A 72089-nucleotide genomic window follows, 5' to 3' on the forward strand; every position below is an offset into this window, starting at 1 on the left:
TTGCTGGATTAAAATTCCTCTACATAGAAGCTAGGAGATATCATGAAGCCCTAAATCCATAGCAAGCACTGGGCAGATGTAGTGAGATAGGAAGGCTATTTCTTAATACATATAACTTTTAATGAATTTTTCAGACAAGTCTATACATTTTTGCATAGGGAAAAATTAGATCACACAAATTATATCACATAAAAAGCTAGTAACTTGTCTGAAGAGTAGGATATGTTATTTCTAGACAATGTTTTCTTCTTCTTTCCTGAGAACTTGTTTCAATAATTAGCCAAAGGGTGATTTGTTCCTAACATTTATGGCTCTTTATTTTGTGTATGGTACTGCAAAGGTATCTAATCTGGCCTGGCAACCAGTATCTGAATCCATGCTGTTCATCTTGCCTCTGTAAGGAACAACTTGGATGCTCTGTGTTCTATAGCCTTCGCTCTCATCTGGTGGCACATTGAACTTAATACTTCTAATTCTGACTCACTATTGACTCTGGTTACTGTTTTCCTCATCAGCTTTGAATGTTGAGAACACACACAGTAATTTTGGTAATGAACACAGATAAGTTTATGAACAATTACCCTGTGTAATACACAGATATCAACAACAGCATTTGTACCTTGCTATTGGGAACTTAATGACTAACATTGTTTTCCATTCTGAAACAATTATACTCGGAAACAATTCTCAAGAAATTAATATCAAATTTTCAGTACCAATTTCCTTATGCAATTAGATAGCTTAAATGCACTTTACAATTCTATGCTGAAATCTTGATTCTTTTGGATTTCTTTGTACTTGCTGTTGGCTTGCTAGCTAACAGTTGCTCTTAGCCTGAGGCTCTGTAGAAAAGCTGCGATGCTTGCATTTTTTTTCCAGAGAGGGAAAGAGAAAGCACTGACTGTAATTTCTGTAGTCTCAACACAAAGTTATGCTATTTTATTTATTCAATGTCCTCTGGCCATATAATCCTCAATTTTCATTCATCTTCTATAATGACTAGCTCTACTTTACACAGTTCTCCCCCACTCCCTAAATAGCTATAAAGATAAGTATCAAGAATGAAGAGCAAGCAGAATTTCACTGAGAGATGGAAAAAGATAGTTTAGTTGCCATTTTTGAGGTTAGGAATAAAGGAAAGGACTAGTGTAGATTGTGATAATAAAGGACCTTCATGTACATGTAACATCACAGTTCGTCAATGCTTATGCCCACAGAGACAGTATTTTCACTATATTTATTTTGAGAAAGAAACTTATCCAATGCCAAAGAAGAAAAAAGAAAACTGTTTTGAATTTTGGTAGGACACAGACTGTACTCATATACCAAGGACAATAGAGCAATAGAGCATAAAGAAGAAGGTTCTGTGTAGGTAACAGTTTAAATGCTTGTTGAAAGAAATTTGTAGGCCTGGTTGTCAATTTATATATATATATATATATATATATATATATATATATATATATATAAAGAGCAACCTCTATTGTCTTAGCAAAATCTGTTTGTTTTGGAACTCCCATGAAACTCTTTTGGCCAATAACTTTTTTACATGTAAACAAATTCCTGTTTTGAAAGCTTCATTTGGTGACCATAGATAGACAGTTGGTGCTCTGTCTCCCCACAGTATTTAGTGATTTCATTTGGATCACCTTCATATATGTATACATTTTAGAAAGATTTGGTTGTATTATATTTGCATATCACCCATGAAATGACTTTAATTTATTCTATCTCTCCTTGTATTCCCTCTCCTATTCTTTCTCCCTTTCCATCCTGTCCCTCTACTATTTCATAAACAACTATCTATTCTATTTCCATTCCTAATGAAAATATTTTGTCCCTAACTTAGTCCTGTACTCTGTTCCTAATTTCTGAGGTTCTACAGATTGTAGCTTCATTATAATTTACTTAACAGCAATTTGTAAGGAAACACATATCATATTGGTCTTTCTGGGTTTTTTAAATCAGGATAATATTTTTTTCTAGTTGCAACCATTGACTTTTAAATTTCATGATTTACTCTTTTTATAAAGGGTAATACTCCACTGCTTAAATGTATAAGGGTTTATTTTATTTTATTTTCCAACATTGGAGGGACAACTAGTTCTTATTGTTTTTTTGTTTTATTTTGTTTCTTATTTTTCCTGCCTATAGTGAATACAGTATCAATGAACAAAGATTCATTTTCTGAGTAAATTCTTTGTGAATTATACAAGAGTAAACATATATATTTGGAATTGTTTTTGATATTTTGCGTTATTGCGTTTTCATGCAAAGGTGAAAATTGTCCCTTCTGGATCTGTGAAGAATTAATTGTTCTGAAGCTTTGATGTGGACATCATTTATCTGTAGATGATTTTGTAAACTAGCCATTCTTACTATATTAATCCTATCAATATATGCACATTGGAAGAAATTTTCATCTTCTGATATCTTATCAATTATTTTTTGGCAGTGTCTTAAAGTGATCATCATACAAGGCCTTCACTTTCCTTGATTAGAATTACCCCCAAGATATTTTTTAATATTTGAAACTATTGTTAAAAGTGTCATTTCCCTGATTCAGTTGATCCTTGTATGTGGAAGGCTTCGAACATTTGTGCATTAATTTTGTATTCAGCAAGATCATTAAAACTTAAGCTCCAGGGGACTAAGCCACCAATCAAAGAGTATATATGGCTCCAGCTGCACATGTAGCAGAGAATGGCATTGTCTGGAATTAATAAAAGGCAAAGTCCTTAGGCCTGTGAAGGATCATGTCCCTAGTGTAGGGGAAAGTTAGGGTGTTGAAGTGGGAGTGGGTGGATGGGAAGGGGAACATTTTTGTAAAAGCAGGGGTAGGGGATACGGGGGATATATATATATATAAACATCATCTGTAAGTAAGGGTACTTTAACTTCTTCTGTTTCAATTTGTACTCTTTGATCTCTTACAGTTGTCTTTTTATTCTAGAAAAATGCAAACACTTTATTGAATAGGTATGAAAATAGTGAACAACTATGTTTTGTTCTTGATTTAATGAAATTATTTACATTTTTCTTTGTCTAAGTTAATGTTGCTTAGCAGCTTTCAATAAACTGCCTTTATTATGTTGACTTATGTCTATTGTGTCTACAAAGTCTCCATGACTTCTATTATGTTGTGTTGGATTTTCTTAAAGACCTTTTATTCATTTAATGAGATGATCATATGGTTTTTTTCTTTAAGTTGATTTTGTTGTTGTAGCAGTAGTTGTTGTTTTTACATTGTGGACAAAAATTATTGATTTTCATATACTGAATCACTCCTCCATCTCTGAGATGAAGCCTACTTGACCATGGTGGATTATCTTTGTGCTGTATTCTTGGATTCAGTTTGTATGTATTTTATTGTGTATATTTGCATGTGTAGACTATAAAAGAAATAGTTCTTTAATTCTCTTTATTAGTTGGGTTTTTATGGTTTTGGAGTATTAGACAACCGTGGCCTCATAAAATAAATTAGATAATGCTCCTTTGATTTCTATTTGGTGGCATAATTTAAGGAGTACTGACTCTAACTCTTTGAAAGTTTGGAAGAGTCATTTACTAAAACTTCCTAGTCTTGGCAATTTGTTCATGAGACTTTTATTCACACCATTATTACATAGGGATTATTTTTTTGTTCAAACTACATTTTTTTCTTGATTTAATTTTGAATAGTAGTATATATCAAAAAAAGTTCCATTTCTTTCATGGTTTTTTATTTTATGAAGCACAAATTTTAAAAATATTTCATTTTATTTCTTGGATTTCCTTGGTGTCTGTTATGTTTTTTCTTTTCATTCTAATGTTAATTTAGAAATTCTATCTGCTTTTTATTTAATGTTGTTGAAACTTCCTCAATCTTATACTATTTTTGTCAAAGAACATTTTTTTAAAAAATAATTTGTAGTGTTCATTGTTGTTTTTTGGCTTAGAGATTTAAGCCTTAAGTTTAATTATTTCCTGATCCCTACTGTTTTGGGGTATGAATTATTCTTTTTATTCCAGAGTTTTCATATGTACTCTCAAGTCAATAGTTGGAGATCAATCTTTTTAGGTAGGTACATTTTGTTATTAACTTGCCTCTTAGAGTTGCCTTCATTGTGGTTCACAAAATTGTGTATGATGTGTGTTTATTTTCTTTAAATTTTAGAATATTCTTAAAATATGTTTAAATTTTGACCCATTTTTTCTTTCCTTCCTTCCTTCCTTCCTTCCTTTCCTTCTTTCTTTCTTCTTTCATTCCTCCCTCCCTTCCTTCCTCCCTTCTCTACTTTCTTCCTTTTGATATTGGCTTGCTATTTTCCATGAGTTTTTAATCTTTGTGTTGTTTCTGGCATTGTTCATGTCTAGTTTAATTTTTTTAGTAGGTTGCTGGGCATTATTTCAATTTATTTTTATTTATTGAGAGAATTTCTCTCTGTCTGAATATTTAGTCAGTTTTGGAAGAAGTTGCAAGAGGAACTTAGATGAGGCTATATTTCTTGTGTGTTCGAGTGAAATGTTCTAGCTACTTATTGGGCCTGTTTGGTTTATAATATCAGCTTCTTCATTTCTTGGTTTAGTTTTTGCTCAGATGGCTTATCTTTTGGTGACAATGGGGTATTAAAGTTCTCCCACTGTTAATATGTGAGTTTCAATATGCAATTTAGGCTACTAAAGTGTTTCTTTTACAAACGTGTGTGCCAGTGTGTTAGGACCCTGTATGTTAAGAATTCCAATGTCCTCTTGAAATTTTTCTTTGGTGAGTTTTTTGTTAATTTTTCTTTTTCCTTTTGTTTTGTTCTTACTTTTTCTGACTAGTTTTCATTTGAAGCCTATTTGCCTGATGTTACTATGTCTATATTACCTTTTGTCTTAGGTCAATTTGTACAGAATATCTTTTTACATCCTTTTAACCTGAGATGATGGCTATCCTTGATGCTAAGTTATCTTTCTTAGATATAGCAGAAGGATGAATCCTGTTTATTCATCCATAGTCTGAGTTTTTATTTTTAATTTTAATTTGTGATCTGAGACCATTGCTATTGAAATATAACAATGGACACTTTTTCTTTTTTTTGATGCTTCTTACCTTTCTCTGGGTTTGTTTGTATGTGTGCTACCTCTCTGTTGATATTCTAATCTGGAATATTTATTTCTTTTGATTTTTTGAGTGTAGATAAAATTTTTAGGTTGGAGTTTTTCTTCTAGAATTTTTTTATGGCTCGGTTTGCAGATACATATTGTTTAAATTTGGTTTTGTCATTGAATTTATGTTTTTGTTTCTTATTGTAATTATTTTTCTGGGTGATATTTTTGGAATCTGTGATCTCTTTTTTGTTTTTTTCCTTTCTTTCTTTTTTTTTCTTTCTTTCTTGCTTTCTTTTTTCTTTTTTTTTTTTTTTTTTTTTTTGGTCTTTTCAAAAAGTTTTTATTTCCAAATTAAGATTTGTTAGAAAGCAAGCCAGGTTTCTCCTGTCTCTGGTTGTGATGGAAGTATCTGGCACAATAAACCATAGTGAACTCATTTAAAAGCTATCATGGGAACAGAGACCATAAAGACCCTAGAGAGGAACGAGAGGAACCCGGGTCCTTGATATTTCTGTTTCTTCACAGGCACTGGATCACCTAGAATCTTAAACTAAAATTAAAAAAAAAAAAAAAAAAAAAAAAAAAAAAAAAAAAAAAAAAAAAAACTGTTCAGTGGCTTCTAGGAGCTTTTTCTAAGTTGTTTAACTTCAAATCCCTTTCCATGAACAGAATCCTAGAATATGGCTACAGTTCAGCAACACATTTTTATGTCTAAGACAGAGTATCTAGGTTATATAGAGTCAAGCTTTATCATCTGTTATAAATTCCATTTCCATGGGAAGCCATTGAGTTCAGTTACCACAAGACAAGACAGTCTTTGATTATAGAGAGACAAGTAATTCTAAACTGGCAGCATTAACACATTTTTTTTGTAATCTATGTAGGTATTGATAAATAGCATGTGACAGGACTAGTCATCAATACTGTGATATTTACCCTAAGGATAAAACAGCCACAGAATTATATATGAAGAAAATTTACATGTACATACACACATCTCTCATTGGTCATCAACATATAAGAGGAGAAAATTGTAAGGTATTAAAATTTATTAGAATAATCTAGAATCCAGGTACAAGAATATGTGTTTATAACAGGTACCAGTAGAAAAAGAGGTAATGGGGCATACAGTGGTTATTGTTAAATACTCTGGTTGCAATTTCAACTAAATTTATGCTAAAATATGCATAGACCACAAAAGCAAACTCAATAATTTAAGCAGTTGACAGAATGGTAACAGCAGTCTGAGTCAGCCTTAGAAAGGGAGAGACTTGGTCTTAAGTTGGTGGAAGAGCACTTGCCTAGCATGCACCAGGCACGTAGATCAATTCTTCAGCACCTTAAAAAAATGAAGGAAAGAGAAGCAAGTTAATTCTTCTCCCCTAGGCTATGAACACGAAGCCCCTGAGAGTCTCCATGAGTCCATTACAGAAGTCATTTGTTTTGGCCAAGTTTCTTGTTCAAGGTTTTGTCTGTTCTGCTCTAGATTACCTGTAACACAGGATTAAAACCAGCTACCCTGGAGTCATGTGTCTTTATTCTAACAAAAAGTGTACCCAGAAAAACAGATGACAAGCTTTCTCAAAGGCCCACCGGGTGAAACTCTGAGGTGCCCACTCAAGTGGGAAAGACCAAGGCAGAACAAAGGTATTAGCAGGATTGTCAGGGTAACATTCAGGGCCACCATCAGCCCTGTTAATACGGTCTAAGAACACATGTAACATTCATTTTCAACAAGTTCAGTTCAGTACAAGCAGTACCCTAGTTCTAAACTAGGGAATCACGGCTGCCCCCAATCAGGGCAGTGTGAATTATGGGAGAGCACCTGGGCTTACAAAGACAACTCAAAATAATGTAACAACAAAAAGCAACAACGACTGAGAGAGGAAAAGCAGTAAGCAACAATCAGTCCAGTTTCAGTTTCCTTTCGCAACAGCACTGGAGTGTTGCTGAACCTGGCTTGCACCTTGGTGCCCTTTTCCAAGATCTTGTAGTTTATTCTTCACTCAATTGCAACTCAGTCTCTGTTCTCAGGGACCAGTCCAGGCTAGAACACTAGCAGCACAGATCACAGAATAGTTCCTTCGAAGGAAAGCTAGGCCTCCAATTTAAGCCGGTCGCTTTTACTTGTCGAGTATCATATAGGGGCAGAATCCCAGAGGCTCCGCTCTGTTGGTAAATTATTCTTGGAGAAATAGATGCGCTGATGGATACAGTGAGGCTGCTGCTGGTGTAATCAGTCTCGCCAACGGCACTTTACAGTGATGTAGTATGGTCAGGAAGACCTGGTGGAGTAGATGCAGTGAAGTCAGTCTTGAACGTACCTTTATTTAGACCCAGTCACAGAGAAGTTGCTGGTGTTGAGTTTGCCGGACGGTCTGGGGATGCGTCAAACACAATTTCCAACCAGGTTTTAAAACACGAGACAGTCAAGATCAGCAGCACCCCTCGGCTGCTCCTCCTGCTCCACAGGCCTGGTCTGCAATCACCAAACACCATGGCAGAAGGTTGCCTGCATCGCCCATGTGATGTGGGCTCGGTAGGGGGGAGACCATGGAATCGAATCTGCGATTTCTTAAAGTTCGTAGATTTAGTCGTGTTCCGCCCCCCCCGCCCCCGGCTTTTAGACTGTCCCTTGAGGAATTAGGTGTTATTCAAATTGGTCTACTTTCATATTTTACTTGGTCCTTTTTCTTGAAGCTGTTAATATTCTTGGTTAAATACATTTAGTGTTGTCATGATTATGTGTTGAGGAGACAGTCTTTCCTGGTCTAATCCACTCGATGTTCTCTATGCTTCTTGAGTCTTTATGGGCAGTTCCTCAAGTTAGACAATTTTTCTTCTAATATTCTGTTGGAAATGTTTTTTTTGCGCCATTGATCTTTGTATTTTTTCTTTCCTCTATTCCTAATAGTCTTAGATTTGGTCTTTCCATAGTTGTTCAGATTTTCTGTATGTTCTGTGTCAACATATTTATTTGTTTGTTAATCAATTAATTAGTCAATTAATTATTTAATTAATTAATTAATTAATTAATTAATTTTTAGGTTTATTATTTACATTGACCATGGTATCTGCTAGCAACCTACACTAGCTTGCTTCTGGAACCTGAGAGCACCTGCGTGGTGTCAGTGAAAGTGAACACATTGACCACCTGTTGCCTTTCTAGTAAGTGGGACTGACAACTTTAGCTTTATTTATATAAGCACAATCCTATTCAACATGAACAAAGATATCACTGGTGATTTCTTTCTTATTTATTAATTGTTGGAAATAGTAACATTGGTATGATGAAAGCCCCCTTACTATAAAAGAACTCCCAATAGTTTCCCTTCCAGATAATGCCCTTCCTCTTCAATCACTTCCCAAACTTATTTTGGACTAGAAAGCAAAATTTAGGAAAGTCTAAAATAAATGTCTACCCTGGCACATCCTGTGACATAAACACATGCCCAGATGGCAAGAAATGAAGCTAAAAAGATACACAAAGTGAGATACAGATTAAATATCTGTGTGAGAAGTTCAGTCATCAAATATCACCCCTCTGTCATAATATTTTTTAAATTGAAGACAGAGAAGTGTTCATTTAACCCAGCTACTTTCTTGATATGTACCCAACAATTCCTCATACCATCTTTCTGAGACCCATATTTTTAACAATTTTATATTAAAAAACAAAGATAAATGTACAAATTTTAAGCAGTTTTGCATAAAAGTATACAAATACATTTTTGTCAATGCTTGTTGTTTTTTTTCAGGGTTTGATAATGTGCATTAAGAATTTACTAGTTACAATGAGCATAAAGTGCATGTAAAACAGGACTTAACCTGGAATTAGTCAAAGTTTTCTTGGTGTGTAAGGATTAAGCATAACTGATTTTTGTTTTATTTATTTATTTTTTCTTTTCCTGAACATCATATAATCTGAGAGTTGTTCTGGAGTGTTCAGAGCTTTCTGGGGTCAGGATCCAATTATCAGTGACTGCATATTATATTTGTCCTTTTGTGCCTGGGTTATCTAGCTCAGGATGATATTCTCTAGATGCATCCATTTTCTTAAGGATTTCGTTAAGTGATTGTTTCTGATAGCTGAGAAGTACTTCATTGTGTAAATGTACCACAATTTTGGTATTCATTCATCTACTGAAGGACATCTAGGTTCTTTCCAGTTCTGGTTATTATAAATAGAGCTGCTATGAACATTGTGGGGCATGTGTCCTTGTTGTATGTTAGGAATTCTCTGAGATATATGCCCAGATGTGGAATAACTGGGTATTCTGGTAGTATTATGTTCCATTTTCTGAGGAATTGCCAGACTGTTTTCCAAAGTGGTTGTACCAGGTTACAACCCCACCAACAGTGGAGAAGTGTTCCTCTTTCTCCACATCCTTGCCAGCATCTGCTGTCATCTGAATTTTTGATTTTGGCCAATCTGACTGGTGTGAGGTGGAATCTCAGGGTTGTTTTGATTTGCATTTCCCTGATGGTTAGTGATGTTGAGCACTTCCTTAGATGCTCCTCAGCCATTCGATATTACTCCAATGAGAATCTTTTGTTTAGTTTTGTACCCCATTTTTATTAGGGTTGTTTGGTTCTCTGGCATCTGGCTTTTTGAGTTCTTTGTATACCTTAGATATTAGGCCTCTATCAGATGTGGGGTTGGTAAAGATCTTTTCCCACTCTGTTGGTAGCCATTTTGTTTTCTTGACAGTGTCTTTAGCCTTACAGAAATTTGCAATCTCATTAAGTCCCATTTGTCAATCTTTGACCTTAGGGCAGAAGCCATTGCTGTTCTGTTCAGAAAGTTTTCTTCTGTGCCCATGTATTCTAAGGATTTCCCTCATTTCTCATTTAATAGATACAGTGTGCCTGGTTTAATTTGGAGATCTTTGACAAACTTGCACTTGAGCTTCGTTCAAGGATAGAAGAAAGTGTCTATTTTCATTCTTCTGCATGCTGAGTGCCAGTTGTTGAATAGGCTGTACTTTTTCCATTGAATGTTTACAGCTTCTTTGTCAAAAATCAGGGGTTAATATATGTGAGGGCTCATTTCTGTTTCTTCTATTCTATTCCATCAATCTATGTGCCTATCTCTGTACCATTACCATGAAGTTTTTAACACAATTGCCTTGTAATATAGCTTGAGGTCAGGGATAGAGAATCCCACAGATATTTTCTGGTTGTTGAGGATGGATTTTGGTATTCTAGGTTTTTGTTATTCCAGATGAAATTGCACATTGCTCTTTCCAATTCATTGAAGAACCGGGTTGGTATTTTGATGGGAATTGCAATTGAATGTGTAGATTGCTTTTGGTATGATGGCAGTTTTTACAATGTTGATCCTACCAATCCATGAACATGGGAGATCTTTCCATTTTCTAAGATATTCCTCCATTTCCTTCTTTAGAGGTTTGAAGTTCTTATCATACAGGTCCTTCACCTGATTAGTTAGAGTCAACCATGGTACTTCATATTGATCCTGACAATTGTGGAGGGTATCTTTTTCATAATTTCTTTCTCCACATAATTGTTCTTTAAATAGAGGAAGGCTACTGATTTGTTTGAGTTAATTTTATACACTTTGCTGAACTTGTTTATCAGCTGTAGGAGTTCTCTGGTGGTATATTGGGGGTCACTTAAATATACTTCCATGTCATCTGCAAATAGTGATGTTTTTACTTCTTCCTTTCCAATTTGTTTCCCTTTAATTTCCTTTTTCTGTCTAACTACTCCAGCCAGCACTTCCAGTTCTATGTTGAGTAGGTTGGGGGAGAGTGGCCAGCCTTGTCTATTCCCTGACTTAGTGGGATTGCTTCAAATTTCCTACAGTTAAGTTTGATATCGGCTGTTGGTTTGCTGTATATTTCTTTTATTATGAGTAGTTATGGGACTTGGATTCCTGTTCTTTCCAGGACTTTTAACATAAAGGGGTGTTGAATTTTGTCAAATGCTTTCTCAGCATCTAGTGAGATGACCATGTGATTTTGTTCTTTGAGTTTGCTTATATGGTGGATTACATTGATGGATTTCAATATATTAAACCATTCCTGTATCCCAAGGATGAAGCCTTCTTGATCATGGTGAATGATCGTTTTCATGTGTCCTTGGATTTGGATTGCAAGAATTTTTAAAAATATTTTTGCATCAATGTTGATAAGTGAGATTGTTCTGAAATTCTCTATTTTTGTAGTGTCTTCCTATGGTTTAGGAACCAGGGTAATTGTAGCCTCAAAATATGAGTTAGGTAGTTTTCCATCTGATTATATTTTGTGGAATAATTTGGAGAGCATTGGTATTAGGTAGTCAATAAATATCTGATAAAATTCTGCACTGAACCCATCTGGACCTGGGCTTATTTTTGGTTGGGAGGCTTTTGATGAATGCTTCTATTTCTTTTGGTGTTATGGGATTACTTAGATGGTTTACCTGGTCCTGGTTTAACTTTAGTTTCTGGTGTCTGTCTAGGAATTCATCCATTTCTTTGAGATTTTCCAGCTTTGTTGAGTAAAGGCTTTTGCAGTAGGATCTGATGATTTCTTGATTTTCTTCAGTTTCAGTTATTATGTCTCTACTTTCATTTCTGAATTTGTTAATTTGGGTACTCTCTCTTTGTCCTCTAGCTAGTCTGGCTAAATGTTTATCAATCTTAATTTTCACAAAGAACCAGCTCTTGGTTTTGTTGATTCTTTGTATGGTTCTGTTTGTTTCTATTTGGTCTATTTCTGCCCTAAGTTTATTACTTCTTACCTTCTACTCCTCTTGGGTGTCTCTGCTTCTGTTTGTTCTAGAGCTTTCAACTGTGGTGTCAAGTTTGTAGTGTCTGCTCTCTCCAGTTTCTTTTTGTAAGCACTCAGAGTTATGTGTTTTCCTCTCAGTACTGCTTTCATTGCATCCCATAGGTTTGGCTATATTGTGTTTTTCTTTTCATTAAATTCTAGAAAATCTTAATTTCTTTCTTTATTTCTTCTTTGACCCTGCTATTATTTAATAGAGCATTGTTTAGTTTCCATGGGCATATGGGCTTTTTTTTTTTTTTTTTTTTTTTTTTTGTCTTTGTTACTATTAAAGTCCAGCCTTAGACCATGATGATCAGAAAAACTGCATGGGAGTATTTCCATCTTCTTATATCTATTGAGGCTCGTTTTGTGACCAGTTATATGGTTAATTTTCGAGAAGGTGCCTTCAGGTGCTGAGAAGAAGGTATATTCTTTTGTTTTAGGATGGTATTTTCTATAGATATCTAATAATTCCAATTGGTACATAACCTCTGCTAGTTTTACTGAGTACTTGTTCAGTTTCTGTTTCCATGACCTGTCCATTGGTGAGAGTGGGGTATTGAGGTCTGCCAATATTATTGTGTGGGGTACAATGTATTTTTTTGACCTTTAGTAGGGTTTCTTTTATGAATATGGGTGCTTTTGTATTTGGAGCATATATGTTAAGGATTGATAATTCCTCCTGACATATTTTCCCTGTAATGAGTAAAAAGTGTCATTCCTTATCTTTTTTATATTTTTGGTTAAAAATCTACTTTATTTGATATTAAAATGGCCACTCTAGCTTGCTTCTGTGGCCATTTGCATGGAAGTGTTTTTTTTTCCCCCAACCTTTTACTCTGAGATATTGTCTGTCTTTGTCTATGTGATGAGTTTCCTGTATGCAGCAAATTGCTGGGTTTTGTTTATGTATCCAGTCCAATAGCCTATGTCTTTATATTGAGGAATTGAGTCAATTTATGTTGACAAATTTAAGGAACAGTGGTTGCTCTTTGCTGCTATTTTTGCTTTTGGTGGTAGAATTGTGCCTGTCTATCTTTCTTCTTTTGATTTTCTTGCATAGGAGTTTTCTTGTTTTTACTATGATTTAGTTCCCCTCATTTATTGGGTTTTCCACCTATAATTCGTTGTAGTAGTGGTTTTGGGTCAGATATTGCATATATTTAGTTTTTTCTTGGAAAATCTTATTCTTTCCATCTATGGTGATTGAGAGTTTTGCTGAGTATTACAACTTGGGCTGAAACTTGTGATCTCTTAATGTCTGCATGTTGTCTGTCCAGGCTCTTCTAGCTTTTATAGTCTCTGTTGAGAAATCGGGTGTGATTCTGATTGGTCTGCCTTTACATGTTACATGACCTTTTTTCCTTTCTGCTTTTAGTATTCTTTCTTTACCTTGGCACTTGATGTTTTAACTATTATGTGTCAGGAGGAATTTCTTGTCTGTTCCAACCTATTTTGAGTTCTATAGGCTTCTTTTATTCTCATGGTCATCTCATTCTTAAGGGTAAGGAAGTCTTCTTCCAGGATTTTGTTGAAGATATTTACTGTGCCTCCTAGTTGATATTCCTCGCCTTCTTATGTTCCTATTATCCTTAGGTTTGGTCTTCTCATAGTTTCCTGGATCTCTTGGACATTTTGGGTTAGGAGCTTTTTGGTTTTTGCTCCTTCTCTGATTATTTTGTCTGTGTTCTCAATGTTCTCTTCAGCCCCTGAGATTCTCTCTTCCATCTCATGTAGTCTGTTGGAAATGCTTGCATCTGTGACTCCTGATTTCTTTTTTAGGTTTTCTACCTCTAGAGCTGTCTCTTTTAGTGTTTTCTTTATTGTGTCCATTTCCATTTTAAATTTTTTCTTCCATTCCTTCATCTCTTTGGTTCTGTTTTCTTCTAGTTCTTTTAGCTCTTTGAGTGTTTTTGTTGTTTCCTGTTTACAAGCTTCTAATTCTTTATGCTTTTCCTCCCGTTCTAGTTTAAGGATCTCTATCATCATCTTGAGTTATGATTTCCGGTCTGAGTCTTCTTTTTCTGTAGTGTTTGGCATTCTGCTGTTGGCTATGATGGGAGAGCTGGGTTCTGGTGTTGCCGGGTTGTCTTGTTTCCTTGGGGTATGTTCTCTCACTTTCCTCTTGCCATCTTTTTGTCTGTGTTTATTTTATTTTATTTTTTTTTGTCTTCAAAACAAGGTTTATTTTTTTTTAACATGAAAATACATGGAAAATACATTGGTCTCTTATCTGTTACAAATAAGACTCAAATTATTAATCATAACAAGAAGTGTTTCTTGAGATATTTCCATCTACACAAAAGACTAACAGCTTATTATTTTTTTAAAGATTTTAAACATTTTTTGCTTAAAATTATACATTTTTGTCAGTACTGTTTTTTCAGACATTAAAATAAATTTTACATAAAACCATGTGAATATGTTTTTTAGTCAGTACTTGATTTTTTTCAAGGGCTTGACAGTATGCTTTGAAAACCTACTAGTTGCAATAAGCGTAAAGTACATGCAAAACAAAACGGAACATGGAAATAGTCAAAGTCTTCTTGTTTTGTGAATATATGTATAGTTTTTGTTTTCTTTATTTCTTGGACTTCATACAGTCTGTGAGTTGTTTCTGGGGGAGTGCAAGCCTCTGGGGTTAGCATCCCACTATCAGTGACTGCATATTATGTCTGTTCTTTTGTGACTGGGTTATCTCACTCAGGATGATCTTCTCTAGATGCAGCCATTTTCTTAAGAATTTGGTTAAGTCATTGTTTCTGGTGGCTGAGTAGTATTCCATTGTGTATATGTACCACAATTTTTGTATCCATTCGTCTTCTGAAGGACATCTGGGTTCCTTCCAGCTTCTGGCTATTATAAATAGAGCCGCTATGAACATTGTGGTGCATATATCTTTGTTGTGTATTAAAGTGTCTCTGGGGTATATGCCCAGAAATGGAATAGCTGGGTCTTCAGGTAGTACTATATCCAATTTTCTGAGGTATCGCCAGACAGATTTCCAGAGTGGTTGTATTAGCTTGCAACCCCACCAACAGTGAAGAAGTGTTCCTATTTCTCCGCAGCCTCGCCAGCATCTGCTGTCATCAGAGTTTTGGATCTTGGCCAATCTGACTGGTGTGAGGTGGAATCTTAGGGTTGTTTTGATTTGCATTTCCCTGATGGCTAAGGATGTCGAGCACTTCCTCAGATGTTTTTCGGCCATTCGGTGTTCCTCAACAGAAAATGATTTGTTTAGCTCTGTACCCCATTTTTTAATAGGGTTATTTGATTCTCTGGTGTCTAGCTTTTTGAGTTCCTTGTACACCTTGGATATTAGGCCTCTATCTGATGTGGTGTTGGTAAAGATCTTTTCCCATTCTGTTGGTTGCCGTTTTGTTTTCTTGACGATGTCTTTAGCCTTACAGAAACTTTGCAATCTCATTAAGTCCCATTTGTTAATCTTTGACCTTAGAGCTTGAGCCATTGGTGTTTTGTTCAGGAAATTTTCTCCTGTGCCTATGTGTTCTAAGGTTTTCCCTACTTTCTCATCTAATGGTTCCAGTGTATCTGGTTTAATGTGGAGATCTTTAATCCACTTACACTTGAGCTTTGTACAAGGAGATAAGGACGGGTCTATTTTCATTCTTTTGCATGTTGAGTGCCAGTTGGACCAGCACCATTTGTTGAATAGGCTGTCCTTTTTCCATTGAATGTTTACTGCTCCTTTGTCAAAAATCAGGTGACCATATACATGAGGGCTCATTTCTGGATCTTCTATTCTATTCCATTGATCCACTTGCCTATTTCTGTACCAGTTTCATGCAGTTTTCAGCACAATTGCCTTGTAATATAGCTTGAGGTCAGGGATAGTGATTCCCGCAGATGTTTTTTTGTTGTTGAGGATGGATTTCGCTATTCTAGGTCTTTTGTTATTCCATATGAAATTGCACATTGATCTTTCTAATTCCATGAAGAACTGGGTTGGAATTTTGATGGGGATTGCATTGAATCTGTAGATTGCTTTTGGTAGGATGGCCATTTTTAAGATGTTGATCTTTCCAATCCATGAGCATGGGAGATCTTTCCATTTTCTGAGATCCTCCTCAATTTCTTTCTTTAGAGGTTTGAAGTTCTTGTCATACAGGTCCTTTACTTCCTTAGTTAGAGTCACACCAAGGTATTTTATAGTTTTTGTAACTATTGTGAAGGGTACCTTTTCCCTAATTTCTTTCTCCACATGTTTGTCCTTTGAGTATAGGAAGGCTACTGATTTGTTTGAGTTAATTTTGTATCCGGCCACTTTGCTGAACTTGTTTATCAGCTGTAGGAGTTCTCTGGTGGAATTTTTGGGGTCACTCAAGTATACTATCATGTCATCGGCAAAGAGTGATGTTTTTATCTCTTTCTTTCCGATTTGTATCTCCTTGATCTCCTTTTGCTGTCTAATTGCTCCAGCCAGAACTTCCAGTACTATGTTGAATAGGTAGGGAGAGAGTGGGCAGCCTTGTCGAGTCCCTGATTTTAGTGGGATTGCTTCAAGTTTCTCGCCATTAAGTTTGATGTTGGCTGTTGGTTTGCTGTATATTGCTTTTATTATGTTTAAATATGGGCCTTGGATTCCTGTTCTTTCCAGGACTTTTAACATGAAGGGGTTTTGGATTTTGTCGAATGCTTTCTCAGCATCTATTGAGATGACCATGTGATTTTGGTCTTTAAGTTTGTTTATATGGTGGATTACATTGATGGATTTCCTTATGTTAAACCATCCCTGCATCCCAGGGATGAAGCCTACTTGGTCATGATGAATGATGGTTTTGATGTGTTCTTGGATTCGGTTTGCAAGGATTTTGTTGAGTATTTTTGCATCAATGTTCATAAGTGAGATTGGTCTGAAGTTCTCTTTCCTTGTAGGGTCTTTATGTGGCTTAGGTACGAGGGTTATTGTAGCCTCAAAAACTGAGTTGGGTAATATTCCATCTGATTCTATCTTTTGGAATAGCTTGGCGAATATTGGTTTTATATCCCCAATAAATGTCTGATAAAATTCTGCACTTCACCCGTCTGGACCTGGGCTTTTTTTGGTTGGGAGACTTTTGATGACTTCTTCTATTTCTTTAGGTGTTATAGGGTTATTTAGATGGTTTACTTGGTCCTGGTTCAACTTTGGGACCTTGTATCTGTCTAGGAATTCGTCCATTTCCTCCAGATTTTCCAATTTTGTGGAGTATAAGTTTTTGTAGTAGGATCTGATGATTTATTGAATTTCCTTAGTTTCAGTTGTTATGTCACCACTTTCCTTTCTGATTTTGTTAATTTGGATACTCTCTCTTCGCCCTTTAGTTAGTCTGGCTAGGGGTTTATCAATCTTGTTGATTTTCTCAAAGAACCAACTCTTTGTTTTGTTGATTTTTTCAATGGTTTTTTTTTGTTTCTATTTGGTCTATTTCTGCCCTAATTTTGATTATTTCTTGCCGTCTACTCTTTTTGGGTATATCTGCTTCCTTTTGTTCTAGTGCTTTTAGCTGTGCTGTCAGGTTGCTGATGTGAGCTCTCTCCAGTTTCTTCTTGGAAGCACTTAGGGCAATGAGTTTTCTTCTCAATACTGCTTTCATTGCATCCCATAGGTTTGGGTATGTTGTGTTTTCGTTTTCGTTGAATTCTAGAAAATCCTTAATTTTTTTCTTTATTTCTTCTTTGACCCTGCTATCCTTTAACAGAGTGTTGTTTAGTTTCCATGTGTATGTGGGCATTTTGTTGTCTTTGTTCTTGTTAAAGACCAGCCGTAGACCATGGTGATCTGAGAGGATGCATGGGAGTATTTCAATCTTCTTATATCGATGAAGGCTCGTTCTGTGTCCAATTATGTGGTCAATTTTCGAGAAGGTGCCATGGGGTGGTGAGAAGAAGGTGTATTCTTTTAATTTAGGATAGTATGTTCTGTATATATCTATTAATTCTAGTTGGTTCAAAGTCTCTGCTAGTTTTGCAGTGTCCTTGTTCAGTTTCTGTTTCCCTGATCTGTCCATTGGTGAGAGTGGGGTGTTAAAGTCTCCCACTATTATTGTGTGGGGTGAAATGTATTTTTTGAGCTTTAGTAGAGTTTCTTTTATGAATGTGGGTGATTTTTTATTTGGAGCATATATGTTAAGGATTGAGAGTTCCTCCTTACAGATTTCGCCGGTAATGAGTAAAAAGTGTCCTTCTTTATCTTTTTTGATAACTTTTGGTTGGAAATTTACTTTATTCGATATTAGAATAGCCACTCCAGCTTGCTTCTTGGAGCTGTTTGCTTGGAAGTTTATTTCCCACCCTTTTACTCTGAGATAGTGTCTGTCTCTGTCTCTGAGATGAGTTTCCTGTATGCAGCAAAAGGCTGGATTTTCTTTATGTATCCAGTCTGATAGTCTATGTCACTTTATTGGGGAGTTGAGACCATTTATGTTAATAGATATCAAGGAATAATTGTTTCTGTTTCCTGCCATTTTTGCTTTTTTGGGTTGAGTTGTGTCTGTGTTTTTTTCTTTAGTTTTCTTGTTTAGGAGTTTTCTTGTTTTTACTAGGCTGTATTTTCCCTCCTTGTATTGGGTTTTCCACCTATAATTCGTTGTAGTGCTGGGTTTGTGGTCAGATATTGTGTGAATTTTGATTTGTCTTGAAATATCTTTGTCTCTCCATCGATGGTGATTGATAGTTTTGCTGGGTATAGCAGCTTGGGCTGGCACTTGTGCTGTCTTAAGGAGTGCATGATGTCTGTCCAGGCTCTTCTAGCTTTCATAGTCTCTGTTGAGAAATCGGGTGTGAGTCTGATTGGTCTGCCTTTATATGTTACCTGACCTTTTTCCCTTACTTCTTTTAGTATTCTTTCTTTACTTTGGGCACTTGATGTTTTTACTATTATGTGTCAGGAGGTATTTCTTTTCTGGTCCAACCTATTTGGAGTTATGAAGGCTTCTTTTATGCTCGTGGTCATCTCATTCTTGAGGGTAGGGAAGTTTTCTTCTATGATTTTGTTGAAGATATTTACTGTGCCTCTCAGTTGATACTCTTCTCCCTCTTCTATTCCTATTATCCTTAGGTTCGGTCTTCTCATTGTGTCTTGTATTTCCTGGACATTTTGGGTTAGGAGCTTTTTGTTTTTTGCATCTTCTCTGGCTGTTTTGTCTATGTTTGCAATGTTGTCTTCTGCCCCCGAGATATTCTCCTTGATCTCTTGTAATCTGTTGGAAATGCTTGCTTCTGTGAGTCCTGATTCTTTTTTTTGGTGTTCTGACTCTAGGGTCATCTCTTTTAGCGCTTTCTTTATTGTGTCAATTTCTGTTTTAATTTCCCTCTTCCATTCCTTTATTTCTTTGGTTCTGTTTTCGTCTCGTTCTTTGAGTTCTTTGAGTGTTTTTCTTGTTTCTTCTTTAAAAGCTTCTGAATATTTTTGCTTTTCCTCCCTTTCTTGTTTAAGTAACTCTATCAGCGTCTTGAGGCATGTTTTCAGGTCTGTGTCTTCTTTCTCTGGAGTGTTTGGAATTCCTATGTTTGCTACTATTGGAGAGCTGGGTTCTGGTGTTGCTAGATTGTCTTGGTTTTTTGGGGATATACTCTTTCTCTTTCCTCTTGCCATTTTGTTGTCAGTGATATGTTCTTGCCTTTCCCTTGTATCTGGTCTGTGTCCCTGGTACACTTTCCGTGTGCACTCCTCAGAGATCTCTCTACTCCCCAGCAGCCCAGGTTCCGGGTGGCAGCTGGGACAGGCTCTGCTCTGCGTCCTGAAGTCGCCCCCGGGTGGGAACAGACGTTCCTAAGATCTGTTCCTGGTCACAGATGCTCAGCCTCTCCGAGCCACCTTTCAGGCTGGCCTTTGGGCCAGGCCCTGCTCTGTGTCCTGAAGTCGTCTCCGGGTGGGAACAGAAGTTTCTAAGATCTGTTCCCGGTCACTGGATCGGGGAGGACAGGGCAGGTCAGGGCAGGGGGTGCCCTTTCCGTGTGCACTCTGCAGAGATCCCTCTGCTCCCCCGCAGCCTAGGTCTCCCACTCACCAGTTGCTCAGCCTGTACGAGCCGCCTTTCCGGCTGGTGGTTGGGCCAGGCTCTGCTCTGCGTCCTGAAGTCCTCTCCGGGTGGGAACAGAAGTTCCTAAGATCTGTTCCAGGTCACAGTAGCTCAGCCTGTATGAGCCGCCTTTCCGGCTGGTGGTTGGGCCAGGCTCTGCTCTGCGTCCTGAAGTCCTCTCCGGGTGGGAACAGAAGTTCCTAAGATCTGTTCCAGGTCACAGTAGCTCAGCCTGTATGAGCCGCCTTTCCGGCTGGTGGTTGGGCCAGGCTCTGCTCTGCGTCCTGAAGTCGTCTCCGGGTGGGAACAGAAGTTCCTAAGATCTGTTCCCGGTCACAGTTGCTCAGCCTGTACCTGTCTGTGTTTATTAATGGTCTTTTTGTCAGTGATTCGTTCTTGCCTCTCCCTTTTACGTGGCCTGTGTCCTTGGATTTTGGAATGTTACTGGTGGCAGATGGCCTGGAGGACAATTCTGTACTCATGGGCTGCTGGCTGATAACAGAGAGTCTGATGCAGGGTCCTGGTTCCCTGAACCAAGCATGGGGGGGGCGCAATTTCCAAGCACTTAGCAGAGATCTCTCTGCTCCCCAGCTACTTGGAATGCCTTCTCACCAGGTCTGTGTCCCTGGATCTCTGCTGTTCCTGGTGGCAGGGGGATTCCTGTTCTGCACCCAATAGCCCCCTGCTAGAAACAGACAGCTGGATGCAGTTTTCCTCATTCCCTGACCAAGGGGGGGGTACATTTTCCATGTGTTCATTAGAGATCTCTCTGCTCTCCTGCTTCTCGGAATGCCTTCTCACCAGCCCTGTGTCCCTGTATCTCCCGACCCATTTTTTTTAATCTGTATTGATCAGACACAGCTTCCCAATTTCCTAAGTTTATGCTAATCAGACATAGCTTCCCCATTTAAAGTCTCTGAAGAATGACATACCTCCCTCTGAACAGTTTTGCAAGAAGGATCCATGGCTCTCTGCAAATGTCGCAGGTCTTCTCAATGTGGCTATAAGTGTCTCTCAAGGGACTTGATTACCTATCCCAAATACCTAGGGTTAACATCTGGTCACATCTGGAGGATCAATAGAAGCAGATAGAAGACAGAAGGGTTTTACTCCTCAAAAGTGATGTTCTTTAATTTTTTTATATTGATTGTTATTTTTGATTTCCGGTGTTCAATTGTTTTACTCATATTTTTCTTTTCTTCTACTGCTTGTGTTCTCTCCAACTTCTTTCTTTTCATTTCCTCCTTAAGGACCTCTATGCATAAGGCTAAGGTCATTTTCTTCTGCTTCTGCTATTTTGGAAGTTTCAGGTCCTGCTGTGCTACGTCTGCTAGACTCTAGCAGAGACAAAGTGTCCTGGCTGTTATGCATTGTGTCTGTACACTGGTGCTTACACAACTGGGTTTTAGAAAGGTTGTATTTCTAGGTTCTGATAACTGGTATTTATTGGTTTCAGGGTTTTTTGTTGTTGTTGTTTTGTTGTGTTTTTGTCTGTTTGTTCTTTTATTTTTGTCCCTTCCCTGAATTTGTTGCTTTTACTGATTACAGGAAATGATTGCTGTATTGGCTGGTGGGATAGTCTTCTGGGATCCTTATTTATGTTACCATTTTAGATTCCAGTTAAAATATGTTTTTAGGGTCTCTGGACATGACACTTGAATATGGGTTTGAATGCTGAGGGAATCCACAGGAACAAGGAAAGTAGTGTGTTGTAACAGGATTTTCTTAGTCCCTTGGACATGTGGGCACATGTGGAGAAGAGGTCACAAACAGGACTGCTACAGAGCTGGAGATGAAACTTGGGGATTTAATTTGGAATTGCAGAGGGAGTAGTGAATATCTGCAACTAGCTTACCTGCTTCCCTGGCCAAAATGGCCTGTGGATTCCCAGAGAATGCCCCAAGTAGCTGAGGACTGGGATATATCAATGGGTAAATAGAAAGAAAAGAAGGCTGCAGGGCAGATCTGAGTGATTAACTAGAGATGGGCATCAGGGCAGGGATTCATCAGCAAGTGTGTTGTCCTACAGAGCTAGAGATAAAAGAAGAGATTCAATTCTGAGGTTCAGAGGAGAGGTTACACTTTCCACCTAATCTATTTGATTCTCTGGCCAAGGTGGACTTGAGTTCCCAGGGAGGGACACAATTTTCAATTTTGACACTTTAGAAGACAGAGACTAGATCAATGACTCAGTGGTTACAAGAAGTTACTAGTCATACAAGGGACCTAGGTACAATTCCCTGCCCCCACATTGAAGTTCACAGTCAGCTAGTTCTAGTTCCCAAGAATCCATTGCTACTTCTGACTGAACCTTCCTTTGCACCTCTGAGCATACTTGTATACAGTCAAGCACATACACATACCTTAGATAATGAATATCTTAAAATAAAATGTGTGAAGAGTTTTCATATGAGTATTAATTATATGTGAGTATACCTAATATCCTTTTTTTTGTGCTTGAACAAAATGTTTACTTGTGTGATTTTTACAGAGAAAGTAATGTAACCTCTGGTTTTCTTCTTCCTGAACTCAATGTTTGAATGTGCTGTTTATGGTTTTATTGCCATAAACAGGCACCATGACCATGGCAACTCTTGTATAGGAAAACATTTAATTGGCTTACAGTTCAGAAGTTTAGTTCATTATTATCATGTGGAAAGCATTGTGGTATTCATCAGACATGGTCCTGAAGAGGTAGCTGAGAGTTCCACATCTAGATCCTCATGTGGCATGAAAAGACAATGAGCCACTAGGTCTAGATTGAGCTTCATCAACCTGAAAACCCACCCTCAGTCATACACTTTCTCTACCAACTCCATACTTACCATGAGAAGGTCACATGTACACCAACAATGTCTGAGCTCATTAAAGTGACATAACTCATGGGCCCTTGGTGGCCAGTTTTATCCAAATCACCACACCAAGAGCTAGCAAAAATAGTTGGTGGACAGCCAATCACAGTGTTCCTTAATCAGGCCATTCCCTGTAAGAAACATGAGAAGTTTACCAAATCCTTTAGGGAGGATATAAAATCTTTAGCTAATATCTATTTAGGGTTATCAAACTCCTCAAGGATCAATATTGAAGATGTTTTAGCCTAAAAATATATTTTTATATGTGTTTCTTAAGTTTGTTTTTCTCCATGCATACCTTTGAGAGGGGATAGAAATTTAAATTGTAGAGATAAAGGCCTGGATATTCCATCATATATCATATTTATTACAAACAAATGGAATCTGTAGACTGTGCTTTCTGAGGCCACAAAACAAACAGAATAAAATAAATAGCACTATTAAATATATTTTTACAAATTCAAAAAAAAAAACAGAGTCTGAAATATGTTTGGATTATAAATTAGAGAAAATATTCTAGAATTCCAACCATGGCCATTATGTCAAGTGGGGTAAAGAAGGAGACATATGTCAAACACTGGAGATGTAACAAAAGACATCTTATTTGTAGCAAAATGACAGATACATATTTCCCAGAGGACAACTGAGATGTCAAAAACAAAACTTTATCAAAGAGAAGATTCTAATGTATCAGGTCAGAATCAGGTAGTTCTAGTGAACTCTACATAAATATCAGATCCAACCACATTCTACAGAGTCTATTACATGTTTTAAAAATAACTATATTATTAAACTGGGGATAAATAAATTAACTTTTAAGGGGAAAACTTTTTTTGGAGATAGTTCAAAGTTGTCATTATTTTTTAACATGATTTTTATAGAATTTTCTGCTATCTCTCTTCTGTTTTCCCTAGTCCTACTTTTGGATGATTTGGGTCACCTAAAGATTTCTGGGAAAATATTATCATTTTATTATATTAATTATTTATTTCCAGTGTTCTACATTTTGGATTCACATCTTTTATTTGTTTAAAGATGTTTCCATAACATTAATATTCCTGCAGTACATTCTTCTGCAATATCTTTGGATAATTCTTGTTTCCTAGGTAAATGTATAGAATGTCCCCTTTGTAGAATTACTTAAGCATACCCAGGTGGGCTACAGAAAGGCGAGACTAATCTCTACCTTGATTGCCTACATGATTTCATTTCTGAAATGTAAACTCAACTCAGAATCGATGAACATTATCATTGTGAAAAGGAAACATGGGAAAATAGCACACTTTTACAACTAAATAGATGCTTAAACTATGAGTGTATCTTGACAAAACCTAATACTACATTTAGCATTTAAACATTCTATAGATGAAATTCTCTTTAACTCATTGAGAGTGTCCACAGTTTACAGAATAAGATTCCAAGTCTGCACTATTAATATCAAGCTTCATTCTCAATTGCCATTACCCTGAAATCTGTCTTCTCTCTTATTCACTCACTGAATCAAGTAGAGTGTACTATTTGAACACATCTTGCATTAAGGTGAACTCAAGGTCTAGGCTTCAAGACTGTGGAAACTGGAAGAAACTCTAATCCACTGCTGATTACATCTCAAGATAATGAGGAGAGATGGGGGGTTGATAAAAGAGGCAAAAAGGAAGACAGTCATCACTGACATTGTTCAGCTACTCCTTATATAGCAACAAGCAGTTCACAGCAGCATTTTATATTTACTCAGACCTCCTTATTTTAAGATCTTTTTCTTATTTTACTATTTTGTTGCTCAAATACATTTCAACAAATCTAAATACAATTAAAAGACATAACACAATTATAAGTGGTCTCATGTAATTTATCTAAGGAGTGTGTATGATTACTTTATACTTTAAGTCAAAGCATATTTGTGAATTGGCCTTTTTTTTTCTTTTCTAAAAGATACCCAGTGTGTTGAAAAGCACTTCTGATCGCAGCACATTAGAAGCAGAGGCAAGCAGATTTCTGGGACTGGGAGACCAGTTGGTTCTATATTGCACATTCTTGGTCAGCAAAGACTACATAGTGAGTCCTTGTCTCCAAAAGAAAAACAGGTAATAAGTAAATAGAAAAAAAAAGCACAGACACACAAAACACCAACTGGTTGGAAATCTCTTAAGAATACAATTTTCTGTGGATGAGTCTCTTAAATGAACTATTTTCTTTTAATGTAATGGGGAGAAGCATAGGATGGAAAAAAAGGTTTATATTCCAAGGGAACTTAGATATTTCAAGGGTAATATCTAAATTTGAAAAGAAAAGTAATTTTCATAAATCTGGGACTGAGTTTAGATGAAGGAAAATATAGACTAACTAATGTGATAAAGAAGAAAAGCTTATTCATATTTCCCCAGAACCAACACTTTCAATTTGATATCTTTAATTGACATTTAGAGACTGTAGGTTAATAAATTCTTAAATTCTTTTTCTAATGTAAAAACTGTTTTGGTAATTAAGTGGCAGTGTGAATTAATATGCAATATCCTGCTTCATATGTGGGGAAAAACCAGCTCAATATAAATTTACCTATGAGAGAGAGAGAAAGACAGAGAGAGACAGACAGAGAGGGGGGAGGGAGGGAGGCAAAAAGGAAAGAAGGCAACCCCAAAGCAGTGTAAAATTAGTAAAATTGTTCTGCTCAGAAGTATACAACAACAGGTAGTACAGATCATTTTGGGGGTTTTATATGCCCTTAGTGAGTAACTTTGTGTTTGTGTGTGTTTGTACATACATGTGTGTGTACCTGCATGTCTCTCTCTTTACATGTGTGTGTGTGCCTGCCCATTGGTGTGTGTGTATATGTGTGTGTTCATGTATGTGCACCTTCATGTCTCTCTCTGTGTGTAAATATGTATACAGCTGCATGTCTCTCTGTGTGTGTGTTTGTGTGTGTATGTGTACATGTGTGTGCACCTGCATCTCCCTCTCTCTCTCTCTCTCTCTCTCTCTCTCTCTCTCTCTCTCTCTCTCTCTCTCTCTCTCTCTCTCTCTCTCTCTCTCTCTCTCTCTCTCTCTCTCTCTGTGTGTGTGTGTGTGTACTTGTTTATTGAACACAGAATATTGTTTGCTCTTCCACTCTTATGTTGATGCTGATGTGTGCTCCAAAGCCTTTGATAACAGCTACATCATATATGAGATTTGAACTCTCATCCACAGCATTGTAACAACTGCTCTGAGATGAAATCCCAACGCCTATGTATCCCTCCTCAAATAGATACATTTTTCCCAATAATTTTCAGCTTTTATAATTCTTGTCCTTCCCTTTGTAACTCTGGGTAGATCATAGAAAGCCAAATACGTTCTCTAATCAGAAAATATTGGATGTCTCTCATCACACTGGAATCCAAATTCCCTCTGACAATATATCCCAATTATAGCAAACCTGGAGCCTTTCATTACTCTCCACTCTCGGGTGTCTCTGATGGCTTCTCTTCCAAAAGTAAATGGTGGTGACTGACTTTCTTTTCTATTGAAAGCTCTGATTAAACATTTTATGCCTCTTCACTCTTTGAGGCCTTTGATTATGTTCACAAACTAACATTTTTGGTAGAAGTAAGCATGCATTCACCCTAGGTACATTTGGATTTAAACAGCAGTCTATAGAGAATTTCATAACTAACACACACACACACACACACACACACACACACACACACACACACACACATACACAAAGGTAAATCAGTGATGTTACTTCTTGTACTGGCTGGTTTTGTGAGTCAACTTGACACAAGCTGGAGTTATCACAGAGAAAGGAATGTCCTTTGAGGAAATGCCTCTATAAGATCCAGCTATGTGGCATTTTCTCAACTAGTGATCAAGAGAGGGAGGGCACCTTGTGTTTGATGCCATCCCTGGGCTGGTACTATTATGTATTATAAGAAAGCAGGCTGAGTAAGTCAGGGAAGCAAGCCAGTAAGTAACATCTCTCCATGGTCTCTGCATCAGCTCCTGCTTCCTGACCTGCTTGAGTTCCAGTCCTGACCTCCTCTGGTGATGAACATCAATGTGGAATTGTAAGCTGAATAAACCCTTTTCTCTCCAACTGGCTTCTTGGTCATGATGTTTGTGCAGGAGTAGAAACCCGGACTAAGATACTGCCTAATGCCTGCAAATAAACAAATTTACTAAAAGCAAAGAAATAAGTAGAAGATGAAAAGGTAGATTTTCTTCCTGAGTTCTAGCCATTGTTTTATTCTGTGCCTTATAGCAGGCACTAAATGTGTCAAAACTGTTGATTCCTTCCTGGGGCTTACAAGATACTGAACACTGGATATGAGTCTTCCTTCTGTGTCTATATCATTTACTTTTGCAACAATATAGCCAATATATGTTTACAGAATCTTGTGCTGATATGATATGGAATCAGTCAAGTACAACAAGGATGACATCAGACATGGAGTAGGGCTATGAATCAGTTCCATGAGGAACCTCAAAATAAGCAGTGATGTGAGAAGACTGCTTTTTTATGATACTTTATAAATATGGCCTTTGTGTCCAAGGCCTTTGCTTTGGCCAGTCTGCCTATATATTCATCTGTAGCCATTTCTGCTGACCATATGGTCTGTGTGCAGACAGTGTGGGTTGTCCTGTGCCTGGAAGCCATTCAGTGCCTTCATGGATAGCCAGCCTTCCTATTCAGTGAGTAAAATATGTCTTGTTTGCATAAGAGTTCTCAACATCTAACAACATTATCTGCCTCTGTGACCTTTCTCCTTTCTTGACATCAGGACATAGACTTTACTGTCCTCTGTTTATATGTGAGGGGCTAATCATTAAAGCACTCTGTCAAGAAATCAGTGGTACCTAACTCATTTCATTTTCCCTCAAGGCTAAAAAAGAAACATGGATGAGAATATCTGAAGTATTATGTATTCAGCTTAGTATAATGTAATGCTACAAAGTTCACTAAATAATGCAACACCCAACAGTTAACTCCTTATACTTGTGGTCACTTTAGACAGGACAAAAAGCAGAGCCTCAAGTAACAAAGTAACTAGCAGGAAAGCAATAACCATAATGACAGGACTGCACTCTAAGTGTGAGACATCATCAACTATTAGTTTATTGTCCCCTCAAGCCAAATGGATTTCTCTTGCTCACCCTGAGGAACCAGAACTGAAAAATAAACCACAGGACTCTTTTGTCCAAATTTTTAGCTTTCCTGATCATATCTGAAAGATGCAGATTTCTCCACTCTGTCCCAAATTACACATTGTTTAAATTTTCTCTCATCAATTTTGATTCTTTAAGTGGAATTCATTGGTGGCAGAGCATAGCCAGGTTTTTTGCCCTCAAACATCAGTTACCCATGAGTGTGATTTGGTATCGGTTTCCTTAGGGGGAGAAAATTATTCCGCTATTTTCATGATACTGAGGCAATTTTTTTTTTTTGAGACACACTGGTGTGATACAGATTTGAACATTCACACTTTTTTTTTAAAGCACATTTACAGTCTGAAAAGAAATTCTTTTCATAAGTTGGTTTATAAAGTCTATCAAATAATATTGGACTTGGATGTAGTCACAGTGAGCTTTACTTGTCAACTTAGCACTCATGGGAAAGACAGTGCTCCTTCTGAGGATTCCCCAACAGAGGACACTTCTACAGGCATTTTGTTCCCCCCCCTTCCCTCCCTCTCTCCCCCCCCCCCTCTCTCTCCATTTTTTCCTCTCTGCCTCCCTTCCTACATTCTTTTAGAAATCCTTTTGTTTGGATACTTACATCAGAGCAAGTAAGGACTTAGCACATCATTTTGTTGTAGAATCAATTATACTATCAAAATTAGACATGTTTTGTATTTTCCTCACAAAACATAAAAACCATGGGGAGTTTAACAAGAAAATTTAAAGTCAACACAACTTTCCTTCTACTAATTACACTACTTTTGTTGTTGTTTTATTTTGTTTTGACAGAGTCATTTCTGTTTTGTCTCTTTAGTGATATTGATTCTCTTCTTTGGCAATCAAGAAATAGCCTGGAAAGATTAGACACAATAAGAATGAACTCTTGGTGGTCATGAGTAATCTCCTAATGGCTCATATAAATATGGAAATTATTTATTGAATGGCTATCTTTAGTAGACTATCATCACTTAGCCAAAATTTTAAGATAAGTTCTTCCAGAGGTGGTTTGTAATAAAATGGGCCACCACTATACTATGGGAGTTATTCTTTTATATTCTGTGTCACATGCAAAAGATAGAGATAGATGCTCAAATCCAGGTGTCTGCCATTTTAGTATTGACAGAATTACAGGAATTTTCTTGGTTGTTAAAGGCTGTAAGAGGGTTCAAGACATGTTGTGCAATGCCACCCCTCAACAAGTCAGTCTGGATATATAAGAAATATATCAAAGAATGCCAAAAGAAGCAAGATAGTATGCCACTTTGTCTCTACTTTATTTTCTAGATCTGGGTTCCTGGTTGAGTTCCTGTCATGTCTTCCCTCAATGATGCACTGTGATGGGGAAGTGTAAGCTAAACAAACCTTTTCTTCCATTATGTTGCTTGGGACATGGTGCTTATAGCAATGGGAGGCAAAGTAGAACAGAAGTCGTTTAGATATATGGACTCTCTTTCATAAACTGTTTTGGACTTTGCCTCTAGTTTTACTCATTATATGCTAATTTGGTAGATAGAAAAGTATACAGCAGCCTTTTTTAAAATGTTACATACCATGTAAAGGGGGTTTCATCAACATCACCAAACCTATATATTACTATGGCATTTTAGGAGGAGAATTAGCAGGGTTTTGATAGATCCCTTAGAGGATGTCTGATTCCTTGTCAATTATATTTATATTATCAATCATTTCTTTCTATTGTTAACATTTTTAAACCTACACCATCACATGATTTGTGCTCAAGCTAATATTGTCTGACTTCTTTTTTTATTTTTCTGGGTGGAGTCATGGCACTGAAAAAATTAAATTTACAAAGATATATTCTTCTCCCGTCCCATAGAAGTGAATTCATATAGAAATGTCATTCCCAAGAATAAGCAAAACACATTTCTATAAATTGGAGCCTCAAGAAAAATAACTTTCTTCTACACATATAAGAGAGTGGGAGGAATAGCTATTCTTCTTAGAAAATCTGTGCTTTTATATACATACAGCCTCCCCCTTGAGGCGATCTCTTGTCTTAGGTTGCAAATCCTGTGATAAGACACTATGACCATAACAACCAAGAAAGGAAAAGATTTATTTGGCTTATACTTCCCGATCTATTTCCACCATTGAATGAATTCTTGGGTGAGACTGAAACAGGGAAGGAACATGGTGCGGGGCAGAGACTGAGACCAGAGAGTTCTGTTTACTTGTTTTTCCTTATGGCTTATTTATCTTGCTTTTGTTAGGAACTCAGGACCACCAATACAGTTTCAGCCCCAACCACAATGGGTTAGGTTCTTCAGCACCAATCATAATAAATAAAATGCTCTAAATGCTCTCTACTATTATCTTGTGGAGATGTATTCTTTATGGTGCTTTTTCCCCCTCTTTAAGGACTCTAGCTTGTGTCAAGTCCTCATAAATGTATCCTCACTGATGAGTTTGTCCCCCCCCCTTTTTTGAGTTCTATAATAAACTATCTATTTTGGGTAAATGCCAAAATTGGAATCCTACTTACTCGGATACCCTGTACATTTTCAGTATTCTTTCTAAAGGCACCTGGTATGCCAAGAAATAGTTTAGCTTGCTTTATCCTTTTACCTTTAACTAAGAAAGCAATCTTCTTCCTCTTATCCATCCACCTCCTGGAAGTGATTGAGATCTCAATCTTGTCTGCCATGTGTATTTCTCTCAGTATCTAATAAGGTTGTTTGCAAGTTTTCTTCTGAGTTCATTTTAGAATTATTTATGAGACAAAACAGCTTCAATAAGGAATCTGTATTCCATAGTAACACAGGGGAGTATGAATTCTGAACGGGAATTCTGTCAATCAAGACAGGAAAACTTGTTTACCTGAAAGCTCTGGACATTCAAAATCCCTGAAAGAAAATAAAGAATTTACCCCTTTTGTATGAAAATAAAAAATCTTCTGTTGTTTATGTGCTGGGTAAATGTTTTCACCTTGAAAAATAGATTTTTCAATTTACTTTTAATGGATCCCAGACCTCTTGTCATAGAGCAGGAATGGGAGGTGGAGAGAATCCTGGATGTTCAAGTTTCAGTAGTTTGTATTCTTCCCTGAACTTTTACAATTGTACAGCATTGTTGTAGAGATAATAAGGGAGGGCAGTATTCAATCAAAGATACAAGGATCTCAGTTAGTAATACCACACTTTCTGACCGAAGGCACTGATTCACATTCTAGATTGCAGTCACATTAGCTTGAGGCCATGTGTTCCAGAAATGCTTTGCTCAGGGTACTGGTTCATGTCAGAAAATCAGTCCAGCCTCAAGGGTGAAAAATTCTTAAAGCCCTATGAGTGGCTCATGTGGCCTGGGAAGGTCATTTTCTCATGCCTCAGTCCTGGCTCATAAAGTGACTAAATAGAAGTCTTGTTGTGACTGTGAGTTTCTAGAACATTATCACTTGAGTTGAGTCCACTTGAGCTGAGAAAGCCTAAATAGCTATCAAGGACCTCACTTTTCCTTAATTTCTGTAACAGAGTTGACAGTAATGCTTGATGATGGTATTCATCTAATACTTAAAAAGCAGTATGAGAAATGAGAAAACAATTAGAATATTTTTTTTAATTGTTTCCCCTAAGAGTGCATTTCCAACCTTGTTCCATAATTGACCACAATAGCTGACAGTGTTTATTTGAACTCTATAATTCTCTTCTATGTCTTATTTCATTCCATTTACATGGTGTTCCAAATGCACCCGGCTTACATGACTTTTCTTTAAAAAAAAATTAATGTGAATATTTGAAAAGTGAAGGCAGTTGCTGCCCCACATGCTGGGTTAAAAAAGAAGAGAGAAAGCTCCAGAAAGAAGGAGCCATCCCAGCATAGGTCTGTTCTGTTCATTATCTCAATATATCATTTCTGTGTCTTGTAACAACCTCCAACACCCATTTCAAATTCAAAATGGAATTTGTTTTTGCCATAGTTCTCTGCATCTGAGGGCTGGATTTGCATAAATCTATATTCTTTTGTAAGCTGAATGCCAGCACCCAAGCTATTATTGAAAGGTAGAAAGCAGAAAACAATAATCAATTGCTACATTGTTCTTCAGTCCCGATGTGGTTAATTTGACAAGCCAGGTAACAAGCATCTTATAAATAAGCAGAGACAAACAATGCTACCCTTCCCCAAGGCAGGTTTTGAGGAAAGGAAGGAAGGAATGAGAAAGTGGTGAGTCATTTAGCCTCTCAGGCTTCCCATTTTGGTGGTGGTCAGCCAGGTTTCTGAGGCTTCTGTTGCCTCCTTTAATCACTAGATAAAAGTGATATCTAGATGTCTGTGTTTACAGAATTCTGGAGACACCAATTCTAATAATTTTCTATGAGTATAAAGTTTGTACATCTCCATGACATCTGGGATGTATGAGTTGGAGTTTATTTCGAACTATCAAATGAGTGAACTTATTAATCTACGTGCACACATGGATCAATTTTACTAAATGAAAATCAAATATATCTGCATGATTCATAGTATAAATGCCCCAACCTGTTCTTCCTGCCTTGCTCCCTGCCTCTTTCCTAACTTCTTTCTGCAAACTATTTGGTCCAGTGATACAGAGGTCTGTATATAAATTCCAGATGTGCTGACACTGTTTTCCACGGCTTTCTTGTACATTTCTCCTGGTCGCATCCAGAGACCTGTCATTGTTCTTTGCACTGGGCACGCACACCTCATAACATACAAAGTGTATTCTGATTTGGCTGTTCATCTAGGCTCTTCAAAACAAGATAAATTCTGTGATAAATTGCTGGTAAATATTGTTCCTATCTCCAGGCATTATCACTAACAGTATAACTAAGGAATAAAGAAAATGCATATGCATAAATCGGCATGATATTTACCATAATAAAAACACGTTTTATCATATAATTTGTATGTTACACACTATGATTAAAGGGAATGTCTTTGTTGCTTTTTTTTTCAGAAGTGCATTAATATTTTTGTCTTAAATTTTGTCTTAAAATTTGTTTTAGTAATATTATCACTTAACAGAATAAAGTAAGCAAAGAGGCCCTTTTCACTCTAGAGAGACATGGATGTTCTCTTGTGTTCAGATTAGAGCATAGAATGAACTTATTATTACATTTATGTGCTCACTGATCCTAGACTCTGACCTTCCCACACCAGGAAAACTGCTGTGAAACATCATCCTAGGTGTATTGACTTCAACGAGATGGCTCTCAGGTCATGGATTAATGCACAGCACACATGAGTCTTGAAACTAGCAAAGAATTTTCCTATAGGCAGATTTGTGCTTCATAATCTGGCAATGAAAAAAATGTTAATTTCAAGATTTCTGAAGCCAAAAGCGGACAATCAGAAGAAATCCTTCTAAAGTTTAGTGAAGCCAAGGGGAAGATTAAATCTACTTTGGTCAAGTGCTATAGATTGCCTACTAGATTTCATTAACTTTCCTGCTAGACCTGGTCAGTAGGTAATGATTAAGGAAACTATTTGGTAGAGACTAAGAAACCTTTCCCAATTCATTGCATTTGCTATACCCTAGACAGTCATTTTGCTTTTACTAAAAAAAAACTCTAGTTCAGAAAAGTAAATGAACTTTGGTTTAAAATGGCTTTGCTAACTGATTTCCTTTCACAACCCCTGTATTTTTACTTCAAATACACTAAAAGGAATTATTCTTCCTCCTCTTTTTTCTTCTCCTCCCTCTTTTTCTTTCTTCCTGTTCTTTTTTTCTTTTTCTCCTCCTATTTCTTCTTCTCCCTTTATTCTTCTGCAGGCTGTCATAATTTACTCTATCAGATTTTTTTTTTGTAATTTGTAAAGAGGCAAATGTTCAATGTCAATAAGAATTTCAAAAATTGCAAATAAATAAATATTCCCTTGCTTGCAATATACTATATTAATGATAAAAAACAAATAAAAACAAACAGGTACAGTTCTAATCTCAAAGGAAAAGGATCATGTATTCTAAACCTAACTTGAATGACCATTCACATTGTCCAACATATGGATTAAGGTGTCTGAGTGGCACGTTACTATGTAAAAGAGGGTATATAAGCTTGTAGCAGTTATAGAACCATGAATAATCTTAAATTGATTCATCTTTCCATTACATTGAAGGGCAGTAGATAAGAGGCTTATAACAAAATTGGGAATTCTGCTATAAAACTTAGACTATATCTAATGAATTTATGAACTTTTGCCCTGGTAGAACCTAGTGGTTTGTTAATAATAATCTGCACATATAAAGAAAAAGTTATTTGCATTTCCAGATGAAGGTTACCTCTCTACGTATATGTTTTACTTTCTTCCATTTAACTATAAAATAAATAATTGTGTTGTTCTTTATAGATGAATAGATTTTTCTTGCATTTATGTTCCATATTTCAATTATTCATTTATCACTTGAAGATCATTTAGGTTTTCTCCAGTTTTTCTAGCTCTTGATAATGAATATGGCTGAGTATCCTTGGTGGAGTAGCATGGAGTATACATTAATGTTTTGGTTCTAATCACAGGTTCTCACAGTATAAGAAAGTGCAATGCAGGTTCCAAGGGAAAGAAACACCCATAATCCTGTCTACTTGTAAAATCTACAAACATCAATAGAGAAAAGCGTGGAAGATATTCCCAGTGTTGCAATAATGGCACTTTAACTTGGAATTAAGCCATACTTGGTAAGTTTTAATGTCTGTTCAACAGGGGCAAATTCATGGCTAGTACTATCAAACTAGACAACAACCTGTGGTTCAAAGAGCTCAAGAAGAGAACATTCTACTGGCATTTTCCTTAACCAATGTCATTCTTTTTTTATCATTATTATTAGATATTCTCTGTATTTACATTTCAAATGCTCTCCCCCTTTTCTCCACTGCCATCCCACCGCTCCCTCCCCTTGCTTTTATGAAGATGCTCCCTCTCCCAACCACCCTCTCCCACCTAAGAGCCTTGACATTCCCCTACACTGGGAAAATGAGCCTTCACCAGAACAAAGGCCTCTCCTCCCATTGATACCAGACAATACTATATTGCAACTGGAGCCATGGGTCTTTCCATGTGTACTCATTGGTTGGTGATTTAGTCCCTGGGAGCTCTGGGGCGTTTGACTGGTTTACATTTTTGTTATTTCCATTTGGTTGCAAACCCTTTCAGCATCTTCAGTCCTTTCTCTAGGTGCTAAATTCTTAACTGTATAAATAAGTGTAACTCCCATCCTTTATCAAAAACTTTCTATAAAAAGATAGAGAGAGAACTGCAAGTTTAAGGCCATCCTGATCTGAGTAGCAAGGTCTTATCTCAGAAAACCAAAGGCTAGCGGGTATAACTTAGTGTTAAAACGTTTGCCTCAAAAGTACAAGGAAGTCCCTGGGTTTGTTCCCAGCAACACATAGACTTTAGGCAAAAGGTACCACTACCTAAAAGCACATATCTATTCCCACCTCCTAGGTGGCTTTAGAACAAGAACTTTATGAAGGAATCAGGGTGGAAGTGGTAAGAGATGCTCACTGCACCTCCTCTTTTTTCTCTGGTGGGTGATCCCCTAAACCTCCCTGAGCTTTGTAGTTCTGGGCTAAGGTAAGGCCCCCAGATTGTAAAGTTTAAGATCCCCACACTGTGCTCTGCTCAGATGCCTAGAGGAAACAAACTCTGTGACTGAGTGCACTGACACATCTAAGAGACTGTGCAAGTAGCAAGGAATTGGAAGTAAATTGTTGCCTGAAGGCTGAGAGGCAACAGTACCCAGAGCCTTAAAAGCCAAAGGTCTTAGGAGTTATGATGGTGATTCAGGTCTCACATGACAGGCTGACACATTTTTGTGGGCAGGTTAAGTTTTATTTGGTTTCACTGGAACCTAACTCGCTGCCCACCAAGAAGCAATAGCATGTGAGACCCTCTGCAGTCATGCCTATCAGAAAACAAGAAAGAGAAGCTCTGCCCTTGTCATAATGTTTAATCATATAAATTAACTTATCATATTACATAAATTATATTTATTCATCAGAAATAAACTTTTAATGGGAAAAAAGGTAGAATTACAGATACCAACAAATAGTCAAATGCAAAAAAATAATAATAATAATAAGTAACAGGTAGGTATACAAACTCACCCCTTACATATATAATACAACACTAACACATAAGGACTCTTGGAAAATCACACAGGATAGAGCAGAAACTTCATAAAATCCCAAAAAAACAGGATGTTCTCCGTAAGACAGTCTTGTCTATACATAACAGTAAAGCGATATACTTTAACTCTAAACAATGGGGCTGCTTAATAAATGAGCTTAAATTGAAATGCCAACATGGACAGGGGAAAATCTTCATGATCCTACCTCTTCATGAAGAGGTACACATGTTCAATATCTACTGAGAAATAGAGACTCTTCTTGTAGGGCAATGAGTACCACCACAGCTTATCCAATCCCAAGTGTTAATTCTGGATATATATATACATAGGACCAAAGAAAAATGTTTATATATGCAAGTTACACATATGTAACAATAGTAATTAAAGAAGGAATGTTGAGTGTATCAGCAGGGAGTTTGGGAGGAGTTGGAGGAGGTGAGTGAGAGGTAGGAACACTAGTGACATAGAAGCAGTGCTCATGTTGTAACTGTTCACATGATTATTAATTAAAACCAGATAGTCTAATGAAAAAAAATTTACCTGTTTGTTATCAGAAAAATCAGCTCAGATACACTTTGGGAGAATGGCTGGATGGTGGTATTGTGTTCATTTAATCCCAGCACTAAGGAGACAGAAGCAGGGATCTCCGAGTTTGAGACCAACCTTATCTACAAAGTGAGTTCCAAGAAATCCAGGCCTACAAAGAAAAACCCTGTCTTTAACTAAAATCAAGCAAAAGAAAACAATAAACCAAACAAAAGGCAAAAATGAAAAAAAAATAAAAAAACTGGAAAAACAAAGCATCAAATTAAACCAAATAAAAAAGATGACATGGAAATTTATTTGATCATTTTGGTTAATCTTCAACATAGGTGTGACTCTTTACTGGGAAATTCAAGTCATAAAATTGAAGAATCAGTGACAAATACTCTAGCACAATATCAATTAGATAAATATTTAGTTCATACAATTTTTAATTTTATAGGACCCTAAAATATAATTTGAAAAATAATTTAAAAATTTAGATGTGAAAAAGCTATCTTCATGTCACTTTCTTTCTCTTTCTCTTTAAGTGACTCCTTCTGTGTTAGTGTGGGGAAGTAGGAGAGTCTCATTATTTCTATTATTTCATTATTTATTTTGCCAGACTATGTGTATGATGCTTACACTGATGACTAAGTGAACAGTAAAATTAGAAATTTGGTATTTTGACTTCTTCCTTTCCGACTTGTATCCTTTTGACTTCCTTTTGTAATCTAATTGCTCTGGCCAGGACTATATTGAATAGCTGGAGGAGTGTGGACAGCCGTATCTAGTCCCTGATTTAAGTTGTATTGCTTCAAGTTTCTCATCATTTACTTTGGTGTTGCCTACTGGTTTGCTATATAATGCTTTTAATGTGATTAGGTATGGGCCTTGGATTCCTGATCTTTCCAAGACTTTTATCATGAAGGGGTGTTGAATTTTGTCAAATGCTTTCTCAGCATCTAGTGAGATTATCATGTTTTTTTTCCTTTGAGTTTGTTTATATACTGGATTATGTTGATGGATTTCCATATATTGAACCATCCCTGTATCCTTGGGATAAAGCCTACTTGATCATGGTGAATGATTGTTTTGTTGTGTTTTGCAAGAATTTTATTGAGTATTTTTGCATCGATATTTATGAGAGAAACTGTTCTGAAGTTCTCTTTTATTGTAATGTCTTTGTGTGGTTTAGGAATGAGTGTAAATACCGCTTCGAAAAACAAGTTGGGTAGTGTTCCTTCTGGTTCTATTTTGTAGAATATTTTGGAGAGTATTGGTATTAGGTCTTCTATGAAAGCCTGATAGAATTCTGCCATCAGGGAAATGCAAATCATAACAACCCTGAGATTCCATGTCATACCATTCAGAATGGCTAAAATCAAAACCTCAGATGACAGCAGATGCTGGTAAGGATACAGAGAAAGAGGAACACTCCTCTACTGTTGGTAGGGTTGTAAGCTGGTACAACCACTCTGGAAATCATTCTGGCAGCTCCTTTGAAAATTAGATATAATATTATCTGAAATCCCAGTGATTCTACTCCTGGGCATATACTCCAAAGATACTCCAACATATAACAAGGATTCATGCTCTACCTTGTTCATAGCAGCCTTATTTGTAATAGGCAGAAGCTGGAAAGTCTTTTAACAGAGAAATGGATACAGTAATTGTAGTACATTTACACAAGAGAATACTACTCAGCTATTAGAAACAATGACTTTATGAAATTACTCTGCAAAAGGATGGAACTAGAGACTGTCATTCTGAGTCAGGTAACCCAGTCACGAACGAACACATATGGTATGCAGTAACTGACAAGTGGATACTAGCCCCAGAAAATTCTAATACCCAAGAAATAATTCACAGATCTTATGAAACCCAAAAAGAGGGAAGGCCAAAATGAGGATGCCGCAGTCTTTCTTAGAAGGGAAAATACAAGGTCAAATAGAGGAATAGGGATTGAAGAAAAGATCATTCAGAGGTTGCCTCACCTGGGGAACCACAACATATGTAGCCTCCAAACCCAAGCACTATTTCTGATGCCAAGAAATACTTACTGGCAGGAACCAGATAGTGTTGCCACCTCAGGGGCTCTGCCAGCGTCATCCAGATACAGTTAAGCATGCTTGCAGCTAAACATCGGACGGAACGTGGGGACTTCAGTGAGGGTCTAAAGAAAGGCCTGAAGGAGCTGAAATGGGTTGCACCTTCATGAGAAGAACATTGTCAACCAATCAACCCTCTACAATTTCCATGGAGTAAATCACCAACCACTGAACACAGATTGAGAGACTATGGCTGAAGTTGCATATGTACCTGAAGATACAAGTGTTTGGCATCAATGTGAGAAGAGATGAATTTTGGTCCAGAGATGGCAGGATTTCCCAATGTAGGGGAATGCCAAGGCACTGAGATGGAGAGGGTGATTAGGATCCAGTGCACCTTTGTGAAGACAAATGGAGGGGAGGGATGTTAGGAGCTGGAGAAAAGGATAACATTTCAAATGTAAATACAGAGAGTATTTAATTAGAGAAAAAAATTGGAGTTTTGGTAGTCAAAATTCGAGATTATTCTGAGCATGGTGTGCAATGATTCTACCTCAGCATGGTGTGAGTCAGTAGGCAGAGACCCAGACCTTAATGTGAAGCTGATAAGAGATTGTTCTTGAGGTACAGTTCTATGTTGAATTTATATTCATGCAGCCTGTGTTGTAGGTATGAAAGTAATTCAAATTATCTTCCTAAAATTAAGTTACATTTAACTCTTCATATATCAATAAAAATCTTAAAATAACTGAAGTTTAAAGTAACTCGCTTTATCTCAAATATAATAATTAGCATCATCAACTAATTCCAAGGAAATTTGATGAAATTTCTATAATCAATATTAATCTATTTATATCAACTTTTGCCTTGAGGAGAATTTTATATAATTTTCTATTATATATGCAATCTTCCAGAAATCTTGATTTTTTTCCATTTAATGACTTTTCATAACATGAATGCATACCAGAATAAACATTAAAATTTTACAACTTAAAATGGAATGGAAAGTTCTTATTGAATATTACAACCCACATAACAGCTCTGTTTTAGCATAGAGTTTACTTATCTGTTTTACTATATTAATTACTGGGTTGTAAGAATTAAATTTCTTAATAATACCATAAAACATTTTCTGAAATATGAAGGTCCATAAATATTAGACATTGTTATTGAAGTTTAATTTACTAACAATAAGCTCCAGAAATGAGTCTTATACTCATTTCTTATACTGACAAATTTATCAAAGTTGATCAAATTTACAAATGAATCAAATTAAATATAGGAAAAAACTACAGATATTAGCAAATGAAAATCACAGATAATTATCTTGCAAGCCATTTTCAAGTATTATGTATTTTTTGAAAAGAATGTACACAAAAGAGTTTATTGTATAATTAGTTATTATTAGGTCTTTGTTGTGGGGTGCCCTCAAGTGTATGGATGCATAATTGTTGCCAGGCTCACAAGAGGCACCCTCACCTAATGACACAGAGAAAATGCATATATGAAGGACACATTTGTGTGACTATAAGATCTGACAGTGAGCAAAAGAAAACACAGGGCTTGAGGTCCTCCTGAAGGCAAAAAAAAAGAGGTGTACATGCAATGAGATAAAATGACTCAGGATGAAGGCAGGTCAGTTGGAAAACGGGGCTTCTGAAGGAAAGGAACTGCCTTCTTCCAAGAGCTTAGTGATCCTGAAAGAATCCTTTTCCTTGATGTCTCTGCTGATCTACAGCATTGCAAACAGGATGCTGTTCTGTGGATGTCTAATTTCTGTAACAGCAAGAAAAAGGCAAGATAAAACATGTGCCAAAATTTCCTCTTGAGTGTATGATGTAAAAGGCAAAAATAATTATAACGACCCTTCCATAATAAACTTTAAAAATTCTCTTCTACAGCTCTTGAATTAATTTTGACCTAAGCCAGCAGAAAACAAAGATAAGTTATTTCTGCACAAGAGCAGTTGACTATAAATAAAATTTACAAAATCTACAACCCATCTTTGATTCTTTAAAAATATCTTACACTTTTGTTAATGGCACCTAAAATGTTTTACATACTCAATTTTCTGTTGATGATTTTTAGGGTAGTCTGGGAGTTTGGGTTCAAGAATAAAATAAGACAAAGTCCTTCTATTGACCAGAATCAATGAGTAGCACATATTGTTAGCTTATATGAGGCTACACTATTGATTATTTATATAGATGTTTCTTATCTCAGGTTTCCAAAGAGCAGATAAATATCCAGCTTTGGGATATATTAACTGTGGGATCCTGCAAAATAATCTGGTTCCTGGTTGAGCTAATACTAGAAACCACAGAGACTCTGAAGGAACGAACGGAGTTTGGCTTGTTCCTGGGTACCAGGCCTCTGTCACTAGCCACAGTCTCCCATAGATTTTGTGGCCTTCTGTCACTTAAGGACAATGTTCCAACCCCTCCACATGCAGAGGACATGACATGTGTCCATGCAGGCCCAAGACATAGCTACATTTTAATGAGACACCTAAATATCAGGAGAAAAGATTATGGTATTACATGTCCATTTTTTGCCATGGCAATAAATTCCTTAAAACCATGGACTGCCTCTTTTTATCAGGATCTGCAGTGGGGAGCCTCACCTATAGAGTCACTGTCTAATTTTCTGTAGAAGTCCTCTCTGTGCTCCCAGCCATGGCCAACACCAAGTCAAGCCAAGTCAACCTGCCAAGGCAAACCAAGAACTCTCTTTACAGGACCAGCCAGAGTTCTCCCTCCCCCTCCCCACCTTCAGCTCTGGCCTAGATACAGCCTATGGGCTCCTACTCTGTTCTCAGATTTTATGCAGCCCCCGGGGGTTTTCTAGAGGCCTGTTACCAGCCCAGCAATTGCAAGTGGTAAGCACAGTCAGTGTCTCACTCCCTGCTTCCCCAAGTGACTGTGTTGGAGCAGATGCCAAGCTGCCCAGAGTTCCTAACTTTTGTATAGAGCATTGACTACAGTTTTCTCTGGAGAGTTGGGTCTATTGGTAGTCCTCCCCTTTTCAGAATTTTGTTACATTGAGAGATCATCTAACATTTCCATACTTTCATATTAAAGTTTTCAAATATTAAAACATTTTAACATGTCATCTTACAATTGTTTCTTCATTAGTCTTATCATGTGACTGGGATTTTTCTTATAAATCAAGATTAGGAAAAAATTCTTTACCCAAACTGTAAACAAACACTAGTTCAAATGAAGATACACAGAAATGACCAAATGCATTTAAAATCATAAATATAAGTACTTGTTTTAACAATGAATCATTTTATTGTGTATATGTGTGCATGTGTATATGTGTATGTGTGTGCATGTATGTTTGTGTGTAGATTTCTGTGTCATGTTGTATCAATGGAGGTATTAACACAAAGGAAGGTTTACCCATTGTTTTTCTTATATCATAGACTGAAGTTTGACCAGAATTTGCACACTTATTAAACAGAAGATACCTCCATTTTAGTAGTAACATTTTGTGTTATGTCTAAGCTCTTAAAATAATAAAATATCAGGTGATATAATTAATTGATTTCAATTCATGCCATTGAAAAGTGAATTTTATGATTAAGTCACTAAAAAGTTATTGACATTTGATTAATAATAATTGTGAAAAGAGAACAGAATTCTCAATGAGGAAAACATATGTCATATCACAATATTATTAAATCCTCTTTCCCTATACATAAACAAAGAAATTAAATTTAATATTCAAATTTGAGGGAGTATGCTGATCCATGGAAGAAAGGAATGGATAGCTAAGATGTAGAATTTATGCATATCTGTTGGAGGAAATTAATCTGTCCCATGAAACATGTAGCACCATCATCTCTAATAATGTAGAAAGTAGCCAGTTTAAAATGAAGAAAACCATATGCTCTGTAGGTACCAAAGAAAAAGTAAGCTCTTCCTTGAAGCAAGGCTTCATATATGCAGCTGCAGGCAAAGAATTTAGCTTTATCATAGGCACAGTATTTCCAGAAAAGCAAAGGCAGCCAATTACGGCTTTCAAGCAGAACCAAGAGTGTAACAACAAGATATGATTGCAGTCAGTGAGAGAAGCACCTGAAAGCCTACTGTTTCAAAAAATATAATAATGACAATACAAAAAGAAAGTAAATCATTGACCTGTTCTCTATGCTTTTATCCTCACAAGCACAAATGTCATTATAATAAGGTCACAAGTAGTCCCATTTATTCATCCACTGAACAAACAAACACATCTCTGTGTAATGCTCTGTGTCATGGAATAGAGGTAGAGGCATAGTGACCAAAGCACAGAAAGCAATCGGAAGCTGCTGAAGCAAAATGATGTGACATTAGTACTTGGTATAAAGATAACAGATGCTAAAGAGGAGCAAATGGACAGGAAGATACATGGTATTTGGATGTTATGGAAGGAGTGCTGTCCTAGATAGTAATGTGGTACACTATTCCAAGAAAATTCACTACTACAAGTCTGTTAAGAAAAGGAAGAGACTCACATACAGACAACTAGAATCTCAGTAAGAAAGAACAGAGGAAAAAAAAGTTTTTACAAGAGAGAGAGCAACAGTAGTGGATATTGAATTTGACAATGTATTATGTGCAGTTAGAGTAGAAAACGCTGATCTCGGTAAAAACCAAAGCCACTGTTGCCCTTGTTCAGATTGGTTTCAGGTCTTTGTGGGTCTTTTTACCTGATTTTCTATAAACTTGTGGCTGATATAATTATTTTTTAAAAGAAGGCATGATTTGTTCTCTGGCAACATTAAATGAGTATACCTCCAAAACATTAAGCTATTCAGATTCTATCTTAAGCCTGCAGGACTCCGAGGTATTGTGCATTAACTAAGAATAGTATATCTGCCTGGATGCATAACTCAGCTGCTCAGTCTCAGAGGCCACATTCTTCACATCAACTCTGAGTTAGAATTTGAGAAATCAAGTATTGTAGAAGGGAGGAAATGCAGAAATGGGTCTAGATACTAGCACATGTTGGGGAGTTGATTATATTTGTTCTCCACAGACCTGAATGTTCCTGTAAGAAGAAAGAGAAACAGGGATTTCATTAGAGTCATGAACCCTGATTCCTCTAGGGTGAGAGTGGGGAGCCTCATTGACTTTTGCAGAGTTCTCTGCAGTAGGGGAATTGCTTTCCCTCCATTAAACTTAATACATTTTGTTTTCTTAAATCTCATGATATTCATCTGATGCACTATCCTGTCCTCTTCAGAGCGGTGGTTAATATCACAATGATCACAATCAGATCCCATTCCCTTTCCACTTTGCATATGCCTGCTCTTCCACAAGCATGCAGCATACATTACTGTGTACAGAATCTCTCAAGAGACAAAGAAATTACAAGAAACAAGTGTCATCCATACGAATTTCCACTCATGAAAGCCTTGAATTTTGTCAAAGAAGTTCACACAAGTGCTTCACCATAGTTCTATCAGAGAACAGGGTAAGGAAATTTTCCCTGTGGTCATTTTCCTATACTACACTCAGAAATTCTGATTTATACTTACCTCATATTTTGTTACTTAAATATATTTGAAAAAAATTTACATGTCAACTGTCTAATAATTTAACATTTTAATAAAATTTCAACCACATGAAAATGGAAAAGTAATTTACAATTAAGAATATGTTTGCAGTTATTAATGTATATGTATGCACATGGTACACAGATACACAGTTACAGAAAACCTTCAGAAAAAGTTTAATTCTGTAACATTTTATATTGGTATTCAGATTTAAAAAGAATCAGCTTTTTGACAGTCTTGATCTAAGATACATGGAAGTAAGATAATAGTGTGAAGCCACATGCCTATTTCAAAACTGAATTTCGCTAAATGTCATGCTGAAGTTCTCTGCCATTTTCTGGGACAGGATATTGGTTCCCAGAAAGAAAAAAAATATATGGAAAGGCATACCCTGTAACTCAAGGCTAATGTGTGCTGGCTTTGAACCTGAAAGATCTATATCCTGAAGCACATATCCTTTTGTAATTCAAATGCAATCAAGTGCAAATAACTGCCCAAGAAACAGATTCTTGTACATGAATTGTTTAGTTTACTTGCCATGTGCCTTCTGCAGAAGTAGTTACAGCACTTTGCATGTGTGTAATCAACCTTAAAATCGGGGATTTTAAGTAGCTACATTTCTGGTGAGGAAAATTAACATACTTACAAAAAAGAATATATAAATTATACGTGTGTGCATATATGAATATACATAATATATATACACTTATTTCAGGTTAATTTTGATGCATTTAACATTTTTAATAAATATATATAAATTTATGATATCACAATACATAAATATAGATACAAATATATTATTTATACACTTAATTACTCAGAAAGTCTGTCCATTTTCACAGGTGTTATTATATAAATTAATATAAATATAGATGTCTTAACAATCAGTATATCACCTGTAAACTACAGGGTGGATAAATGCACTTGGTAACTTCACTCCAAAACATGAAGTAGGCGATGCTAATAACTTATAGCAAAGAAGACTGTTGAGAAATGGAGGAAGAGAAACCATTTGAAGTGGTAAGATAGTTCAAAATATATGGAGATATCCAAAAAAAGCATTCCTTTCAAAAATTTAGGAAGTAAATAAAATGTAATTTAGAAAAAGGTAAACTATGGATGAATTTAATGGTTTACTATTTTCTCAAGATCCAGGAAGTGTTTAATAGTAAATGAGGCATGGAAGTCAGTGAGGAGATTTGAGAGCTTGCAGCAATGGAAAGTGAAGCACACGGTGACTATGGAGTTGGCATTTACTAAGAAACCTTGTTGTAAGGACGTTCCAAGATAACTTTACGTAAGAGAACTATGCTGCAGGGAGCATGAAAGCAATAGAAAGAGACATCCATCGTCTGAGGCAACACAGATTAGTCACCTGGCATTTTCTCCCAAATTAGTTAGCACAGGCTAATTTGAAGAATGTTAATTAAATCAGCCAAGGGGATCGTCACATGTTTGAAATGTCAAAGAATGAATGTTAAAAGTTAACTTTTATACCTTGGAAAACTACATACACATGGCTTTGACTGGAGGAGACCATACTGTGGGAAACATAAAAAGCAATATGGAGAAATTAAGATTAAATTGCATTTTTTTTTTTGCTGAAATTTAGTGCCTCTTAAATTTTTCAAACATAATTTTCATTTACGAAACAGGCTAAGAAGACATTGCTGTCTTGCTCAATGTTTCTGGCCCATCAAAACATAGGGTGTTCTGAGAATTCTCACTTTTAATCAACTCCTGGATGTTCTTGATAGCTTGAGGGCTGTATTTTTTCAATTGTTTTAGGATATTGTTTAAAATCATCAAATGTTTTTCATGTTGCTCAGTGGGAATAGTAAGATAAATGGAGAAAAATAGATCAGATAGTATTTTTTAAGGGCATGTTAAGACTACATTTAGATATTTTTCCACATGAAGACTTTTTTCTTCGTTTTTATCTGAGAGTGGCATACCTTTCTGTAAGAAAATCTTATTTGTAAGTGACATAAATCCGGGATGCTGGCTCAGTGGTTAAGACCATTGTTGCACCCACATAGGATGTGAGAGAATTTCTCAGAACTCACCATGCTCAGTTCATACTGCCCTTCACCTGAGGTCCAGTAACCGATTGCCATGTCCAGGCCACTGCGGATACGGCACAAGTGTGCACAAAGCACACACACAAACAGAGATATGCGATTTAAAAATAACAATTTAAAAAAATACGGACATGAATCCAGTTCCAATCCTATATCATATAATAATTAGCCATTTGTAACTTAATATTCAGCATTTTTAGGTAAAATTGTCCATATTAACTTTTATAATTATTTTAAAAATTATTTATAAATATTCGCTGTTTAAAAAAGAATATGAATTTAAACACCTGATGAAGCCGTAATAGTCTCTCCTCCTCACTATCTGTATGTTGTGTTGGAATCTAACATAAGTTGCCTACTGAGGGACATATTTATTATTCAGCTGGTACTCCATCTTTAGTCCAGTTCTTTGCAAGAGCCCAGAAGACTTTGATATACATTGCCTATATCAATCTGATATATTCAGTATGATTTGCTTCATCCACCTTCTATGAGATTCTGACATCGATCTTGTCTTCCCTTTGTCTGAGCCATGCATGTCATTAGATTATTCAACACCCATAATATTCTCCATCTGCCTATTTTTTGAAAGAATCTCCATACTACATGAAATTTCCAAGTCGGTTTTATGGTAATAATAGACAGAAACTTGAGCTAATGTAGATCGTTCATTAAGTTTGGGCTTAGGCAGAAGAAGCCAGTATTTCAGAGATCAAGTTCTGTCTTCCTGGGAACTCTCTTCTTTATTCCGTAACCAGAGTTCTCAACCAAAAATGGTAAATCAAAGTTTTCACATCCCATTTCTTTCATATCCTCTTTTCTTCAACAGGTAAATTGGCTTGGTGATATTCCTTGATGTGATAAAAATAGAAAGACAATTTTATATGACAGATTCTCATTTAGGTATTAATTAGGTTTTAATTTAGATGCCCTTTTTGTGTGTCAGAAATTGTAACTCTTCTTTTTCGCAAGAATATTAGAAAGATCTTATCTTTTTAACTTTTTTCTTTAACCCACATTATGAAACACCTTACAATGACTACAAAGAAATTACTTGTACGTAATTAGAAAACAACAACAATGGTAGTCAATTAAAAAATGGTGACATGTAAGCAAAGGAAAAAAATGACGAATTAAGATATGGATATATCAGAAACTGTTCACCATTCAAATATGTTCAAATATTCTATGTTTGACTATAATGTAGAATATAAATTTCAATATAATATTCTATATTATATTAAGATATACAAGATATACTATATATTAACACATACTTTAATATCTACTAAAGATAATGAGTTTGTATCCATAGGCCTACCATTATTTTATTACTGGTGTATTCAGAATTAGAAGTGTATTTAGAGCATTCTTAAGCTATGATATATGACTGAGGTTATTCATTTACATGAGACCTTAGGTATATATGGAGCAGTATTTTTATTTTGTTTTCACTAAATAGAAATAATAGATCAAGTATAGGTTTTTTTTTTTCCATTATCAATTTTCCCCTGTAAAGCTAGACTTTAAATTACACTTCTTAAACCTTGTAAATGTGGGTAACCAAAACAAAAGGGCAGAATTGATGTACTCTAAAACCATAGTAATTAGATTATACAATGTTTTATATGTTTCTGCTTTTCTGAGTTTTTGGAATACTACTTAACAGGAAGCTAGATATAGTATGCTATTGGATGGTTTTGAGATGACATATCTCTTGGACAGATCACTGGCTCTACTTAAAGAGACCATGTAGAATACAATTATTTATACTTAGCTGTTCCAGCCACACTAACACCGATACCAGGGATGTGAGTATAGAAGTCACCTCAAATGTGACAGCCAAAACATATATCACAGAGAAAATGTTGGAGCTGTTCCAACAAAAACTGTATCTAGAAAATGTTCTTCCTCAAATGTGGACACAAAAGGGTCTATTATTTTCTTTATGTTGTATGCAATGTCAAAAAAGACCCACAGATAAATTTATCTAGAGCTAGATGTTTTATGCCACAAAATTATATATGGAATTTCAAATGACAGTTAAACTAATTTATAAATTTGTTATTTTCAATACAATACATTTTCTCCTATATTTGCACATAAGAAAAGGGTAAAATGATTTTTTTTTTGAAAACTCCTCATTTTCATTGAGTGAATTTCCTATTCATGTTTTAAAAATGGTACCATATGGGACATATTACTGCCCAGTATGCCATAATGATAGTTTAGAAGCTTTCATTCTTTCTTAATAATAAAAATGTGAACAAATCTTGTGACCAGTATTTTTATTTATTTGCTTTCATTATTTTTTTCTTTTAAAGTTTACTACAAATTTATCATGACCTTGCAGAGAATGTAAGCTTTTAACTTCCTTAAGATATTTTTAATATATATATATTTAAAATTTTTAATGTGTGGTTAACACATATCATTTATGCTCTTACTTTTCCTAAAACGGAATAAATATATATAGAGCACACACACTGCATTTGTTAGGGTTTCTATTGCTGTGGAAAAAAAAACCAACAAAGTCAACTCTTATAAATAAAAAAATACTTTATTGGAGCTGGATCATATTTTCAGAGGTGTAAGCAGTTATCGTGGTCAGCAGCATGGCATATACAGGCATCCAAGGTGCTGAAGAAGAGCTGAGAATTTTACAACTTGATCTATACATAGCAGAAGACTGTGTGCCTGTCTGCAACACTGGATACAACTTGAACATATAAGACCTCAATGCCTGCTCCCACAGTGACAGACTTCCTCCCACAAGGCCACATCAAGTTGAATAATGACATTCCTCCTGGTAGTGACTTTCCCTATGGGCCAAGCATTCAAACACAGGAGCCTACAGGAGCCATACTTCTTCACACAAACACAGACACACATAAATAACACTTCAGTTTCCTGTCTCCTGTAACTTAAAATAACGTTACTATTAAGTGCTACAGTATGCTTGTATTTGTATACTCAGAGAGACTTTGCTTTTGATCTTTATGTTTGGGTGACAGTAAAACAAAATTGTTAATTATTCAGCTTTTAATCTTTTAATGTATTAGAATTTACCTTGTATCATTACTCTTTTTTATATTTTTCCAGATTAGTATATTATTTTCCTCAGAAAAACATTTCATTTTACAAAGTAATCCTCTACCTTCTCCTGCTGTTATTTTAATTGAATCTACACTGATTTTATAAATGAAAAGACTTTCAATTTTGCTGAGTTTTCTCTTAAAGAAGCACATCATATTTACTACTAATTTTAACCCCTTTCATGTCTTTCTATTCTGTTTCCTTTTATTATCCATTGCATTGCAATTGGAGGCGTATGTAATAATGCAACTATATAAACCTATGCTGTACATTTTCTATAAGACTTATATACTAATCTTTGGTAGTGAATATCATTTATTATGGATGTATTTATTTCAATATATAACTGATTTAGGTACAATTTGGCAACATTCCATAATACTGAATATTTTAATTTATTTTATGTGTATTTTATTGTAACTCATATGTTTTTCTGCCATATATCGAATACATTTAATTTTTTTCTTTCTAGACTATGCATATAAATTATGGCATGTCGGTTGATGTTACATACTAAAGTTTCTAGTTAATTTGGATATAGTGTGTAAGATTGCCGTGTTTACTTTGAGACATTAGTAGTAAACTTTCCATGTTTATTTTCAGGCAGATGTATGCTTTTTTTAAATTTTATTGGATATTCTCTATATTTACATTTGAAAAGTTAGACCCTTTATCCCAACTCCCCTTCCTCTCACCCTCAACTTGCTTCTATGAAGATGTTCTGTCTCCCAATCACCCTCTCCACCTCAGTACCTTGGCAGGATGATGATGTTCTTCCAATGAAGTTGCAAACCTTTCATCTCCTTCATTCCTTTCTCTAGCTCTTTCACTGGGCTCCCCATTTCCAGCTGGATATTTAGCTGCAACTGTCCTCATTTGTATCTGTATAACTCTGGCAGAGCCTCTGAGGAAACATCCATATCTGGTTCCTGCCAGTAAACACTTCTTGGCATCAGTTTGGGTTTGGTAGCTGGAAGATGTATGTTTATACATGGAATTGGTACAGAACATTTTAGTCTAATTATTGGATAAGACACATTTCATGTTAATAATTTACACAGTTATAATCTCGAGTCAATTTCTGAATGTTTGCATATGAATTGTATACTTGTCATTAGATTCATCATTGCTGATCAAACAAATTCTGTGATTGAAATCTTTGATCAGACTCCATTATCTATAGGAACACTCATCTCTTTGTGCTGTTCTTTTTTTGAATGAAATATTGCATGGGTGTGTGCCACTTAACTATTTTTGTGTATTTCCTTGAGTAAATATTTTGTGAACCTTTTCTACTATTTTTGGCATTGAAGTTTATGGTGTGGTTAATTTGTTTTCTCCTTAAACATTTTTGTTCTCTCAAGAAAATTATTTAATAGTTTGATTTTTATGTTCTTAAATATTTTAAATTGAATTAATTATTTTTCATAACATAAAACTCATTCTTTTGGGAGGAAAACTAGATTTACCCATTGAAAGCTGATATATTTCTCACACCTTTTCTACTATTTTTATGTTTTTGCAAACTATTAAATTTTGTTTTTAAAAGAGCCCTAAATACTAAAGGAATGACATATGAAATTTTAAATACATATATATGTTGTATAATGTTCAATAAAGGGAAAATGATCCGACGCCTAAAATTTTCGTTCATTTGTGACTAAAGTATTAGAAATTTCTAGGCATTTGAAATGTGCAGTAGCAAATTATTTTCTATACGCAATCATGCTTTATCATCACTTTAATTGAAAATAGATTATTTTATCACATTTCCTGATTACAGTTTCTCCAACCCTCCACTACTCACAGTTCCTCCCCACCTCTCCCACCTCTCCAACTATCTGAATACACTCAAATTTTTTGTACCTTATTAGAAAAGAATAGGCTTCTAAGAGATAAGATGAAGATGCAACAAAATAAATCTAATGAAATAAAACAAAAAATTATAACATCAAATTTGGAAAAGGCAAACACACAGAAGGAACAGAACCCAAGAGAATGCACGGGAATCATACATTCACTAGTTTGCATACTCACGAATCCTATAACTTTTAAACAGAAAACCATAATGTATAGGAATGACATGGTAAATAGCTAAACAGCCCCTGTGAATGATGTTTTAGTCTCTCTGACTTCCTTGAGCTCTTAATTTTTGTATGGATTATCTGTCTATTGATATTATTTTTAAGTCTTGCATTACTGGAGGGAGTGCCAATATGCAATTTAAGCTGTACAAGAGGAGACCCTTAGGTTTGTTATATAGATGTTATGAATAGCTTGTCTTTTTGTTTTCTTTGCTTTGATAAGGTTGTACTGATGTACTGGCTGATTTTGTGTCAACTTGACACAAGCTGGAGTTAATCACAAAGAAAGGACCCTCAGTTAGGGAAATGCCTCCATGAACTCCAGCTGTAAGGCATTTTCTCAACTAGTGATCTAGGAGGGAGGGCCCATTCATTGTGGGTGGTACCATTCCTGGGCTGGTAGACATGGGTTCTATAAGAAATCAGGCTGAGCAAGCAATGGGAAGCAAGCCAGTAAGTGACATCCCTCCATGGCCTCTCCATCAACTCCTGCTTCCTGACCTGCTCGAGTTCCAGTGCTGACTTCCTTTGGTGATGAACAGGGATATAAAAATGTAAGCTGAATAAACCCTTTTCTCTCCAACTTGTTTCTTGATCATGATATTTTGTGCAGGAATAGAAACCCTGACTAAGACAACTCACATATTCTCAATCTTGTCTGATTAGTTTGATTTCAATCTAATTTGTCACGTTTTTTTTTTTTTTAAATGGCTACTCCAGCTTCTTTCTTGAGTTTCTTAGCTTTGAATAATTTCTCCATCATTTTACTGTGAGGTGATGTCTATTCTTGATATGTAGGCATGTTTCATGAATGCAACAGAAAAATTATTCCTGTGTTTCATTCATTCTTTTAGTCATGTTTTTTATAGGAGAATTGGAACCATTGATTTTGAAAATATGAAGAATGGTGATCAGTTCCTTTTGTTTTGTTTGTGTATGTGCCTGTGCTTCCAACCTTTGACTTTGCAGTTCTGAGAGGATTTATTCCTTGTTATATCTTGATTATAGTTAACCTTGTTTGCTTGGAGTTTTCTTTCTTGCACTTCATTTGATCTGATTTGTAGATAATTTTTAAATTTTGTCTTATCACTGAATGTCTTATTTTCTTCATCTATTACAACAATTCTGAACCTGTGGGCTTGCAACCTCTTTGAGGGTTGAATGACCAGGTTACAGGATTACCTACAATCATTAGGAAACACAGATATTATAATTCATAACAACAGCAAGATTACAGTTGTGTGATGTCAATCAAAACAATTTTATGGTTGGAGATTACCAGAACATGAATAGATGCACCAAAGAATTGCAACCTTCAGAAGGTTAAGAACCACTAAACTATCCTGGTTTTGTTTTTCTTTTCTTTTCTTTTATTCATTTATGTATTTATTCACTTCACATCCAAATATAAGCCCCCATTCTCACAGTCTGTGGTCAGAGAAGGCATCACACAGTCAGAAGAACAGGATGCATAGGGGAAAAAACAGTCTTAAAAAATGGAGTCCCTCAGTTAGTTTTTAGAGAACAACCTCCTGTCTTGCATTAGACATTATATGTCCTTAGACAACAATTCAATGAAAAGTCTCATCAAAGGAAACCTAGTCTTAACTAGTTAATTGCTAGAGTTCTTAATTGTCTCATTTTAGATAGATATTTTTCCAATGAAGAAATAAAAATATGGTTATTAATTATTGTGTATCCCCATGTTGCAGGGACAATACAACCTTGCTACTTTTCATATTTCATTATTTAACATTTGTTAAACATTTTTTAACACAAAGATGAATGTACAGATTTCAAGCATTTTTTGTGTAAAATTATACTATACATTTTTGTCAGTATTTTGTTTGCAGATTTTAAAATAATTTTTACATAAATCTATATGAATACTCAGTACTTGATCTTTTTAAAGGTTTGACAGTATGCATTGAAAGCCAAATAGTTAAAATGAGCACAAAGTACATGAAAAACAAAATGTAACATGAAAAAAGTAAAAGTTTTCTTTTTGTGTAAAGATTTTTTTGTTTTGTTTTGTTTTCTTTATTTCTTGGACTTCATACATTCTGTGAGTTGTTTCTGGGGCAGTGCGAGCCTCTGGGGTTAGCATCCCAATATCAGTGACTGTATATTATGTCTGTTCTTTTGTGACTGGATTATCTCACTCAGAATGATATTCTCTAGATGCAGCCATTTTCTTAAGAATTTGGTCAAGTCATTGTTTCTGGTGGCTGAGTAGTATTCCATTGTGTAAATGTACCACAATTTTTGTATCCATTCATCTTCTGAAGGGCATCTGGGTTCTTTCCAGCTTCTGGCTATTATAAATAGAGCTGCTATGAACATTGTGGTGCATATATCTTTGTTGTGTACTAAGGTGTCTCTGGGGTATATGCCCAGAAGTGGAATAGCTGGGTCTTCAGGTAGTATTATGTCCAATTTTCTGAGGTATCTCCAGACTGATTTCCAGAGTGGTTGTATTAGTTTGCAACCCCACCAACACTGGAGAAGTCTTCTTCTTTCTCCACAACCTCGCCAGCATCTGTTGTCATATGAGTTTTAGATCTTGGCCAATCTGATTAGTGTGAGGTGGAATCTCAGGGTTGTTTTGATTTGCATTTCCCTGATGTCAAACACTTCCTCAGATAGTTCTAAGCCATTCAATATTCCTCAACTGAGAATGTTTTGTATAGTTCTATAGCCCATTTTTTAATAGGGTTATTTGATTCTCTGGTGTCTAGCTTTTTGAATTCTTTGTATACCTTAGATATTAGGCCTCTATCTGATGTGGAGTTGGAAAAGATCTTTTCCCATTCTGTTGGCTGCCGATTTGTTTTCTTGAAAATGTCCTTCGCCTTACAGAAACTTTGCAATTTCATTAAGTCCAATTTGTTAATCATTGACCTTAGAGCTTCAGCCATTGGTGTTTTGTTCAGAAAATTTTCTCCTGTGCCTATATGTTCTAAAGTTTTCCCTACTTTCTCATCTAATAGTTTCAGTGTATCTGGTTTAATGTGGAGATCTTTGATCCACTTATACTTGAGCTTTGTACGAGGAGATAAGAAAGGGTCTATTTTCATTCTTTTGCATGCTGAGTGCCAGTTGGACCAGCATCATTTGTTGAATAGGCTGTCTTTTTTCCATTGAATGTTTACAGCTCCTTTGTCAAAATTCACGTGACCATATTCATGAGGGCTCATTTCTGGAACTTCTATTTTATTCCATTGATCCACATGCCGATTTCTGTACCAGTACCATGCAGTTTTCAGCACATTTGCCATGTAATATAGGTTGAGGTCAGGAATAGTGATTCCCGCAGATGTTTTTTGTTGTTGACGATGGATTTCGCTATTCTAGGTCTTTTGTTATTCCATATGAAATTGCACATTGATCTTTCCAATTCCATGAAGAACTGTGTTGGAATTTTGATGGGGATTGCATTGAATCTGTAGATTGCTTTTGGTAGGAGGGCCATTTTTAAAATGTTGATCCTTCCAATCCATGAGCATGGGAGATCTTTCCATTTTCTGAGATCTTCCTTAATTTCCTTCTTTAGAGGTTTGAAGTTCTTGTTGTACAGGTCCTTCACTTTCTTAGAATCACACCAATGTATTTCATAGTATTTGAAAGGATTGTGAAGGGTACCTTTTCCCCAATATCTTTCTCCACATGTTTGTGAGAATGGGGTATTAAAGTCTCCCACTATTATTGTGTGGGTTGAAATGTATTTTTTGAGCTTTAGTAGGGTTTCTTTTATGAATGTGGGTGCTTTTTTATTTGGAACATATATGTTAAAGATTGAGAGTTCCTCCTGGCAGATTTCCCTGGTAATGAGTAAAAAGTGTCCTTTCTTATCTTTGTTGATAATTTTTGGTAGGAAATTTACTTTATTCGATATTAGAATAGCCACTCCAGCTTGCTTCATGGAGCTGTTTGCTTGGAAGTTTTTTTTCCCACCCTTTTACTCTGAAATAGTGTTTGTCTTTGTCTCTGAGATGAGTTTCCTGTATGCAGCAAAAGGCTGGATGTTGTTTATGTATCCAGTCTGATAGCCTATGTCTCCTTATTGGGAAGTTGAGTCCATTTATGTTAATAGATATCAAGGAATAGTTGTTTCAAAAAAAAAAAAAAAAAAAAAAAAAAAAAGGAATAGTTGTTTCTGTTTCCTGCCATTATTGCTTTTGTGGGTTGAGTTGTGTCTGTGTTTTTTTCTTCTTTTAGTTTTTTTGATTAGGAGTTTTCTCATTTTTACTAGGCTGTATTTTCCCTCATTGTATTGGGTTTTCCACCTATAATTCGTTGTAGTGCTGGGTTTGTGGTCAGATATTGTGTAAATTTTGATATGTCTTGAAATATCTTCATCTCTCCATCTATGGTGATTGATAGTTTTGCTTGGTATAGCAGCTTGGGTTGGCACTTGTGCTCTCTTAGGGTGTGCATGATGTCTGTCCAGGCTCTTCTAGCTTTCATAGTCTCTGTTGAGAAATCGGGTGTGAGTCTGATTGGCCTGCCTTTATATGTTACCTGACATTTTTCCCTTACTGCTTTTAGTATTTTTTCTTTACTTTTGGCGCTTGATGTTTTTCCTATTATGTGTCAGGAGGTATTTCTTTTCTGGTCCAACCTATTTGTAGTTCTGAAGGCTTCTTTTATGATCATGGTCATCTCATTCTTGAGGATAGGTAAGTTTTCTTCTAAGATTTTGTTGAAGATATTTACTGTGCCTCTTAGTTGATGCTCTTCTCTCTCTTCTATTCCTATTATCCTTAGGTTCGGTCTTCTCCTTGTGTCCAGGATTTCCTGGACATTTTGGGTTAGGAGCTTTTTGTTTTTTGCATCTTCTCTGGCTGTTTTGTCTATGTTTACAATGTTGTCTTCTGCCCCCGAGATTCTCTTTTTGATCTCTTGTAATCTATTGGAAATGCTTGCTTCTGTGACTCCTGATTTCTTTTTTAGGTGTTCTACCTCTAGGGTTATCTTTTTTAGTGTTTTCTTTATTGTGTCAATTTCCATTTTAAATTCCCTCTTTCATTCCTTCATCTCTTTGGTTGTGTTTTCTACTAGTTCCTTGAGTTCTTTGAGTTTTTTTCTTGCTTCCTCTTTAAAAGCTTCTGAATCTTTTTGCTTTTCCTCCCGTTCTTGTTTAAGTATCTCTATCAGCATCTTGAGGTATGATTTCAGGTCTGCATCTTCTTTTTCTGGAGTGTTTGGAATTCCAATGTTTGCTGTTATGGAAGAGCTGGGTTCTGGAGTTGCCAGGTTGTCTTGGTTTCCCTGGGATATGCTGTTTCGCTTTCCTCTTGCCATTTTATTGTCAGTGATATGTTCTCGCCTTTCCCTTGTATCTGGTCTGTGTCCCTGGGTTTTCACTGGTCCAGGTGGCAGATGGGCCGAGCCCTATTCTATGCCTCAGAGTTGCTGGGTGGGAACAGAAGTTCCAAAGTTCTGTTCCTGGGTCCTGGATCAGGGAGGGCAGGGCGGGGAGTGTGCTTACTGTGCAAACTCTGCAGACATCTTTCTTCTCCCTGGTTGCCCAGGTCTCCCACTCACCAGTCTTTAAAGCTTTAGGTGCTGCTGATCCATGTGGCAGATGGGCCGTGCTCTGTTCTGCGCCCTGAATTCGCCACAGGGTGGAAACAGAAGTTCCAAAGTTCTGTTCCTGGTCCCTGGATCAGGCAGAGCTGGGGGTGCATTTACAGTGCGCACTCCGCAGTGATCTCTCTGCTTCCTGGCTGCCTAGGTCTTCTAGTCACCAGTCTTTAAAGCTTTAGGCACTGCTGATCTTTGTGGCATATGGGTCACACCCTGTTCTTCGCCCTGAAGTCGCAACTGGGTGGAAACAGAAGTTCCAAAATTCTGTTCCTGGTCCCTGGATCAGGCAGGGCTTTGGGTGTGCTTACTGTGTGCACTCCGAAGAAATCTCTCTGCTCCCTGGCTGCCCAGGTCTCCTAGTCACCAGTCTTTAAAGCTTTAGGCGCTGCTGATCCCTTTGTTAAACTTTTTAGGTGTTCTCTATTTTTGCTTTTATCTTTTACTTTAGTTCTGAGTGTTTTATAGATGTATAAAAGAAAATATGTCATATCTACTTCACATTTCCCCCTTTAAGTTCTGTTATATTTCCACTAAAGGCTGGTTTTCAGAGCCATCTTATTCATTTATTTTTCACACTAATCCTCATTATTGCTGCCCATAAGTGCATGACACTAGGGCTGTCTTTTAGAACTTGGGAGGCATAACATTTGTCACTTCCTCAAGAAGAATCTTTAAAAATGAGTGATCTTCCCTTCCCAGGCATTGATTAGGTTCATATGAACTTGTGTAAGTCTTATGTGAGTTTCTCACTTAGGATTTACTGCTAATAACAGACACCATGACCAAAGCAACTCTTGTTGAACAACATTTACTTAAAACTACCTTACAGGTTTAGAGGTTCAGTCCATTATCATGAAAGAAGTAGCATGGCAGCATCCAGACAGACATGGTACTACAGAAATTGAGAGTTCTGCATCTTCATCTGAAGACCATTAAGAGACTAGCTTCTAGGCAGCTAAAAGAAGGGTCATAAAGCCCATACCCACAGTGATACTTTTCCTCCAAAAATAGTACACCTACTCCAACAAGACAACACCTCCTAATAGTGACATTCCTTATGCCGAGTATATTCAATGCACAGCAGTGGGTCAGCACAGAAATGCATGTTTTATTGTGATAACCATGTCATACCTAGAATACAACAGCCTTTCATAAACTTTTCTCATCCTCCAGCATATATATATATATATATATATATATATATATATATATATATATATATATATATGTAAATATATATATATATATGTATATATGTATATATATATATTCTTTTTGTGGCACATGTATGTCCTTTATGGTTATTTGAATATGTAGGACCCCCTTTCGGGGACCCCCACTCGAGTCTCAGGACACAGGGTTACCCAATGAAACAGGAGAGACCTTCTTGTTGCAAAAGCATGAGGAGACAGAACTCTGGGCCAATATGTATCTCACCCAAGAGAAAGAGGTATTGGCCAAGAGGCTTGAAAGCTGGGGGATTTTATAGAGCAGGGGTTGGGAGAGAGGGTTGGGGGCTGGGAAGTACAAAGTTTACAAAGTTTACCCAACACCCTTAGCCTACATGCAGTTAGGAAGTCAGGAGACTGGTGGGGTGGATGCTTATCTAAGTCAGGATACACGTGCTTAACATCTAATTTACATTTGAACTGGGGCTCAATTGACTGAGGACTCAGTTCTAAAACACAGCCAGGACTGGGATGTTTTAACAATGGGCTTAGCTGGGCATGCCTGTACTTGTTTTACAAAGTTCTCAGTCCTAGGCCTTTAAGCTCACAAACTAACCTTTTTTTGCCCCAACTTACATGACTTTTTTTTTTTTTAGATGTTGAATTTAATTTCCTTTCAAATACAATGAATACTTTTTTGAATTTATTTGTCGAAACTTTTCTCTATGTCATTCTCATTGTTATCCATTAGTACAGAATGATTAAGGGAGCATTGCCTAAGATTTCTATGTGGTTTATGTTTTGTCAGCTAGGATTTAAACATAGTTAGTAGAAATTTTGACCTGGGGCTGATCATATAGAAGAAACTTGCCTGTTAATGTTCCAAGAAGGGGGTATGAAGACCTTTTATTTGTGAACCTCAGCAAAGAATAAGCTGGGGAAATCTTAACAAACCCATTGTTTGAAAGACCTCCGAAGGGAGACCCTCACTCAAATCTCAGGAGAGGCGCGCACCCAGCGAGGCACCGAGACCAGACTTGCTGCAATCCCATGAGGAAGTTTATTGAAAGTGAAAGAGTGAGATCTCAGGCCAGCATGCTGGGGTCGAGACTCATACACCACGCAGGGGTAGAGGAGTTCGACCCCGGCCTGAACTTGTAACAGGCTTATAAAGGCAAAAATCACAAAGGAGGGGGAGAACAGGGGGAATGAGGAAATTCATAAGGGGAAGAATCATACATTTTTTATCAGTACACCCCCAGGCACACCTAGGGCGTTGGAACATTCCACAGAGGTCATCCGGACCTTCTGTGGTATTTTGGGAACTCAAATCTCAAGAAAGTGGGATTTCCTGGGTGGGATTTCCTGGGAGCGGCAGAGGAAATCCCTAGGGCAAGGAATCAGTGTCCTTTGACAACCTTTTACTCTTCATTCCCCTGTTTTTCTTTTTGTAAAAAGCTCTAATCTTAGAGCGATCCCTCAGCTCCTTGTAATATCTGGTATTGTTGTCTTAGGACCATTACCTGTACAGCACTCACCCTTTCTTTTATAAAAGTCACCAGTCTATTGAGGATGCATGGCCCAAAGGTTAGGATTAGCATTAAAATGAGTAAAGGCCCGACCAAAGCAGAGACTAGCATAGAGAACCAGGGTGACAGGTTAAACCAATTTTCATACCATCCTTGGTATGTTTCTCTTTCTTTTTTTCTGTTTTCTAGTCTTTCTCTAAGCTTTGCCATAGAATCTCTTATGACACCAGAATGATCTACATAAAAGCAACATTCTTCTTTTAGGGCAGCACAGAGCCCTCCTTCCTTTAGAAAAAGCAGATCTAATCCCCTCCTGTTCTATAGCACTACCTCTGATAATGAAGTCAATGACTCTTCTAGTTTGGTTATGGACTGTTCTAATGCTCCCAGGTCCGCGTCCATAGCTGCTCTGAGTTCATTATAGTAGTAAGGTTGTTGGATGAGGGCAGCTGCCCCTGTTCCAATTCCTGCTGCCACTCCAAGTCCTAACAAGACAGCTAAGGTCAAAGTAGCGGCGGTTTAAAACAACAAATGCACTATCAAGCAGATTGAACAGGCAGTCCTCAGTTCTCATAGGGAGATAGGAGGGTGTGGTCAAAAGGGGATATGAGTCCTCCTTTGGTGACAGAGTGAGACAAGGAGGACTCTCAGGCCTGGGTGCAGGGTTATCAAGCACCGAATTGGGGCCTACGGGCCATGTGGGCGGACTCTCTATCTTTATCTTAATAACAAAAATGAATCTAGGGTCCCCTCTGCCAGTATAGACTCTCCATCCCCAACGGTTTCCTCTTACCCACTGACGGTCTTGTTTTCCCTATGGGGTGAAGCTGATATTTAGAGGGTTACAATAACTGTCTTTGCACGGTCCCTGAGGGCTACCGGAGCTTTCAGAGGCACACCCAGTCCTATAAGCCAGGTATTTGGATGGATCTCTTTCCCCTTTCTCTGGCTCCCCTGGCCTATGACCCTTTTTGACTATAATTAGATCCCAAGCGGAGGAAGGGTTCCAGTAGGCTTCTCCCGTGGTCTCACATCCCCATTTACTACAAAAATAGTCTGAGGCCCCTCCACACCGTCTCTTCATTTCCCTGGTGTGTCCCTGTCTGGGGCAGACATAGAAGTCTGCTGCCTGAAGGTTGGCTCGGAAAAAATGTCCTGAACACCCCAATGTGCTCCCTATGCCATGAGGGACACACTGTTCTTCTGGGGGTGGCTTCTCTAAATTGGTATAACTGGAAAGATCCCAGGCCATAGAGCCGGCTGCTAACTTACAGATATCGGGTGCAAGATCAGGCCACCAGGTCCAAGGGGGGTGCACTGTGGTTGTTGACCACACGATGTCGCCCACTTCATTAAGCACTTCCCAGGTTAATTTTTGAGGGGCATGGGGGTTATTACCCAAGGTTGGGGCTACGACGAAGGTGCAGCTTAAGAGAATTGTCACCAGCTGCCACTGTACCCAAGCAGCAATCCCGTTGACCTTGGCTGCCGAGGGGGTAGTCAACAGCACCAGGTAGTGTCCCTTCCACCGGGGCTACAGCATGCCAGCGCGATGTCGTCTGACCAGGACTGAGTCTCCGACCTGGAACCCGTGGGGCACCACGGTGGTTCCTGGAGTGTAGGCTTCTTTGATTCTACTCCAGATCTGTGTTTTAATAACTTCTAAGGCCTTTAAGTGGGCAAATAGAGCAGAGGAGGAGGGGGAGTTAGTGCCAGGATCCAATATCCCGCACGACTCCGTTAAGGGGGGCAGTCCCCCATGTAGGATTTCATAAGGGGTAAGGCCAAAACGCCCCGGCGAGTTTTGGACTCTAAGAAGCGCAAAGGGGAGGAGGGTCACCCAGTCTTTACCGCCGGTCTCAATAGCTAATTTAGTAAGGGTCTCTTTTAGAGTTCTATTCATTCTTTCTACCTGTCCTGAGCTCTGGGGTCTGTAAGCACAATGTAATTTCCAATTAGTCCCCAATAAACAAGCTAATATCTAACTTACCTGGGCAACACAGATGGCCCATTGTCTGATCCAATTACCTTAGTGGTGCCAAACCTAGGGAAGATCTCTTCTGGAATCTTCTTAGCTATGACCGCTGCTGCCATTTCTCTCTTTGTGGGGAGGCTTTTACCCACCCAGAAAATGTATCTATAAAGACTAATAGATACTTATATATCTATATCTTCTTGGCTCAGTTCTGTAAAATCCACTTCTCAGTAAACCTCAGGTCTATCTTCTCTCTTCCCGGCCTTCTACATACATTTGCTTTCTAAAATGGCACACAGTTATCTAGTCAAATCTGGCACAAAAGAATTTGACCTCAAGACAGTCTTTACAAGTTTGTCTACCTCTAGATGAGTCCATTGATGCATTTTCTTCAAGTCCAGTGCTGTACACCAGGTCCTGGATAGGGCAATGAGCTCAACAGGTTATAGGGGTTAAGTACTGTGAGGTGGAGTTCTGCCACCAATTTGTTTACCTCTCAGAGATCTTGAACTGTCCAGCAGTCGTTGGTTCCATGTTTCCGCACCAGTAGGAGAGGCACACCTCAGGATGATGGACACATACGAAGTTGTTAGAGTAACCGAATGATGAGTGTCTTGATCCCGTCTCATGCCTCCTTTGATATGGGGTACTAACGCACCACTAGCCTGGACTTTCAGCTCCATATGGGCAGGGGCTGGTTCTTAGCCTCTCTCATTCCTGCAGTCTCCGCCCAGGCCTGTGGATATGCCTGCAGCCACCAGTCCGTCTGATCTGAGGCAGGCTGTTTAGAGTTGGTACTTGTCCTCCAACTGGATGGTTAGAACCTGCACAGGCTCCCCTTCTGGACCTCTAACCTGTGGTCCATCAGAGTGGAAGTGAATCTGTGCCCCATCTTAGTCAGGAGGTCTCTCCCCAACAGGGTGCAGGGACAGTCTGGCATTACAATGAATAAGTGGGATACCCGGCCCACTCCGAGATCCACAGATCTTCGGGTAGTCCATAAATATTTAAAACTTTGGAGCCACATGTCCGGGGCTTCTGTTGCTGGTGTCCCCTTTTTTTCTTGTTGGGGCAATTCTTGTCTCAGTGGCCTTCTTCTTTATAGTAAGCACATTGACCTTTGTCAAGAGGCTCCCTCCTAGTGCCAGACTTGATTCCAAACTCCCTGGCCCTTCACTACTGTGGCCAAAATCCTACAAATTCCTTTTTTGTCTACTACCCTCCGGTCCTCTCTTTCCTCTGCCTTCTGCTTCTCTCTTTCTCGCTTCTCTTCCTCAGTCTCCTCCTTATGAAACACTTTCTCTGATTCCTTCACCAAATCCTGCAAGGTATAGTTTTGGAACCCCTTTAGCCATTGTAACTTTCTCTTAATATCTGATGCTGACTGCTGTATAAAGGCCATAACCACCTCTGCCTGCTGACCCTCAGAGGTTGGGTCAAGGTATAACCCCTGTAAGCTTCCATTAAACATTCAAGAAACACAGACAGCGGTTCAACAGGTCCCTGAAGAACCTCTCTTACCTTAGCCAAATTCGTGGGTCGCCTTGCGGCTCCCTTGAGACCTGCCACTAGAGCCCGGCGGTAGACCTTGAGACGCTCCTTACCTTCTGCAGAGTTGTAATCCTAGTCAGGGCGGATCAAGGGAAAAGCTGCATCTATAAGATTAGGGAGATTGGTGGGGGTCCCATCTGGTCCTGGAACATTCTTTCTAGCTTCCAGGAGGATCCTCTCCCTCTCTTCCGTAGTAAAGAGGACCTGCAAAAGCTGCTGGCAGTTGTCCCAAGTGGGCTGATGAGAAAACATCAGGGACTCAAGGAGTCCCGTCAGGCCCGAGGGGTCCTCTGAAAAAGAGGGGTGGTTAGTTTTCCAGTTATACATATCGGCTGATGAAAACAGCCAATACTGTAGCGGGACTAGTTCTCCCGGAGCTGGGGCGGGTCCATAAGCCTGTAATGGTAGGGCAATAGCAGAGCCAAGCCCCGCGCCATTTCCCCCTGAGCTTCGAACCCGGGGGCTTCGGGTCCTGGCCGCTGGTCCTGTTTCAGAGGCCGTCTGGGAGTCAGTGGGAGTCGGCGCCTGTGGGGGACTTGCATGAGAAGCCGGTTGAGGGTATGGGGGTGGAGGGTTGTCGAGGAGAAGAAAACCATCATCAATTTCAGGATAGATCTGCGTGGGGGCCGATGGAGCAGGTGCCAGCTTGTTCGAGGCCACGGCCACCGTTGCTGTTTCTGCCCCCGCTGTCCAGGGTCTCACCCAGGATGTCGGGTTTTGGACCAGGTCCTCCCACACGATGATGTATGGAACCTGATCGGGGTGTCCCCCTGAAGCCTGAAAAACAATTCGCTTAACAGCGGAGATAAGAGATAGATTAAAAGTTCCCTCCGAAGGCCATTTTACGCCAAAACTCGGCCATTCGGAGGAGCAGAAAGTTTGCCACGGTCCTTTCCTGACTTCAACAGAAAGACTATGGGTCCTTGTCTTAACGTCCGTCCAATGGTTCAAAGTCAGTGTTAGTGGGGTTGTCACAGTCTGGCCCATTTCTAGTTCTGACACACACACACAAAACACTCACAGATACTACAAAACAGAGAGACAAAGTCAGTCGCCGACCTCGAGTCGACCCGAAATCCCGAAAAGAGCCAGATGGCCCCGAATTGGCCCTCTGACACAGATCGTCAAGGAGAAAAACTGATCTCCCGACTTTTCCCATGGGGGTCCACAAGGCGTCCCTGGTCCTCCCCCTGTCCTCCTGGGACGTCTCCCAGGGCGAGCAAACAGTGGACCCTGGACACGTCTATCCCCGTCCACTCTGCTCCTCCCTTTGAAGAGCAGACTAGGTTAGAGCGTTTGCGAATACCGAACTGCGATCGCACCAGACCTCTGAACAAATCACAAACACAGAATCACAATCTGGACAATCCACAAACACAGAATCACAATCTGGACAATCCACAAACACAGAGTCACAACAGGACAACAAGGAAAGAAAGGAAAGAAAATCCTTACCTCCAAGTAGGTCTAGGGCCCCTGGGTGGTCGCGCAAATCCAGGACGAGCCCCCAAATGAAAGACCTCCGAAGGGAGACCCTCACTCAAATCTCAGGAGAGGCGCGCACCCAGCGAGGCACCGAGACCAGACTTGCTGCAATCCCATGAGGAAGTTTATTGAAAGTGAAAGAGTGAGATCTCAGGCCAGCATGCTGGGGTCGAGACTCATACACCACGCAGGGGTAGAGGAGTTCGACCCCGGCCTGAACTTGTAACAGGCTTATAAAGGCAAAAATCACAAAGGAGGGGGAGAACAGGGGGAATGAGGAAATTCATAAGGGGAAGAATCATACATTTTTTATCAGTACACCCCCAGGCACACCTAGGGCGTTGGAACATTCCACAGAGGTCATCCGGACCTTCTGTGGTATTTTGGGAACTCAAATCTCAAGAAAGTGGGATTTCCTGGGTGGGATTTCCTGGGAGTGGCAGAGGAAATCCCTAGGGCAAGGAATCAGTGTCCTTTGACAACCTTTTACTCTTCAGTTCAGGTCATGGGAACCTGTTACTTATTATCACTGGAGTCTTGGTAGTATTGGAAGTTTGGGGATTCATTCTGCCTGGGGTTCCCTTCAGTGTTTTTGCTTAGAACTTGATGTATTGAAGAAGTTATTGTTGATAGACCTAGGCCTTGGGGTCCTTTATCTGTTAGTACATAGAGGTACAAAGGCTAAAATACTGTCCTTTTATAGTATATTGTTACCCCTGTTCAATTTATTTTCATAAATCTTTTCTTTTATTGCACAAATTATTTGTTATATTCAGGGAACATTTTGTAAAAGAGCATGATTGTAGAATCATTCTTTACCACTTTATATAATGTGGATTTATCTAACTTTTTTCTACAGAAAGTTTTTGCTAAGTTTGTTTTAAGTTTAAACCTTCCCTTCATTCTTAAGTATTAAATATTGAAATATTCATGTAAGATATTATGTGGAAAAGTCTGTAAGTGATGTGTGTACACAAGAATCTTAAGTACAATGAAAATGCATGTATAAAAACCTTTGTTTTATTTTGATTGTAATTTGCAGATTACTTCTATGTATATTTCTGCATTTACAACATGATCTAAAACTTATGTCATCATCATATCTTACTCATGCTTTATTTCTCTACTTCCCTTTTGTTTGTTTTGGTTTGATTTTTATCACTAGTTCCATCCTCTAGCTATTAAATAACAACTAACTTCTGCTCTGCCAAATATTTGAAAGAAAACAATATATCTTTCTGAAGAACTTTATTGATTCAACTCTGTAGTTTGTAAGAGAAGAAAATCACCAACTTTATCTTGGGTTATTCCACATATATAGTAAGACATTTTTCTACTGTATTTTGATAAATGTGTAGGTTTTTTTTTTTTAAACAAGACTTATTTTTTTTTTCTAAGAAATTCAGGAGTTCAAAAAAACAGAGTTTGACTAGAAAAAAATATTTCATTGTTCTAAAGATTTGCTAAAGAACACCAATTTATATTTAAAAATTTTAATTTCTTAGGCATTATATCTTTTTAAACTTTCGATTGATTCTTTCTGAGTTCACATCATTCACCCCAGTCCAGGTCATCACCATATCTGCTTATCTCATATCCCACCTTCACTATTACAACCTACACCCCTAATAAACAAGCCCAAGCACAAACAATCCACCTCTACCCACAAAAACAAAGCATAGAAATCATCTCATCATAATAGCTGTAGTAATTTACAGTGTGTCCCACAGTATATCAATCTTTCCTTACATCTTCACTTGCAAATGTTTTTGTCAATGACATTGGTCTGGATCAAGATTTCTGGCTTCTGTACCACCATCAATATGGATCCTCACCAGGAGTCCCCCTGGTTATCCTGTTGTTTTCCTGTGTCCTGGAGTTCTTACAGCTTTCGATCAGCAGAACTGGCCCTTCATGTCCCAAATGCTCACAAATAATAGAGATTTGCAGGTAGGACAACTCAGAGCTCTGGATCTGGACCTGGATGGTAGGTGGGATTTTCAACCCACTAGCTCTCCCTTATGTGTGCCATCAGGGTGGGCTCTCCAGTACTGCTCCAGATCGGTCATATGATGCTGTCATTGTCAGGAGGAAGGGTCAGCTGTCATGCTCTCAGTTCACCAGTATACCAGAACCCTGGCATTGACAGCCACCTCAACTGGGATTACCACTCAAGTCATGCGGCTCACCCTTCCAAGTACAGTAGCCTGTGATGGGCTGTGTCAGCTGTCCTACTCTCAACACCCTCTGGGCTGTCTTACCTATGCCATCAACAACACAGCCAGATCCTCTTTGCTGCCTCATCTAGATCCAGTTCCCCTTCTTTTGAGTTCTATAGCCTGTTAGATGGCAGGATAGCTCTTCTGTTTTCAAAATCTTAGGGGCAGCTCTTCATATGTCCACAGGTAGCTATTTGGGATGGGGCAGAGGGGATCTTTGCCCTTATACTAGGCCACCTCACATTAGTGTCCTGCTCAGGCAGGATGGGTGGATGGCTGTATTCCCAAGTAGTGTAGTAGTAGAAGTGGGGTCATTTATTCAGCTCTTCCCAACTGTTGCATGTGTTGAGGGGCCAGAAAGAGAGGAGAACACATCATTCCTGTACCCATGCCACATCATGACAGATGAATGACAGGCCCAGGTTTCTCATGGTGTAGCAGTCAGAGATGGTTTGCATAATCCTCGTTGCCAGGGTCAGTTCTGTTTGGTTGCCCAAGCAAGGTTCAGGGCTTAGTGTCCTGAGTGCTTTAGATGGTGAGGGAGAGACAAGTTTCCCCATGCTCATGACCCTATGGACTGCTTTCTCAGTTGCTGGAGCTGGTGAGTGGCAGGGGCTGGGAAATTAACTCTGTGCCTGTGAAATCCATGTCAGATGAGTGGTGGGTTCAGATATCCCACACTCAAGCCCTTGGGGCTGGCTCATCCATAACCCACTAACAGAGCCAAGACCAGAGTGTTGTCAGCAGTGATAGATTGTGCCACCTTCAGAAGGCAAAATGTGTGGCTAGCTATGCACAACTCCTGGATATCCATGTAGTTCCTGGTGGCTTCCCTCCCCCCAGAAAAGCAGAGGTATCTTCAGGTTTTCTAGCTGTAATATGAGATGCAGACATTGACATGGACCCTTGATACTGCTAAGCAATGGGATCAGTCATGGCCCCAGTGGTAACTTGAACTTGGACTACAATATAACTTTAGGTGGTGGGACTGGCCAGTTACAACAGACTACTCATCTCCACCCTCAAAATCTCTAGATCCATTTTTCTTCATAAAGTTTAAGCTGATCTACTTCTCTGTTTCTCCAATCTAAACATCACATAGTCATACTTTGTGGTGGCTTATACAGCAGGTTGTTCACTTGGCTGTTGGGCAGCTGATCACATCTTCCATCTGTTCTATATGGTATGGTAGAAAGCAGTCTATGGTCTGCCTGTCACATGCACTGGAGGGCAGTTCTGTGGGTGGGAAAGTCATCCACAGATGTCTGTCTACCTCTTTCCATACTGAATTTCCTGGATTTGATTTGATGTGATGTGATTTTTATGAATCCTATGCATAAAACAGCTTTGACCATGGAGCCAAGCATCATACTAGGATGAACAAAGGACTACCATCTGTTTTGCCTAATATAAGGAAAACACCACCAACAGGTGTCTCTGCCTGTTGCCAGGGGGAAGATTGTTAAATTTTGTATAGAATTTTATATTACTGTACAAAAAATAATCATTTTCCCTATGCTACATTTATGAGTGCACACTGCAGTTTTCTCACGTTAACCTGTGAATATTTACCTAGTATTATTCTTCACTTCTTTGCTTCTGGACTACTTTTTTCTGTGTAAATGATCTCAAGTCTACTTTCATACTATACATATATAAGTATGTATGTTTTAAAACATGACATTTGTTCTTTCAGTTCCCTCTATTACTCTTTCTTGTTCTGCCAAGAGCCTGCCCCAAGACTGGTGCATCTCTCTCTACAAAGTAACTGATTGGGCAGTGCATTACAGGGGCAAGATTTGGTCTTGAGGCAGTAAAAGTTGCTTAGTGTCTTAGTCGGGGTATCTATTCCTGCACAAACATCATGATCAAGAGGCAAGTTGGGGAGGAAAGGGTTTATTCAGCTGACACTTCCACATTGCTCTTTATCACTGAAGGGGGTCAGAACTGGAACTCAGGCAGGTCATAGAGCAGGAGCTCATGTAGAGGCCATGGAGGGATGTTAAGAGCTCTGTGGGATATGTTGTAGGAGCTTGGAAGATAATGCTGAGAACAGTGCAGAGGACAGGGGCTTGGCTTGTGAAAGTTCAGAGAGAAGCAAGTCAGTCAGTAACTTCCCTCCATGGACTCTGCACCAACTCCTGCATCCTGACCTGCTAGGAGTCAATGAATAGAATGTAAAAATAATCTAGTATACTTGCTTTTAAAATAAAAATAAAAAAAATAATATTTATTCCCTTTGATTTTTAGTTATAATCGGACCAGAGACTGATGGCTTCTTATGACAAATTATCACATTTTGCATAACAGTGGGATGATTAGGTAAAGGAATTTTGCTAATGTTCTCTTTTTAGGCCAGGCAGCCAAAAACCCTTCACTGGTCTGGGTGCTTAACTGTTTGAGAACCAGAGAGAAAGTAAAAGAAAAGAATTAAGATGCTTTTTACAGACAAATATGCACAGGTACATATACATGGCTGTCTACCTCATTCAACTCCACAAACACACACACACACACACACACACACACACACACACACACAGGTACACACTTGGATGCATGGATTGAGGAGAGAGGGCCCCAAGATACCACATTATAACACAACACCTTTATGTATTTTCTCTTGCCCTTTTATAGACAAAAGTTCTTAGAAAATTATCTCATATACACACATATATTGTATTTTTTATTATGCAGCTTTTACTTACTATTATGGGGAGTATGAGCATTCTATTCCTGACTCTGACTTTATTACATATTTCTAGCAAAACAACCAAATCCACCTTTTAAAACTTTCTTCCTAAGATTATTTGAATTCAAACAAAAATTCTATAAAATCTGGGTGAACAGCATTTATTCATGAACTTTCATCTTTATGTTGATCTACAGAAAATCTAATCAACAGGGTGGGCTAGTGATCTAGTGATATTCATACTGTCAGAAAAGGCATAGCAGCTGCAGGGAACAATCCTAAGATAAAGTCTCTTTGGGATATTGCTTAAGAGCCCCTTCTCCCCATTGCATACCAATAAGGTAGGCCACCTGCTTGCTTTAGATTAGCAGAGATGGTCACTGACAATTTTCCTATTTTTGTACTATTTCTTTCTATCATCAAAACTGCTTTCATGTGCAGTATATGTATGCTTGTATCTAATCCCCATTGCACATATGAAAATAAATTCATTTGTCTTTTTGAGATTGACTTATTTAATTTGCCACTATGGCCTTCATGTCTACACAGTCTTCTAAAACAATATAATTTGTAGTTTTTCTAACATTATGTAACTCAGTTGGGCATATATTTCAATTCTTTGCACTTCCATCTACTGATGGACATCTCGACTAATTCAAATAGTTACATTTAGAGTAACATAATAATAAACATAGATATGTAGACATATGTACTACATCCTTTCAGGAGAAATTTCCTTAAAAGTGACATTGCTGGGTTCTAGCACATTCCTATTATTGATTGAAAATTTTAGGCTATTTTATGTGCATGAATGTAATATCTGTTATGTGGGCATATGACCTATCTTTATGCAGGGTCCTTGGACATCAGAAGGCATATATAGGAATATATATGATATATAGGCATAGTTTCTATACTAATTCAATAATTTTGCCTTTTGGAACCATCTTGATGTTAATATGTCTCAGAGAAGAAACAAAGTTTTCGCACATACGCATGCGCACACTTGCGTGCACACACACACAAACACACACACATACAAACACACATCTTTAACTGTATTCTCCAAATTTGTTTAGCAAAATACATATAACTCCTTGTATTTTCTATCTTATGCACAATCCTTCACAAGACTGATTTAAAAGGAGAGATTTTGAGGATAGATGTGAATAAGACCTATGATTTTTCAGATAGAACGTTGTATTCCTAATCATACATAGTATTCAAAGCTTGCTATTTAGTGCTGCTGATACATTATCTTCAGTACCAAAATGTATTCTGGTTGCATTAAAGTATGCCAATGATAATATTCAATGATTTCCTCTAATGGGTGATGGGAAAGAGACAAGAAGAAAAGACTAGAAAAAATATCTAAAATTATAATTCTAACAAATATCTTAATTTTACCTTCTGAAAATGCAAAAGCATAAAAATACTTTAATTCAAATTAAACCCAGAACTATTACCATTTTGATACCCTTACGATTGTTTCAGAGTTTATAGCCAGTGAAAGATGACTACATTTGATCAATTAAAAGAGTATAAGTAAAACCTTAGAAGCTATAGATAGAGACATCTCTTAATTGTTAATTCAGGAAACTATGGTTTTATCAGTGAAGAGCCAACCATGATATTCTTGTCAGATACTATTTTTATTGAGACTTTCTCAGTAGCAAATATAATTTTATTCTGCTTCTACTGCATGATGGATGTGTTCCCATTTCAGAAATGTCAGAAGTCAAAGCAATGCTTTATTTTACTCCTGTATCCAAGGTGTCATTTCAACAAATCTTAAACATGTTCTTTGAAGTTGAAAAGTAATTTGGTACAACTATTTAATGAACTCTGAACAAATGTCTGCGGTGAAATATTTTTTTTATAAAGAGAGCAGTGATTGTGTATACATGGATCTGAAATTCAATGATAAGGTATTGCTATACATGAAGCTTATATAATACAAACGTTAGCATTCTATTCTCATACAAATCTCCAGTCAATTTTGCTTATGTTATTTACTGAGAAAAAAACAGTAATATCAATACTGGTGTTGTTTAACTGTTTTAAAAAACACAGAAAGATCATTATTGGTGAAGTTTAACACCATGAACATTTCACACAAAACCAAATTTATTAAAAGAGTTACTGTTAATCATCATTTTTTCCCTACCTCCCTGGGCACTGACTGCCCATGTGATTTGAGTACTCCTTCTTATGTATTTTATACACAGTTACTTATTTACCACAGATTTAAATGCAGCTGTTATGCTTCTGGGCCATTCCTGGGAGCAATGTTAAGCACTAATGTAGTTAGCAATATCCACTCCACTGTACATGTAACAATGCAAAGACAGAAACTAAACTAGAAAGAAATAACAATTGATTATGACTGGGTATTATAATAAGTACTATACGTCTTGGAAAGCTGGATACTGATGAAAACAATTCAGTCAGAATTCTATGATGAAAGGACAAGATATAAGACACATCTTTGAAGCCATGTTTAAAATAAAAG

At 37.4% G+C, this 72089-nt stretch overlaps 1 pseudogene across 1 annotated transcript; it reads right to left on the bottom strand.

The window, feature by feature from the left end:
* Nucleotides 1-6510: 6510 nt before the first annotated feature.
* On the bottom strand, nt 6511-38623 carry LOC308421104 (torsin-1A-interacting protein 2-like; annotated as a pseudogene). Its single transcript has 2 exons — nt 38575-38623; nt 6511-6906 (listed from the first exon to the last, which is right to left on the bottom strand). The product of its transcript is annotated as a torsin-1A-interacting protein 2-like (transcript).
* Between the last annotated feature and the right edge of the window lie 33466 nt (nt 38624-72089).

This window comes from Micromys minutus (assembly GCF_963924665.1).
Source record: "Micromys minutus genome assembly, chromosome: 5".
Classification (NCBI taxonomy): Eukaryota; Metazoa; Chordata; class Mammalia; order Rodentia; family Muridae; genus Micromys; species Micromys minutus.